This window comes from Sorex fumeus, unplaced genomic scaffold (genome assembly GCF_029834395.1).
Source record: "Sorex fumeus unplaced genomic scaffold, SorFum_2.1 ptg000010l, whole genome shotgun sequence".
Classification (NCBI taxonomy): Eukaryota; Metazoa; Chordata; class Mammalia; order Eulipotyphla; family Soricidae; genus Sorex; species Sorex fumeus.
The window spans coordinates 10,964,640-11,036,728 of NW_026606067.1; the positions used below are offsets into that span (position 1 = coordinate 10,964,640).

Sequence of the window (72,089 nt, forward strand, 5' to 3'; positions counted from 1 at the left end):
TCTGCTTAGGAGATCATATGTGATGCTGGGGTTCAAATGCAGGTTGGTTGCATACAAGACAAATGCCCTTTTTGCTATACTACCTGGCACAAGTTCTTATACTTTTATATAAATTATTATGTAGTTTTCTATAAATAACTCTAATTTGCTATAAATTGCTATGTTTTGTGTAGTAGATCATTCATGGTTACTTTCCATTTAACTTGTTAGTGAGAAGCTGTGATCAACATGGTGAAGGGGTCAGAGTTGGAAACATCTTGGTTCCAGCTCAGAGGCATTGAAAGTTTTTTAGTAGACTAAAACCTTGGATTTTTCTCCCTTGATTCAGGTGTCTGGAGGGAGGGAGGAACCTGACCACACTCTGCTGTGCATTAGAGGTTCTGAAAGGTTATCATGTTTGTCCCTTTACCTACTTCCAGTGCTCAGTTTTTTTCCAGAGTGACCATTTCCAACTATCATTATCGTGGTGGTCACTTCCCTATCCTATCTGACCTCCCTGCCCAACACCATGACTTCTGGCATCTAGATATGGACCTGTTCTTCTGACCCTTGTTTCTAATGTTTTTGGGTATTAGTCTCATTCTATGTTTTTTGAGAGAGCTTGTTTGGAGATTCTAGCAGGGGAGTGCAACTACCTAAGACCGGTCTACCTCTATTCGGGGAAGGCTGTCCTCTTCAACTGAGTGCGCAGCTTCAGGAGGGACGCACATGTAGCAGTGAGGGAAGGAGGGGACACCCGCCTAGCCAGCTAGATCAACTGAATCTACTCTGGTGATCAGTGGGGTGACAGATGTCGCAGCCAGATCACCCTCACATTTTTTTGGACTGGAGTGATAGCACAGCAGGTAGGGCATTTGCCTTGCACATGGCCAACCCAGGTTCCATTCCTCCATCCCTCTTGGAGAGCCCAGAAAACTATCAAGAGTATCCCACCCGCAAGGCAGAGACTGTCAAGATCACCGTGGTGTATTCGATATGCCAATAAGTCTCACAATGGAGAAATTATTGGTGCCTGCTGGAGCAAATCAATGAACAATGGGAGGACAGTGCGCCAGTGCTTTTTAATATCCCACAAATGAGTGCAATCATTCTATGTATATCCCTATCTCTTTAACTTATTTCACTAAGTATAATAATATTCATGTTCATCCATTTATAAACAAATTTTATGACTTCATTTTTCCTAGCTGCATGGTATTCCATTGTATAGATGTATCAAAGTTTCATTATCCAGTCTTCTATTTTTGGCCACATGGATTGTTTCTAGATTTTGGCTATTGTGAATTCTGCTACAATAAAAAGAAGTGCAGATGACATTTCTTCTGTGTTCTTTTGGCCCTTGGGTGCCAAATATACATATACATATATATATATATACACTCACATATATGTACAGATATATATATATACATACATACATACATACATATATATATCACTTTCACTGTCACTGTCCTCCTGTTCATCGATTTGCTGGAGTGGACCCAGTAACATTGTGAGACTGGTTAATGTATTTGGCATATCGAATACAATCATGGGTAGCTTGCCAGGCTTTGCCCTAGGGGCAAAATACTTTCAGGAGCTTGCCAGGCTCTTCAAGAGGGGTGGAGAAATTGAACTGGGGTTGGCTGTGTTGGCAGCATACAAGGCAAATGCACTACCTGCTGTGCTACTGCATATATATATATATATATATATATATATATATATATATATAGAAGTGGTGTTGCTGAGTAATATCAAAGTTCAACTTCTAGTTTTTTGAGGAATTCTCATATTGTTTTCCAAAAAGTTGGACCAGTTGGCATTCATACCAGCATGAATGAGAGTCCTTTTTTCCTCACATTTGCACCAGAAAGGGTTGTTCTTCTTTTTGATGTGTGCCAGTCTCTGTAGTGTGAGTTGATATCTCATGGTTGTTTTGAGTTGCATCTCCCTGATAATTAGCAATTAGAACATTTTTTCCATGTGCCTTTTGGCCATTTATATTTCTCCTTTGAGAAAGTTTCTGTTCATTTCTTTTTCCTAATTTTTGATGGAGTTGCATGTTATTTTTCTTGTAAAGCTCAAGTGCCTTATATATCTTTGATATTAATTCCGTGTCAGAAGGGTACTGGGTAAATAATTTTTCTCATTCTGTGGGCTGTCTTTGTATCTTGGTCATTGTTTCTTTTTTTTTCTTTTTTTTTTTAGTGAAACACCATGAGGTACAGTTATAGGCTTACAAATTTTGTGCTTGGGTTTCAGTTATACAATGATCAAGTGCCCATCTCTCCACCAGTGCCCGTCATCCATCACCACGGGTCCCAGCATCCCCCCCACCCCCCATCCCCCCGTCCCGTCCTGCCTCTGTGGCAGGGTATTCCCCCTTGTTCTCTCTCTCTTCTTTTGGGTACTGTGTTTTGCAAGAGAGGCATTGAGTGGCAATCATGTTTGGTCTATAGACTACTTTTAACGTGCTTCTCCCACCCTGGGACGGTCCTCACAACACCCTTCATTTGGTGCTCTCTTCTCTATCTGAGCTTCTATTCAACTAGAACGTGTGACTGGCCTTCCATTCATGGAGCAAAATTCCTGGTACTAATCTCAGCCATTCCTGGGTGTTAGTCTCCCTTTTTGTTGCTTTATGTTCCCCAGATGAATGCAGTCTTTCTGTGTCTATCCCGCTCTTTCTGACTCATTTCGCTTAACATGATACTTTCCATGTAGTACCATAGTAGTCATGTAGAGCATTTTCTCATGTGCCTTTTTGCCATTCGAATTTCTTCTTCTAACAGTACCTTGTATATCCTTGATATCAAATTTACATACATACAAGTGTATGTAAATTTCATAACTTCATCTTTTCTAACAGCTACATAGTACTCCATTGTATAAATGTACCAAAGTTTCTTTAACCAGTCATCTGCTCTTGGGCACTTAGGTTTTTCCAGATTCTGGCTATTGTAAAGAGTGCTGCAATGAACAAACAATTGCAGATGTCACTTGGACTATACCTTTTTGCCTCTCTGGGATATATTCCCAGGAGTGCTATAGCTGGGTCAAATGGCAGATCAAATTCTAATTTTTTTAGAGTCGTCCATACTGTTTTCCAAAAGGGTTGGACCAGCCGGCATTCCCACCAGCAGTGAAGGAGGGTCCCTTTCTTGGCACATCCGCGCCAGCATTGGTTGCTATTGTTCTTATGGATGTGGGCCAGTCTCTGTGGTGTGAAATGATATCTCATTGTGGTTTTGATCTGCATCTCTCTGATGATTAGTCACGTAGAGCATTTTCTCATGTGCCTTTTTGCCATTCGAATTTCTTTTTTGCGAAAGTTTCTGTTCATTTCCTCACCCCATTTTTTGATGGGGTTCGGTGATTTTTTCTTGTGGAGTTTAACCAGTACCTTGTATATCCTTGATATCAACCCCTTGTCGGATGTGTACTTGGTGAATATCCTTTCCCATTCTGTAGGCTGTCTTTGTATTTTGGTCACTGTTTATTTTGAGGTGCAGAAGCTTCTTAGTTTAAGATAGTCCCATTTGTCTATCTCTGTTTTCACTTGCTCGGCCAGTGGCGTGACATCTTTGAAGATACCATTAACTTCAATATCATGGAGAGTTTTGCCGACTTTGTCTTCAATAAACATTATGGATTCTGGTCTGATGTTGAGGTCATAAATCCATTTTGATCTTACTTTTGTGCATGGTGTTAGGCAGAGATCTGAGGCCACTTTTTTTGCATGTAGCCGTCCAATTTTGCCAGCACAGTTTATTGAAGAGGCTTTCCCTGCTCCATTTCACTTTTCTTGCCCCCTTATCAAAGATTAGATGATTATATGTTTGGGAGGAAATGTCAGTATATTCAACTCTGTTCCATTGGTCTGCAGCTCTGCTTTTGTTCCAGTACCATGCTGTTTTAATTATTACTGCCTTGTAGTAGAGTTTGAAGTTAGGGAGGTTGATTCCTCCCATTTTCTTTTTCCCAAGAATTGCTTTAGCTATTCGTGGGGGCTTATTGTTCCATATAAATTTCAGGAGTGTTTGCTCCATTTCTTTGAAGAATGTCATGGGTATCCTTATAGGGATTGCATTGAATTTGTACAGTGCTTTGGGAAGTATTGCCATTTTGATGATGTTGATTCTCCCCATCCATGAACAGGGGATATTTTTCCATTTCCTCGTGTCCCCTTTTATTTCCTGAAGTAGCGTTATGTAGTTTTCTTTGTACAGGTCCTTTACTTCCTTAGTTAAGCTGGTTCCCAGATACTTGATTTTCTGGGGCACAATTGTGAATGGGATTGTTTTCTTGATGTCACTTTATTCTCTTTCACTATTTGCGTATAGGAATGCCATGGATTTTTGGGTATTGATTTTATAGCCTGCCACTTTACTATACAAGCCTATTGTTTCTAGGAGATTCTTGGTAGAGGTTTTAGTGTTCTCTAAGTATAGTATCATGTCATCTGCGAATAGTGAGAGCTTAATTTCTTCTTTCCCTATCTGGATGCCCTTAATATCTTTCTCTTGCCTAATCGCTATTGCAAGTACTTCCAGTACTATATTGAACAGTAGTGGAGAGAGTGGGCATCCTTGTCTCGTCCCTAACCTTAGGGGGAAGGGTCTCAGTTTTTCCCCATTGAGGATGATGTTTGCTCTAGGTTTATGGTAGATGGCTTTAACTATATTGAGGAAAGTCCCCTCTATCCCCATTTTGGCAAGGGTTTTCATCATGAATGGGTGCTGGATCTTGTCAAAAGCTTTCTCTGGGTCTATTGATATGATCATATGATTTTTATCTTTTCTTTTGTTGATATGATGGATTATGTTGATTGATTTCCGAATGTTGAACCATCCTTGCATCCCTGGGATGAATCCCACTTGGTCATGATGTATGATCTTTTTGATGAGTTGTTGTATTCTATTGGCTAGTATTTTGTTGAGAATCTTCGCATCCGTGTTCATCAGGAATATTGGCCTGTAGTTTTCTTCTCTTGCGGTGTCTTTGTTTCCTTTTGGTATTAGAGAGATATGGGCTTCATAGAAGCTGTTTGGGAGAGTTTCTGTTTTTTCAATTTCCTGGAAAAGCTTTAGAAGAATTGGCAATAGGTCCTCTTTAAATGTTTGGAAAAATTCGCTAGTAAATCCATCTGGGCCTGGGCTTTTGTTTTTGGGAAGACTTTTGATTACAGTTTCAATTTCCTTGATGTGAATAGGTCTATTCAGGTACTCTATATCTTCTTGATTCAGCTTTGGGAGATGGTAGGAATCCAGGAATTTATCCATTTCTTCCAGGTTCTCGTGTTTCGTGGCATACAGACTTTCAAAGTAGTCTCTGATGATCTCTTGAATTTCTTTAGTTTCTGTTGTGATATCCCCATTCTTATTTCTGATTCGATTTATTAGGGTTCTCTCTCTCTGTTTCTTTGTGAGTGTTGCTAGTGGTTTATCTATCTTATTTATTTTCTCGAAGAACCAGCTCTTGGTTTCATTGATCTTTCGGATTGTTTCTTTGTTTTCCATGTCGTTGATTTCTGCTCTAAGTTTTATGATCTCTTTCCTTCTGCCTGATTTAGGCTCTTTCTGTTGATCCTTTTCTAAGGTCTTGAGCTGTGAGGTCAAATTGTTTATGTGTATCGTTTCTATCGACTTAAGATATGCTTGCAGAGCTATAAATTTTCCCCTTAATACAGCTTTCGCTGCATCCCATAAGTTCTGGTAGTTTGTGTCTTCATTCTCATTTGTTTCCAGGTATCTTTTGATTTCATCCTTGACTTCGTTCCTGACTCACTCATTGTTCAGCATCGAGTTGTTTAATTTCCAGGTGTTTGATTTGGTTCTCCGTGTCTTTGTGTGATTCATTTCTATCCTCAGTGCATCATGGTCTGAAAAGATGGCTGATACTATTTCTATCTTCTTGATTCTGTTGAGGTATGTTTTGTGTCCTAGCACATGGTCTATTTTGGAAAATGTTCCGTGCGCGCTGGAGAAGAATGTGTATTCTTTCTTTTTGGGGTGTAAAGCCCTGTATAAGTCCATAAGCCCTTTCTCTTCTATTACTTCTTTCAAAGCCAATAATTCCTTGCTGGGTTTTGTTCTTGTTGATCTATCCAGAGGTGATAAGGCGATGTTGAAGTCTCCAAGTACTATTGTGTTGGTAGTGATGTCCTCCTTAAAATCTGTTGGCAGTTGTTTTAAATATTTAGCTGTTCCCTCATTAGGTGCGTATACATTTAAGAGTGTGATTTCTTCCTGTTGTACGTATCCCTTGATGAAGAGAAAATAGCCTTCACTGTCCCTTCTAATCTTTTTCAAGGTGAAATTAATGTTGTCGGATACTAGTATGGCCACCCCAGCTCTTTTGAGGGAGTTGTGTGCTTGCAGGATTGTTTTCCATCCTTTGACTTTGAGTCTGTGTTTGCTCTGGCTGTTGAGGTGAGTTTCTTGTAGGCTGCAGAATGTTGGGTTCTGTCTCTGTATCCATTTTGCCACTCTGTGTCTCTCAACTGGTAAATTTAGACCGTTGACATTGAGAGAGAGAATGGTTATGGGGTTTTGTGTCATCTTTCTGTGCGGGTGTGTTGTGGTTGTAGGGTGTGTCTTTTCTTATAGTAGCCCCTTTAGGCCTTGCTTTAGGTTTGGTTTTGAGTCTATGAAGTTCCTGAGCTGCTGTTTATCTATAAAATAGTGTACCGTTCCTTCGATTTTGAGGGAGAGTTTAGCCGGATAGAGTATTCTTGGTGAAGAATTCATTTCTGTGAGTTTTTTGACTATATCTCGCCACTGCCTTTGGGCTTGCAGGGTTTCCTCCGATCGGTCTGCTGTGAATCTAAGGGATGCTCCTTTGTATGTGATTTCCTTCTTTACTCTTGCTGCTTGCAGTATTGTGTCTCTATCGGCAGTATCGATCATTTTAACTATGATATGTCTTGGAGTGTTTTTGTTGGGGTCTCTTTTAGCTGGGACCCTTCGGGCTCCTTGAACCTGAATGGCTGCATTGTGCAGCTCTGGGAAGTTTTCAGCAATGATTTGTTTGACGGTGCTTTGTTTCGTTGGGATTGTTTCCCTGAGGTTCAGGTAGTCCCATGATTCTAATATTGTTCCTCTTGGAATCATCTGCTAGGACTCTGATTCTCTGTAGAACCATTTTGAGGTCCCTTGCCACTGTTTGTTGTTGCGTGTTGGCTTGTTGCAGCTGATCTTCCAGCTCACTGATTCTCTCTTCAGCTGTGGTCATTCTATTTTTAAGAGAAGAAACTGAGTTTCTCATTTCATCTATGGAATCTTTTAATCATGACATTTCTGCTCTCATTTCTTCTCATAATTTGTCGATTTTTTCTGTGGTGTTACTGGCTGTCTGTCTGACTGTTTCATTGAGTTGATTGAACATCTTGATGACTTCGTATCTGAATTCTATGTCAGAGAGGTCCCTTAGGTGAGCTGTATTGACGGAATGTTCTAGATTGTTTTCATTGTTCTCCCCTTATGTTGGGGATTTTCTTTGTTTCTTCATATTGCTGAGTAGGTTGGGAACTAGATTCCTTGGGGACTAGGTTCCTTAGTATGGGAAAACAATCTGTGGCCACGTAGGCGTTGGCCCACCGGAAATTAAGCCACGCCCACTTTTGAGGCCACGCCCACTTTTGAGCAGGCCACGCCTCTACAGAACCCTGGGTTTGGGATGAGATGGGCGCCGTGGTCAGGAGTGAAGAGGGCAGGGCAGACGCTCAAAACTGCTTCTCTTCAGGCATCTCGGGGGACACCTGGGGTCCTGCAGGGAAAGATGGAGGACCCAGTGTCCCGAGCCGGCAGCTGTGCTGACCTGGATTTAAGATGAAATGGGCGCCGCGGTCAGGAGTGAAGAGGGCAGGGCAGATGCTCAAAACTAGGTCATTGTTTCTTTTGAGGTGCAGAATCTTCTTACTTTAATGTACTCCCATTTATTTATGTTTGATTCCACTTGTTTGGTGAATGTTGTCTCATCTTTGAAGATGCCTTTAGTGTGAATGTCATGGAAGGGTCTGCCTATGTTTTTCTCCATATGCCTTATGAATTCAGGTATGATTTTGAGGACTTTAATCCACTTTGATCTGACTTTTGTGCCTGGCTTTAGAGAGAGGCCTGAGTTCACTTTTATGTTATGTAGCTACCCAGCCTTGCCAGCACCACTTGTTGAAGAAACTTTTCTCACTCCACTTCATATTTCTTCAAAGACTAAGTGATCTCATACTTGAGGTTCAGTTTCAAGGATATCCAACTGTAGTCTATTGACCTGTGGATCTGTCTTGATGCAGTTTTAACTACTACCACTTTGTAATACAGTTTGATGTTTGGAAAGGTGATGTCTTTCATCTTCTTTTTCCTAAGGATTGTTTTAGCTGTTCATGGGGGTTCGTTGTTCCATATGAATTTCAGGAGTCTTTGATCTATTTCTTTGGAAAATGTCATGGGTATCCTTATAGGGATTGCATTGAATCTGTATAATGCTTTTGAAATTAAGCCATTTGACAATGTCATTCCTCCCTATCCCTGAGCATGGAATCTGTCTCCATTTCCTTGTCTCCTCTTTTATTTCTTGAAGTAGTGTTTTGTAGTTTCCTTTTTATAGGTCAAACTTCCACTATTTGCAGATTGTTATACTTAGAAAATTCTAAATGCTATCCAAAAAAAAGAAAAAGAAACCTTCTAGAAACAATCTATTGTATAGTAGAGTGGCAAATTATAAAACCAATACCCAAAAGCCCATGGTTTTCTTTTATACAAATAATGAAAGAGAAGAAAGAGATATTTAAAAAAAAGTCTCATTCACAATTGTGCCTCAGAAAATAAAGTAACTTGGAATCAGTTTAACTAAAGAATACCTGATTTTAAGCTGAGACCCCAACCATGATCTATTTTTTTGGTGATTTTTAAAAATAGCATTGGAATATTTCTATAATCAACATGATTCCCGTTGTCCCCCAACTTCCCGCATCCTTCTTGGTTTCTAGCAAACCCTAATTATTCTAAAATCTATGCCCTCTCATCCCATTTTTTTCTCTGCCACTCCATATGGCTACATTCTCTTTCACCAAGTTTCCTTTATGCTAGGCAGCAGGTAAAATGTCAGCATTCGTATTTCACTCTTCATTTAGAATTTAAATGTGGCTGACATTTTCATCATTCTTGGCCTCTGAGGGGGGATTTCAGGCCTTCAATATGGGAAAGATATTTTTGGGTTGTAAAATCTTATGATTTTCTTCAAATCACACCCTATTATGATTGTGAAGAAAGCTTTATGTATTTCTTTTCTGTGTAGTTATTTTAAAATTGGTAAAAAGTGCTTGCAGTTGGTGCAACTGTGGTGTGACTGATGAATTATAAATAGGAAAGTGTTCATCTCTGCCAAAATGCTTGGCTCTAAATTATACAAATCTGTGTCACTATCTTCTTTTGGAGATGACTATTTTATTTTTATTTAGAGACAATGGAGACTTGTCTTGCATCTCCCAGAGTTTGAAAATCTATATTTGAAAATAGAAAATACAGCCTATATTATTGAAATGCTAACAATACTTAACAATTATTAATCTAAAGGTAAAGCAAGTCATTTAAAATGTATTAATAGATAAATTCTTACAGTCACTTTTAAATATAAGTTTTATGGTGTTTTAACAAAATATTAGTTGATTAAAATATCCCTAGGGTTATAAAACACTAAATACCAAAGGGTATTTTCATCCTTTTGTCTATAGACATACTGTTCATGAAACAGAAACATGCATCATAAAACCCAGTAAATAGGATAAAGAAAAACTAGTAGAAGGGCTGGAGAGTTAGAACAAAGGTTAAGACACTTGCCTAGCTGTAGTGGAAAACCTAGTTCAATGAAGCCTGGCACTGCATGTGGGTCCCATATACTGCCAGGTTTGATCCCTGAATACAAGGGTTCAGTTCCTGTGAGCTGCAGTATGTGAGAAGCATTACATCCTCAGTCACTTGCTTTGAACAAACAGCCTCATTGGCCAAAAATTGTGTTGGGAGTCCCTGGACTTCCTGAACCACTTCTTAAGAGACCCCTAACCACAGTAGCAATGATGATCCTAAACCAAAATAAATTAGAGAAGAAGTGTTTCCACGTGTTTTGAATCCTCTCTTTAGTATAGGGGTCAAAATACTTGCCTTCTGTGTGGCTGACCCAGTTAGATCTCCAGGCCCACACATGGTCTCCTGAGCGACCCTGTGTGTGGCCCCAGCACTCCAAACAGAACAGAAAAAAACATATATTTCTCTCACAGAAATATTGAATTTATTTCTGGACAGTTTGTAAAGGTCACACACACATGGCCAGATACACATGGTTTGGACAGTTTCGGAGTAACTTGGGGAGCACACAATTTAAGTTATACTAAATTAGCCAAGTAAGTCCCTGATAAAACCAATATAACTAATAAATTAAGTAAAAACAGTTAGCAATCTTTATCATTTATTTTTCTCTTAAGAAGGGATTGATCCTGCAATAAGGGGTAAATCTGGGAGTTTTAGTTTTATTTAAATATTAATTTTATCTGCTAATAAATTTCCTCTGCTCTGTTCTCACTGCACCTTTACCTCATGTTGCATATAGAAGTTGCCATATAATGCCAAGAGACAAAAGCTTGGGATTGAGATAGAAGACAAATGGATTAGTGCCTCTCCACTAGCCTCTCTGATGTAGTGGGCCTGTTTCCTCATATTCACAATAGAGGGAGGACTTTTTCGACAGAGTGAATCCCATACATGATGCATTTTCAAATGTCCTGTGATTAATGTTATCATTTTTTTCCTTGTGAAAGGGCCAGGAATTTAAGAGTGATTCCTCCAAAAATAACCATTATCAGGCAAGAGAAGAGAGAAGAATGTAATAGTGGAAGTAGAAGGCAGTTCAGTTGGATAGAGGAATTTCATTCTGAACTGTTTTGCATTTAATATGTGTAATATGATCCTACCACTGAAGTTCTATCCCACCTTGAAAAAGCCCCTTTGCTCCTTTCTCCACCTGTTCATTTTCACTTTGTAACCACCATAATGGTTAGCCACTGAGTTGAATTAGTGTTTTCTTGCCCATGTGTTATTTTATATGAGTGGAACCATGGCATGACTGTCTTTTGATTTCTTATTTTCCTTTCTTATTTCACATTATCATTTCAAGTTCCATACATTTTGTCACAAAGGGTACAATTTCATTTTTAAATGAATTTGTAATCCCTCACGTGTATACAGCTTTCTTTGGTTGGGGGAGTATCCAGCAGTGCGTAGGGGTGCCTCTGCACCAGAACTGCTGTACTACCTTCTGACCCCAATACTGGTATTTGGGGGAAAGGGTGTTTAGGTTATATCCAGTTTTATTCGGGGCTTACTCCTGACTCTGTACTCAGGTATCACTTGTAAAAGTGCTTGGGGGACAACATGCTATACCTGGGATTGAACCTGGGTCATCTACATATAAGACAACTTCTTAAATCCTGTACTATCTCTCTTGTCCATGATATTAATATTTTTAAGAGAAAGTTTTGTGCATCTTCTAAAATTGTACTCTTTGATAACAACTTATACAACAAACTGTAGGGGTGGGGAAATGTCCAAGTTTACTGTTCATCTGTGGCTTGTGAAATCATTTAGTCTGGCCGTAAATGATTTTTCAAGCAGTCTGGCAACTGCAACATAGTAATTAAACATTTGAACAAATTGCAGACTAATTTTTAAGTTGATTTTTTTGTATGGCCTGTGAATCATGCTATAAATGTCCAGATTATCCTTGGAACATAAAAGGTTTCCTGCTCCTAAACTAGAGTATGCATTAATCATCTCTAAACTTTTTAATCAAAGTATTATCTTGACAACAAATTCTCTTTCCAAAAAATAAGCTTCACATGTTTATTGGTATTCTGAAAATGCACAACCATAAGAGAAGCATTCTAGTTTATATGCATTTTCATGTCATACAGCACAGGTCTATAGACTTTTAAAAATGTTAATTCTATTTAAGTCAAATATGTGATCTGAAATTTTTTCTCTTTTTTGGGGGTTAGGGGTAGGTTGTATCCCAACTAGCTATACTTAGGGGCTAAACTCTTTCAGACCTCCCTGGCAATACTCTGGTACCACATGCAAGTGTTTGAGATTTTAATTAGCGTTGGACACATGCTGGACAAACATCTCATTACCATAGTCTCTGCTGCCTGAAACATATTTAACAGTAAAAAACACTAAGCAAAATTTCTTACAGATAGTAGTTGAAAAATGCTTAATTATTTAAGCTATTTTATTTTTAGTTACTTTCATGGCTTTTCTTTCTTTTTTTAAAAAAGCTTTTGAATATCTGTGATATAGACCATTTCAAAGCTGTTCACGATTGGATTTCAGTCATACAATCATCCAACACCCATTTCTTCACCAGTCTACATTTCCCACCACCAATGTTCCCCAATTTCACCCCCCCACCATTCTTTGACAATCCACCCCCAGTCTACCTCTATGGCAGTCACTTCTCTCTCTCTCTCTCTCTCTCTCTCTCTCTCTCTCTCTCTCTCTCTTTCTCTCTCTCCTCTCTCTCTATTTGTTTTGTGCATTATGGTTTGCAATACAGGTACTCATAGGTCATTGTGTTTGTTCATGGCATTCAGTACTTTCATTGGGAAGGTTAGGCTTGAGTAGCTTTTAAACTGAGTGGCAGTTTTAGGTTGGGATGTGACTGCCAAGACTTCTGGAAGTGCAGGGAGATGAGAGAGAGGTAACCCATCCCGACCCCAAGAAAGTCTCGAAATTTCAGTTACAAACCCCGCATACCCTCATTTTCAGTAGATTCTATCTTGGTGAGGTTCATCCTGAGGATGTGGAATCTGGCCCAGGCCATGGCAGTGATTTTATTGTGAAAGCAAGAGGCTAGGGGGGCTTGGCTGGGCATCAGGCCAACCTGCCTCTTCCAATTTACCCTGGTCTGTTCAACCTTGCGTGAGTCTGAGATTAACTACAGCTTTTGATCTCTTTTGATATTTATTTACGGGTCTTTGAAGCAAAACCAATAAATGAGCTTGTATAGTTGAGCCAAAGGTGATTTGTGGGCATGGTTCCCACATACCTAACTTTTGGCCACTTGGGAAACTTGGTCTTGAGTTATTGGGGTCCAGTCAGAGGCATAATGGCAATTTTGGGGAATCAAAAAGCCTGAAGGCACCATCAGGCTGCTGATGCACTCACCCAGTAGGTACAGCTTGACCTGCTGGTGGTACCGCACTCCGAATTTTAGCTATTTTTTTTAAACATTGAAATTATAGGTTACTCACAAACAAAGCAGGAATACACATTATTTATTTCTGGATTTTTTGGACAAATTTTAAGAAACTATTAAGACAGTAAAGCTATAGTATTTTAATAGAAAAATAATTTTATTGTGTCTTTGAGAATACATATTAGTGTATATATTTGGGTTTATTGATTATTAGGATTGTGATTAATTCACAGTGTGAGGAATAAATCCTAAATTTATAGAAACCAAAATTTCTACCCTTACAGTTATGGAACAAACAAGTTATGAAGAATTTATGTTTTTAATAGCTTAGGATCATGAGGAATTTTGTATATGAAGATATAGCTGATAAACAATTTCAATTATAAACATAATTAGAAATTTCTAAAGAGAACTTATCAATAACCTAGCTTTTTATATTGATTATGATATAATACAATTGTTTTTTAAATCCAAAATTTGTCTACTAATTAATATAAACTTCAGCACTCTGTATATAAAATATAGACATGCAAGACACAATATGTATAGCTATGATTTCAAAAGAACTAATCTGTGCATTATTAGAGTATGATTTAATTAATAAGAAAACATCTTTTAGTTGCGAACTATAGACCAGAGCTTATATTATTGGTGTTATAAAAACCTTCCTCTCCCTTATAAATGAGCTAAATAGGTGTGTCACAATTGATGTTATTCATGTTTTAAGAATTCTAGAGTCCAGGTCTTTTAAGGACAGTTTTACTTTGGAACTAAACATAAATTTGTTGTTTGATTTTTTTAAAATAATCTCATTCCTAGTCTTATTTCTGATGGTGTTTTTGTGTGCTTTTAAATTAAAAGACCAAAGCAGTACTTTAAATAGTCCTTCATGGATTTAAACTTTTAAGTGGTAGTCAGGAATTGTTGTTGGACTGAATAGTCTTCAGAAGTTTCTGGTACATTTCTGACTTTAGAAACCTGGGGTAGGAATCCCTCTCCATATGCATATACACTATTTTTTGAGCCTCTTCAAAACACATTTGAGTGGCTTCTTGAAGATTCTTGGTGATATTTTCTCTTGTTGAGCTGTCAATGTTAATCTGAAAAATGAAAATATGTGCAGACTATAAGTAGATGTAGCTGAAGATAGAAATACAGAATGGCAATGTTTAATTGAGCCCCTCCCAGTGAGATAGGGTAGTGTTTTACAGGATCTAGAAAGATATATGAAATAAATTCTTTGTTTTTTGACTTTGGGGAGGCACACATGATTTTTCTCAAAGATCACTCTTGGTGGGGTTCAGGGTACCATAGAGAGTGTTCGTGATTGAACCAGAGCAGTCACATGCAAAACAAGCATCCTAACTGCTTGCTCTCCAGGCCTAATTCTTTGCCCTCTTTAAAGTAAATATTCTCTTCCATGGCCCTGATTAACACATACACATACACATGCATAGACACAGACACAGACATTAACACTCAAACTCACAGTCCAAGATCAGGGACATGTCAGAAACCATTGCCTGCTAAGGAGGATAAAAGTGGTTTTTAGTAACTTCTACAAAGAAGGAAGTTCAAATCAACTCCAGGTCTCTTAAGAAAAAGGAAAATTGGTGCTATTTAAAACTTTAGCCTCCTTAATGGTCATGAATGCTGATTTAATTGACTATATATAAATGGGACGAAAGCAAAGAGAAGTGGAGAAATAGAGGGCAGAGTGGTTATTTCAACAAATCAAGAATTTTTCAGATTGGACTTTTGAGGACTGTTTCGGGATATGGGACTGACCCGGGTGATGGGTATTGTGTCTCTGGCCTCTAGCCTATGTGCTTAACATGAATTTTCCTTCTTTACTGTCTGTACATCATGAGGATTCCCATCGGGTCTGTTTCCCTCGAGGTTATTTTCAGTAAGTGACCGTGAGTGATGGGAAGTCGCAGTGGCCTGAATGCTTGCTGGCATGGTGGGGCAGACTGTGCCCAGCACTTAATCAAGAGAGGCTTTAGAATTTGCCAGTCATAGTTTGAATCCTAACTTTAACATATTAATGTAGTGGGACACGATTCAAATCAGTTAATTCATAATTTTAAAAAGATCTGTAAAATAAGTTGAACATAGTTAAATTTAAGAGCATTTTAAGAGCTGGTAGATGGAAAAGGCCTGGAACTCAGGTTTTTTTCACAGATAGTGGGATTGGCTCGGGGAAGACTGAAGTGATTCCCATTTGCTGTCGTTGTCACATGTGGTTACCTCTCTGGGGGACTGCGGCTGGATATAAATCTTATAAAGCTTCTTTGCCCTTGAAATTCGGCTCCACCGAGAGTCAATTTTCTTATAGTTTTCACATGCCATCCAGAATTTAATATTCTCATCACTGTGCTCCATCTTTAAGTATGCTGCATAAATGATGGGACCATCTAAAGGAAGGGGAGAAATCAGTTAATTTTCGTGGACCCCAAATCATAAAAAACAAATCTAGTAGTTTAGAGCTGAAGTCCTAATTGCAGCTCCCCAAATTATGTAGCAGCTAAATATTAGCAGCTGTCTCATGCTAACACACATGCTTACACACATTCATATAATACCTGGATCAATACATGTAAAGTATGTTTTGACAGTGCTTGTCACTGTTAAGGTTGTCCCTTCATTTATTTTCAATCCTCAGTATGGATGGGTCTAGGACAAGATAGGTTACTAGGAGTTAGAAACATGACTTTAGTCAAAGTAGAACACAAAACTCAGGTCATGAAATAATCATGAAGAGAATCAAAGACTTCAAGTAAAATTGGAGGTAAAGGACAAGGTTTATAATCTTTCATTTGTTTGGTTTTGGACCACTCCCATGGGTACTCAGGTGTTCCTTCCAGTGGTGCAACTGGAAACTGGGGAAACTCTGTGATATTAGGCATCAAAACTGGGATTCTTGCATGCAAAGAATATGCTCCAGCCCTTTGAGTCATCTCTCTGTCCCCAAGATAAAAAATCTAAATATGCAGATCAAATTTGAGAAGAAACCTCCAACCCAGGTTGAAGTAATAAACGTATCAGGTTGAACAAACTGCATATTTCTCAATATCTAATCAGAACTAGAAAACTTGATGAAAAATGTAATCTCAAGTTCATGGTTTATATTTCAAAATGAACACCAGGCAACGAAATGGAATTCAAATAGAGTGTTGATAGTTATCTCAAAAATGTAGAATAGAACAATGGATATGGGCAGTGCACCATCAGACAACACAGTGACAAAGATTGGTTATCTATAGTTCTGGCCTTTAGTTGCCTTTCTGGAGTAGGTAGATAAGACCAAATAAGTGGGGGAGCTTTCCTGATTGAGAATCTGTATTGAAGGTACTTGTATTTGAAGACTAGAGTAAGGTGAATGCTCCCAATAATAAAACTCTTAATATAGTAATCAAGAAAGAGGACCATCCTTAGGAGGATCAAGTATTCTCAAATTTAAAGATGTACACTCTGGGATGATATTAAACTTTTGAGGACCCAGAAAGTTCTCATCATAACTTAGAAATTAACATGCTAAATGATTAAATCAACAATGTAGCTTGTAATACAAATGTGTTTGTAGGAACATTGAAAATGTGGCTACTTACACACTATGAGCATAAAAATATGACTAAGAGTATACGGGTTAGTATTATTCACTGGCACAATAAATAATGCTAATCAGATGGAATGGCAGAAGTGAGTAAAATCATATTTTCTGAATCTTCACATAAGATTTTAGATTTGAGTTTTCTAGTAATAGAAATCCAGGTTCCATGACTCCTTGGCACCTGTTGGCTCTGTCAGCCTTGATGCTAAAATGAATAAAATAATGAAGGTATAGTGAATTTAATAGAAAGACTCAAAATAGGGATATATTCCTTCTGAAGGGGTAATTGGAGTCAGGTAAAAAACCCTGGGAGTATGCAGGTAATATATGTCATCCAGGGAAAACACAGAATTGGAGAGTCATAACATTGGACAGAACATGGTTCAAAAGTATCACTGGAACCTCATCCATGAGAATGTATCTGCTGAAAAATCCGGGTATGCAGGTTATGTGACTGAAATCTCCAGGTTATTACGCTGTTAGAAATGGATGACCTCCCCCCATCTCCCTGTTCTTCTGGGAGCCTGGCAGTGATGTCCATGAACTGCCCTGGTACTATATAAGCTCATTAATGGTCATTGATCCAGAGACTCACAATTAAGTCTCAGAAGAGAACAACAAGCTGCAGATATGCCTCTAGACCCAAAGTCACCATCTAGTTGAAAATTTAACTCCAGTTGTATCACCCTATTTAAAATTTTAGAATTCCTGAAGTGACATCTCATATACTACCTTACTGATGTACCAAGAGTAGCACACCACATTTGATGGGGTGTAAAGTAGAAGGTAAAGGTAAAAGGTAAAGGTAAAGGCCCTCCCGTTGATCATCGATTTGCTCGAGCAGGCCCAGTAACGTCTCCATTGGAGACTTTATTGTTACTGTGTCTGGCATATCCAATACTCTCGGTAGCTTGCCGGGCTCTCCGAGAGGGGCGGAGGAATCGAACTCGGGTCGGCCATGTTGGCCGCGTGCAAGGCAAACGCCCTACCCGCTGTGCTATCTGGATTTAAAAAAAAACCCACCATGCTGAGACCACTCTCCACGTGCATGAGGGTACCAGCAGAGGAACAAAGGCATGCGGGTCCCGGGGCTGAGATCTCCAAGCCTGCTTGGATCGGGGCTAAGCATCCTCCACCCAGATCCTCCATATTCCAGTAGGTAGGGGTCACACCCACCAACTGGCCCCCTGGCGCTGTGTAATCCCATCAACGGCCAAGACCCAGAGACTATAAAACCCAACTCCCGGAAGCAACATCTTATTATCTCATTCCTACTTTGGACAAACTGGCAGGCTACCGAATGTAACCTGCCCACACGGCAGAGTCTGGCAAACTCCCCATAGCTTACCCAATATGCCAAATACCAGTAACAATGATGGGTCTCATTCTCCTAACTCTAAAAGAGCCTTGAATATGGCACATTTTAAAAAATCTCAGGGCTAGGAGGAAGGAGACGTTACTGGGGCCTGCTCAAGGCAACAGACGAACAACAGGATGGTCGTGATCGTGAAAAAAAAAAAAACACTAGCACACAATGCTCAACTTGTCACAATATGTTAGTAATCTCTTTTACAAGGGTTAAATGGCTTCAGGGTGAGATACAACAATTTTCACACACTTTCCCCTAAGGAAACTTTTTTGAATCACTTTTAGTGGATCATTCAAAACAAGCAATACAAAATAAATTATTTGGGATGCGATTTAGGGGAAGGCTTGGGTGGTGGTGGGAACATTTGAAATAATGGTGGTGAGAAGGTGTAATGGTGGTATTGGAATTGGAATTGGTATTGGAATATTGGGACTGGAGCCATAGCACAGCGGTAGGGTGTTTGCCTTGCACACAGCCAACATGGCTGACCTGAGTTCAATTCCTCTGCCCCTCTCGGAGAGCCTGGCAAGCTACCGAGAGTCTCTCGCCCGCACAGCAGATCGTGAAAAGCTATCCGTAATGTATTCGATATGCCAAACACAGTAACAACAAAGTCTCCAATGGAGACGTTACTGGGCCCACTCGAGGAAAGTGATGAACATCGGGAGGATAATGACAGTGATTGGAATATTGAATTCCATTTATTGGAATATTGAATGTAATAAATTATTGTGAACAGCTTTACAAAAAAAAGTATCAGTATCATTGGGTAGAGATGAGCAACATCTGGAATGAGCATTTGTGAACAGTTCATTCTCAAGTAAAAATGATGAGCTGGAGGTGCCAGAGCAATAGTACAGTGGGGAGGGCATGACTCTTGCACGCTGCCAATCCGGGTTTGATCCCAGGGTCCCATAGGGTCCCCAGAGCATTGGCAAGAGTAATTCCTGAGTGCAGAGCCAGGATTATTCCCTGAACATCTCCTGGTATAACCAAAAAGGCAAAAAAAAAAAAAAAACCCAAAACAACAACAACAAAATGATGAGCTAAAGTACTGCATATTTAAAAGTGTAGCATGAGAAATGTTATGGTTACATAATCTGACCCAATGGGGGAATATATTTTAACTTATATTTTAAAGTAGAAGCAATTTTCACATTAAGCTACTTTCTAGTGTGGCTTATATAATTTATAAGCACGGAAGTGTGCTTCCATGGTGTGCTACTCTTGGAAGTCTGGGGTTAGAGAATAGTAACCTTGTGGTAGACTCAGAAGGAAGAGGTTAGAGAAGAGGTATGTAGCAATTACTCCTCTAAGAGAAATAGCTGAATGACGAGGGAAGTCAAAGAAACAAAGAGAACGAAAGCAAATAGCCTCACATTCCGGCACTGAACCTCCTGTCTGGTTGGCCTAAAATCACTGGATGGTCCTCTCACCCCCTTAAAGAAAAGAATTTATTCTGGATTAAAAAGTAAAGCTGGAAACCAATAATCTACAATGGGTATTCAGAGAAACAGAGTTTAATTTTATTTTCTTAAAGTAGTGTCTTTGCTTGGTTCTTGGAAGAGTTTTCACTTAGTAATATATTCAGAGTAGAAAGTTAAGGCCTGCCCCCAACGCTGCTATGCCTGTCTCATCCCCAACCAGATCAGTCCGCCTGCCAGCACTCGAATCCGGAACTTGGCTTTCTCCCTGTAAAGGCCCAGGCGTCCTCTCGGACCCTGGAATAAAAGCGGACCTGAGCCCTTTCCTCCTCGCCTGCCCCCAACGCTTCTTCGCTGGTCTCCTACCCATCCAGGTCAGTCCATCCACCAGCATTCAGATCCGGGACTTGGCTTTTTCCCTGCAAAGGCCCACGCATCCACTCGGACCCTGGAACAAAAGGGAACCCTAGCCCCTTTCTCCTCGCCCGCCCCTAACACTGCTCCGCTGGTCTCCTCCCCATCCAGGTCAGTCTGTCTGCCAGCATTCAAATGCGGGACTTAGCTTTCGCCGGGCAAAGGCCCAGGCGTCCTCTCAGACACTGCAGCAAAAGGAGACCTGAGACCCTTCCTCCTCACCCGCCCACAAAGCTGCTCCGGTCTTCCCCCCAACCTAGCATTCACCCCTCACACACAACTGGTTCCCATGGGTGCGTGGCCTCTTCAGAAGGGGCGTGACTTAGGTAGAAGTGGACAAGGCTTAATTTCAGGCACACTGCTGCTCATGCAACCGCAGGTAGTTTACTATACCAAAGCATCTAGTATGACATCACAGTTCCTATTCTTACACACCAACATGAAGAATCAACGCAAATCACCACCACATTGAAAGGACAATGTAAAGAGTCCAGAAGCCTCAGTAGGTGCTATTCACCTAAGGGACTTCTCTGACAAAGAATTCAGATATGAAGTCATGAGGATGTTCAATCAACTCAATGAAACAGTCAGACAATTATTCAATAAATTGAAAGAGGACATGAAAGAAACAATGGATCGCACAACTGGAAAATGCAAAAAGAAATGAGAGCAGAAATTGGAAAGGTATGCACAGAAATGTCATGAATCAAAGATTCCATAGATGAAATAAAAAACCCAGTCTGTGCCCTCAAAAGTAGAATGACCACAGCTGAAGATAGAATCAGTGAGCTGGAAGATCAGCTGCATCAAGCCAACAGGCAACAACAAACAAAGGCAAGAGACCTCAAAATAGCTCAAGAGCGAATCAGAGTCCTAGGAGATGATTCAAAGAGGAACAACATTAGAATCATAGTAGTCCCAGAAGCTCAAGGAAACAATCCCAATGAAAAAGCCATGGTAAAACAAATCGTTGCTGAAAAATTCCCAGAATTCGACAATGCAGCCATTCAGATTCAAGGAGCCTGAAGGGTGCCAGCTAAAAGAGGCCCTAAAAAAAACACTCCAAGACCTATCATACGTAGAATGATGGATGCCACCAATAGAGACACAATACTGTAAGCAGCAGGGTCAAAGAAGGAAATCACATACAAAGGAACACCCTTTAGATTCACAGCAGTTCTATCAGAGGAAACCCTCCAATCCCGAAAGCAATGGTGGGATATAGTGAAAAAAACTCAGAGAATTGAATGCTTCACCAAGAATACTCTATTCGACTAAACTCTCACTCAAATTTGAAGGAACGTTACACTATTTTCTAGATAAACAGCAGCTCAGGAACTTCATAGACTCAAAACCAAACCTAAAATAAGGGCTAAAGGGGCTACTATAAGATAAGACAAACCCTACAAGCACAACAGATCCTTACAGAAATATGACACAAAACACCATAACAATAATATCTCTCAATGTCAATGGTCCAAATTCACCAATTAAGAGACACAGAGTAGCAAAATGGATTCAGAAACAGAACTCAACATTCTGCTGCCTACAACAAACTCATCTTAACAGTCAGAGCAAACACAGACTCAAAGTCAAAGGATGGAAAACAATCCTGCAAGCAAATAGCTCCCTCATAAAAGCTAGGGTGGAGATCTAAGCCCAGTTTTTGCATGTAGTCGTCCAGTTTTGCCAGCACCATTTGTTAAAAAAGGCTTTCCTTACTCCACTTCGTTTTTCTTGCCCCTTTATCAAAGATTAGATGATCATTTGTTTGAGGGGAGATATCAGTATATTCAACCCTGTTCCATAGGTCTACAGCTCTGCCTTTGTTCCAGTACCATGCTGTTTTAATTATTACTGCTTTATAGTAGAGTTTGTGGTTTGGGAGGTTAATTCCTCCCATTAAGATCAAAATAGATTAAAGACCTCAACATCAGACTGGAATCCATAAGGTACATTGAAGACAAAGTTGGCAAAACCCTCCATGACATAGAAGCTAATGGTGTCTTCAAAGATGTCACGCCACTGGCCAAGCAAGTGAAAACAGAGATAGAAACATGGGACTATCTTAAACTAAGAAGCTTCTGCACCTCAATAGAAACACTGACCAAAATACAAAGGCAGTCTAGAGAATGGGAAAGGATATTCTCCAAATACACATCCGACAAGGGGTTGATATCAAGGATATACAAAGTACTGGTTGAATGCCACAAGAAGAAAACATCCAACCCCATCAAAAAGTGGGGCAACAAAATGAACAGAGACTTTCTCAAAGAAGAAATCCGAATGGCTAAAAAGCACATGAGAAAATGCTCTACATCATTATTCATCAAGGAGATGCAGATGCAAAACAACAATGAGATATCATTTCACACCACAGAGATTGACCCACATTCAAAAGAACAAAAGCAACCTGTGTTGGTGCAAATGTGGCGTAAAAGGGACTCTCCTTCACTGCTGGTGGGAATGCCAACTGGTTCAACCCTTTTGGAAAACAGTATGGACAACTCTCAAAAAATTAGAAATTGAGCTCCCATTTGACCCAGCAATACCACTCCTGGGAATATATCCCAGAGAGGCCAAAAAGCATAATCGAATTGACATCTGCACTTGTTTGTTCATAGCAGGACTCTTTACAATAGCTAGAATCTGGAAAAAACCTGAGTGCCTGAGAACAGATGACTGGTTAAAGAAACTTTGGTACATCTACACAATGGAGTACTATGCAGCTGTTAGAAAAGATGAAGTCATGAAATTCATATACAAGTGGTACTACATGGAAAGTATCATGCTAAGCGAATTGAGTCAGATAGAAAGGGACAGACATAGAAAGACTGCATTCATCTGGGGAACACAAAGTAACAAAATAGCAGACTAACACCCAAGAGTGGCCGAGATAAGTACCAGGACGATTACTCCATGGCTTTGAGGACAGCCGCACATGCTAGGGGAAAAAGCAGTTCAGATAGAGAAGGGAGCACCAAATAAAGTGTGTGGGAGGTTCTTCTCAGGATGGGAAATGTGTGATGAGAGAAGACTATAGACCAAACAAGATTGCCACTCAATGTCTCTTTTGCAAACCACAGCACTCAAAAGGAGAGAGAGAACAAAAGGGAATACCCTGCCACAGTGGTAGGGTGGGATGGGGGGATGCTGGGTGGGAGGGATACTGGGACTGGTGGTTGTGGAGAATGGGCACTGGTGGAGGGATGGGTATTCAATCATTGTATAACCGAAACCCAAGCACAAAAGTTTGTAAGTCTACAACTGTACCTTATGGTGTTTCACTAATAAAAATTTAAGGAAAAAAAAGAATAGAAAGTTAAGACCCAAAACTAAAAAAAAATCTGATTAAAAAATGATATACCAGTAAAACCATTCACAGATCCTGAAATAATGAGCCCTAGTCACCGAAAGTTTTAGAATTGGATGCATATAGTAGGAGAATAGGATATGATTTGGAAACCAATATCAGATTCCATATGACAACATTCTGATTGTGTGTATTTTTTTAGCTTGCCCATATAGTATAATCTTTATAAGGTCTCATCCTAGAACCTACCTATCTCTGTTTCTGACTTGTCTGAACTTCTCAAGTTGGGAATGCCAGATGACCCAACAATTCTTGGTATAACCAGCCCTTAACCAATTAGGCCACACATAACTGCAGTTTTTATAGAGTTGTGATGGATTTGAGTACCTCAATACCATTAATATATTGAAATATTCCATGAGGAGCATGTTGATCAGAAGCTTCCCATTGTCAATTTCTCAGACTGGTTTCTACTAAATGCCTATTTCATTCACACACTGCTAAAGGGGACAGGGCCATCAGATATTCAACTGTCATATGTAAAACTGCTATTAGCTAGTCATCAACTTTAGAAAGTTGATAAGGTAGTTTTTGTATTGTTCTCAGCCATCTCCTGCTCTTCTTGCAGGAGGGTTATGGTGTAGCCTCCTTTTGCCCACTGGATTGATTTAGGCAATGAATTATGCATAAGACACTGTGTACAAGCCCAGGTGGAATGTTTCAGGATCCTCTGCTGCTTTGTTCATTGTCTTGTCTCTGTGAGAATAATGTAGTTTGGGAAAGAGCTGCTCTTTCAGTCTCAAGGCCAGAATGAGGGATGTGGAAAAAGGCTATCCTAGTTTTCACAGCACGAACAAGAAATGAATCTTTCTTGTTCACTATTGGGACTCCAATGTTGTTTCTTACTAATCACATCTCCTGGATGCTGATCTGGCCTATTCAAACATGCCCTGAACACCTGAGAGGCTTCTGGGATGGAGATGAGTGGATACTTGTGGTTTCTATACTTTACAGAATCCTGTCAATATCAGGCTAATTTAGTCTAGAGGAGCGATAGCACAGCGGGTAGGGCGTTCGCCTTACAAGCGGCCAACATGGCCGACCCGAGTTCAATTCCTCCGCCCCTCTCGGAGAGCCCGGCAAGCTACCAAGAGTATTCGATATGCCAAACACAGTAACAACAAAGTCTCCAATGGAGACGTTACTGGGCCCGCTCGAGCAAATCGACGATCAACGGGATGGCCTTTACCTTTACCTTTTACAGCTGAAAACACATTTCTCTCAGAAGTGCTCCAAGAATCTAAGCAGTTTGTTAAGTCAGAACTGAATGGTTTACTTTACAGTTTCTCTGGATTCATGTAGTCAACCAAGGGAATTAAAAGGTATAAAAGGCTATTCTAAGCCAAGCCCTGTAACAAATGTAAGTAATAAAGAAGTTTTTAATGCTTCTCGTTCCCAAGCCTTGTCCTCAAGAGCCCATGAATCTGCTTGAGCAGAATTAGTCAGGATAAACCGCAGAATTACTCATAGAGTGCATAAGATGAGGAGCTTAGGTTTGTGTCTTCTCTTGTGGATGCCTTTTCCTTGAAGAGTAAGTGTAGAGCCTTTGGGCCTCTCTGATGTGTCTTTTTATTTAAATGAGTCACCGAAATAGGTATTTCTGTGACAAACAGGATGACACATGCTGGCATCTTGGTGCAGAGAGAAGCGTGATTCCTCTCACTGAGTCAGAACACTGGCACTTCTTTCCACAAGGAGACCTGTCTCACTCCGTAGCCTCAATCCTCAGGGTGAACTCTGTCATAGACTTTCATCAGCAAAGTGTCTAGAGCAACTTTAAATATATTTCTGCATCACTGGGGTAATGGATAACATAATTTGACTGGCTTCTGTGTGAAGTTTCGGAGTAAGTCTTGTATTCTGTTAAAATTTTCTAGTTTTGCTACTCGACTATTCATCATTTCTGGTTTTCTTTTCTTCTAACTTGGTTGTGTTAGTTTAAGAGTATTTAAAACACCATGGGTTTATAACTGCAGAAAATTTTAAGTAAAGCAAAATAACCCTGGCTAACAACTTGATATATATTTTTGTTCTTTCAGTTGTTTATATTCACCTCCATATATTTATTTATCTGCACAGATATTCTATTTCCTTACTGAAGGTACATTGTGAATGTAATTTTGCATCTCATTTTTAAAAAAATTTTATTAGTGAGACATCATGAGGTACAGTTGTAGACTTACAGATTTTTGTGATTGGGTTTCAATTATACAATGATCAAATACCCATCCCTCCACCAGTGCCCATTTCCCACCACCACGGATCCCAGTATCCCTCCCACCTCGCATCCCCTCCATCCCACCCTGCCTCTGTGTCAGGGCATTTCATTTTGTTCTCTCTATCTTATTGGGTGTTGTGGTTTGCAAAAGAGGCAATGGGTGACAATCATGTTTGGTCTATAGTCTACTGTCTGCATGCTTCTCCAATCCTGGGAGGATCCTCCCAACACCCTTTATTTGGTATTCCCTTCTCTATCTGAGATCCCTTTCCCCCTAGCATGTGTGGTTGGCCTCCAAGCCATGGAGTAAAATTCCTGGTACTAATATCGGCCATTCTTAGGTGTTAGTCTCCTATTTTGTCACTTTATGTTCCCCAGATGAATGCAATATTTCTATGCCTATCTCTTTCTTTCTGAGTCATTTAGCTTAACATGATATTTTCCATGTAGTACCACTTGTCTGTAAATTTCATGACTTCATCTTCTCTAACAGCTACCTAGGACTCCATTGTGTAAATGTACCAAAGTTTCTTTAACCAGTCATCTGTTCTCAGGCACTCAGGTTTTTTCCAAATTCTGGCTATTGTAAAGAGTGCTGCAATGAACAAACAATTGCAGATGTCACTTAGATTATACATTTTTGCCTCTCTGGGATATATTCCCAGGAGTGGTATTGCTGGGTCAAATGGGAGCTCAATTTCTAATTTTTTGAGAATCACCCATACTGTTTTCCAAAAGGGCTGAACCAGTCGGCATTCCCACCAGCAGTGAAGGAGTGTTCCTTTCTCGCCACATTCGCGCCAACACTGGTTGCTTTTGTTCTTGTGGATATGGGCCACTCTCCGTGGTGTGAAATGATATCTCATTGTGGTTTTGATCTGCATCTCCCTGATGATTAATGATGAGGAGCATTTTCTCATGTGCCTTTTAGCCATTCGGATTTCTTCTTTGTGAAAGTGTCTATTCATTTCATCTCCCCTTTTTGATGGGGTTGGATGTTTTCTTTTTGTGGAGTTCAACCAGTACTTTGTATATCCTTGATATCAACCCTTTATCGGATATGTATTTGCCGAATATCCCTTCCCATTCTGTAGCCTGTCTTTGTATTTTGGTCAGTGTTTCTTTTGAGGTGCAGAAGCCTCTTAGTTTAAGATAGTCCCTGTTGTCTATCTCTGTTTTTACTTCCTTGGCCAGCGGTGTGACATTTTTGAAGATACCATTAGCTACTATGTCATGGAGGGTTAATTTTGCATCTCATTTTTATACCTAATTGTAGGCAGTAAACCTTAGTTTATAATATTTTAAGGGTCACATAATTCTATCACAGGGCTAATCTGAAGTGTTTTCAGATACCATGTTATTAACAAATATTCAGATCCTTTCTCCTTTTTGTTATAAATTATTCTACAATTAAAATTTTTGTTTATAAGCCTTCATACCAGGGTTGGAAAGATAGTAAAATGGGTAGGTGCTTGGCTTCCATGTGGCCAATCCAGGTTTGATCCCTGGTATCCCATATGATGGAGGCCACCAGCAGTAATACCTGAGCATAGAATTAGGAGTATGCCCTGAGTACTTTTGTGTATGTCCTCAAAACTAAAAAAAAAAAACCTTCATATTTTCAGTTATTTTCTTAGAATTAACTTTATTTAAGAAATCTGCTTAGAATTCTGAGGTAGATTATGTAAGACTTTTAGAGGTTGCTTCACAAATGATTTCCTTATTATTCATTCCCAATACTACTGAGCAATATTCACTCTAACTTTTCCAGTTCATATTCAGAACCTATACTTGTAATTCGTTCCTCTGTACTTCAAAACTATTCATGCTAAAACATTTTTTTCATTTTACTGACCATTTCTTTTCTTCCTGTAAATTTCAAAACTTTTTCCTTCTTGTTGTTAGTATGTTCTAGAATTTCCAGATTTCTTTATATGAAGATGCTCTCTGTGCTATTAATTGCATCATCTGCTCTTGTACATATTGTTGTTTGTAATTTGAGCAAAATAGTTTTTGAGCCATCTAATCTGGAAAAGTGTTAGTTTATCAGATTCCACCTTCAATCTTTTCAAGGAGTTTTACTAGAGAAAATTCTCAAAAGCAAAAACTGGCCACAGTCCTTTGAATTCTCTCACCCTTTGCTCATTACCCTCATGGTAAAGGCCAGACTTCTTGGCAGGGACTGAAGAGCCGCTGGGATACAGGACTCTTTCCCTGCCCAGACCTGTTCCTAGGTACTCCTGGGCACAGTGTTTGAGCTTTGCTATTCCTGGCTGAGCAATGTGCCAATTACGGTGCCGTTATACATACAATCCTGCATGGCAGACTTTATACCAGGATCTGAGATTCTGGTTATTTGTCTCAGTTGAAAGAGAAATTTCTCTGAACCCCATTCCCAGATTTGATTTTCCTGTTATTTGATAATTAGCACCTTCTGCACAGTTATTTTGATCATAGTTCCACAACACTGTCACAATATACTCTATTTATTGGCTTCCTCCTATTGCTTTCCCACTCACCTGCTGATCTTTGGGAATTTGGCCTGCAGTGCATTGATTCGCCTGCTCTATAGTGAGGGTGATTTGTTCAGTTATTTGTTAGGCCAGGCTTAGAATCCTTTGTGCATCTACATTTTACAGTGAACTGGGAGATTTTTAAAAGATGTAGGTTTGAGCACATCTGTGTTGTAGAGATGCAGCATATCTAGGTATGTAAACTACAGATCCAATGACACTGAAAGCAAGAGACCCACACTACAACTTCCAAACTTCAAAAATGATCCTGTCAAGGGGACTGTTGGTGGGGTAGGAGGGAACCTGGGAGCATTGGTGGAGGGAAGTGAACACTGGTGATGGGATTGGTGCCGGACGTTGCACACCTGAAACTCAATTAGGAATGATTATGTAAATTACATGCCTTAATATTTTTAAATTGTTTAATGTAAAGAACAACAACAAAAAAGCTGGGGCACCCCAGATGGAGCAGGTGCAGTCTCCCTGCCTAGTCCAGATGGAATGCCCTCCACCAAGAGCTTCCACAAACAAGGCCCAGGTATGCAGGTTCCAGGACTAAATCTCCATGCTGCATGGTGGCAGAGGTGTCGAGCTCCCCACCTGGCCATCAGTCTGGCTGTCACCCCCACAGTGTGCTTCCAGGTGCCATATTTTTTTTAATTTTATTTTTATATAGCACAGCGATAGGGTGATTCCCTTGCACATGACTGCCCAGCCAAGCCAGGTTTGATTCCTCTGCCCCTTGGAGAGCCTGGCAAACTATCGAGAGTATCTTGCCCACAAGGCAAAGCCTGGCAAGCTACCCATGACATATTTGATATGCCAAACACAGTAACAACAAGTCTCACAATGGAGATGTTATTGGACCTGCTCGAGCAAATCGATGAACAACTGGAGGACAGTGCTACAGTGCTATTTTTATAAGTTCTTCACGATGTTATATTAATTCTGTATTCCAATACCAATCCCACCACTATGACACCTTCCCACCACCATTATTTCCAATTTTCCTAACCACCACCCAAGCCTGTCCCAATAACGGGCTCTAAATAATTTAATTTGTATTGTTTGTTATGAATTATTCACTAAACATGATCATAAAAGGTTTCCTTAGAAGAAAGTGAGAAGATTGTTATATCTCACCCTGGAGCTATTAAGCCCTTGTATAAAAGATTACATCTGGGCGCCATCTTAATGCACTAACAACCTAGGTCCAGAGATGCCAGTTGAATCCCAAAATGAATTAGTGCCCTACAGAAATGTCTCTGGAACCCAACCATTTACAATCTAGGATTCCAGAAGCATGTGACTGCGGCACCCATGATATTCAAAATGAGCAATGGACAGTAAATGATCTAGCATCTGTCCCTGGCAGGCAGACTTGAATGGCGGTGAGAAAATTTGAGGAAAACAAAATGCCCAAAAGTAGAGAGAGAGTATAGTATTGGGGAAATTGCCTGCCATGGAGGCAGGGTGAGGACTGGGATGGGTGGAGGGGGTGATGTATTGAGGACACTGGTAGTGGAGAGTGTGCACTGGTGGAGGGATGGGTGTTCTATCATTGTACAGCTGAATCTTGAACATGATAGCTTTGTAACTATATCTCATGGTGATTCAATGAAAAAAATGTAATGCAGAGTTCATGCCCAATTCAATCAGCTTAATCAATGCTTGAATAAATAGCAGTACTCCTACTTTAAAAAAAGTTTATACAAAAATTAAATGAAGAGGATGTAGGTTTTAACTATTTAACATTTAGGTAGCAGAAGAACAAGCCTCCCCATGCCCTTCCCTCCACCCTTCCCCAAGATTTTGCCTGTCCTGTTAACACAGTTCGGAATTTTTTGAAGGGGAGGCAAAAAAAAAAACAAACAAACAAACAACAAAGAACTCCAAATGTACTCATTGGAATGTGCCAACAAAGGATGTCAGTAAATGATCAGATTTCATAGCTATCCCCACCCCCAGTCCCCACCCATCTGACAGGTGAAGAGGCAGATGAGAAGTTAGAGACAAAACAAAGAGCTAAGGGCAGAGCAGGGCAGGAATACAAGGGCTGGAGAAGGGAACCATGGCAACAGCTGTGGGCAGCAGAGTGTAGTATAAAGAGCCTCCAGGAAGCTGCCAGTTCACAGTGAATAGCAGAGTCTCGCCCAGATGAGAAGAGCTGAGAGCAGCCCGTGCTGGGCTCACGACGTGTATGGGGGAAAACAGACTTTATGCTGGGATGGGTGTGAGCTTTCACGGGCCAGTGGAGGGTTGTCTGCTTGTCTTTATGTTGAATGATGGTCTTAACACTGTTTAGTTGGCATGTCCCAGGCTGTGTGCTGTTGAGGCTGAACATTTAGAAAGGGAGCAAAGTTTGCAGTCCATTCAAAAATGCTTTGGAACAAAATTTAAATATTGATTCAACAAACATTCTCTTTTCTAGTCTACTAGATTTCATCATCTGAAATTTAGATTTTAACCAGGCGTAGCCATTAGAAATACTCCTTGGAATTTTCATTTCTTATCTTAGTGATGCTCATAATTCAGTGGTATTTTGAATATTTGTGAAATAATTTGAACCAAATTTATTTTAAAAATGTTCACCAATCTTCAAATACTTTTATCAAAATATTACTAATTCAACTTTCCTAATTCACTAAAAAACCCTACTATTTTATTCACTAAAAGCCTTCTTCTGAGTTCTTTTGAATATATTTAATTCTTTCTTTGAAATGTGGAGGTAAACAACTTGGTGGACTCTCCAAATCTGTGGAATGATTGACTTTGTGTTTTATTGGTTGTGAAGATTTTAAAAATGAAAGCAGCTGTCACTGTAAAGCCACAGGAGTCTTGTGTACTACATTTCCTCATTGATCTCTTTGTGCATCTTTTGAAGCAGTTTCTTTTCTTTTTTCTTTTTGGAAGCAATTTCTGATCTCTAAAACATACCTTGTTCTACCTGATTATTTTTCAACAATCTGAATCATTCATAAGCCAGCCCAAAATTCATCTTTGCTGAGACTCTTCCTGCCCTCCCTCCTCAGTTTTGTTCCTTTTAGCACCAACATACTAATGACGTCTGTACTGGGCGCACTGCTATTCTGATTGACAGTCACCATGTGCTGATCTGGAGTACTGGTTTTATCTCTCTGTTTTCTATTTTTTTTAATTTAATGTTTTTTAACTGGAAGTGACTTTAGTGTCCAGAGGCATCTCTGCGGCAAGTTCGGCATGTTACTCTCTTCCAAGAGATTTCTGAGTTTCTGGATCATGACCGTTAATGAGCTTATATGGTGCCAGAGGCAGTTTGTGGGCGTGACTGCCAGGCTACTGGGAGCTCAGGGAGGCAGCAGGGAAGTTTTCTGTTTCTGACTCCATGTGAACCTGGAGATTTCAGTCACAAGTCCAGCATACCTGGATTTTCAGGAGATTCCCTCATGGATGGATGAGGTTTGTCTGATCCTGTGGAAGCCAGCCTTAAACATGGCGGCTATTGAATTCTGGTTTTTAGCTGCTGAGGCTCTATTGGGTTGGATATCTCCTTATTCTAAGTGTCCCAAGGAACTATTATACATATTCTCTCGCAGGCCCCCATAGAATCTATTTCCCTGAATTGTGTACAATTTGAACTCAATGACTGCCTCTCTGTTCAGAAATCATATCAGCCATTATACAATGCCCTTTTCTATCCTTAGCAGTTCTCTGGGAAAAGCCATATGACCCTCTACTTCTCAGTTTTTATATTTGACACATTATAAACGTTGTTCTATAGTTACAATGTAATTTATTCTAAATGCTGTTCTTCCATAAGACCCTCACAAATAACTGGGTTGAGGGATGCCTTTTTGCCACTTCCAGCAGTTTTCAAGGACTATACCTGACTTTGTGCTCAGGTATAAAACTTGGAAAATGTGTGGTATTGGGGACATGACCAGGGCCAGCAGAATGCAAAGGAATTGCCTTAACTCTTGTACTATCTCTTTGGTATTCTCCAAGTAATTTTATGTTAAATAGTGTTTATCTTTCCATGTTTAGAGCTTATTTCTGCTTGTCCAGTGGATCAACTTTTGAAAGGATAGGCCTAGCTTTATAAAACCATCTTTCTTTTAGAAGTATAAAAAATATTGGCAGTCAACTCTATGTACAGACTATCATAAAACTTTGTTAAAAGCCACTGATTTTTGGTTTTCTGTTTGTTTTTGATCCATACCTGGATGTGCTTATTCCCAGCTCTGAGCTCAGGGATCATTCTTAGTAGGCTTGAGGGATCATATGGTGTTCCAGGGACTGGACTCCAGTCAGTTGTGTACAAGGCAAACACTGTACCTACTGGAATATTGCTCAACCTCAAAGCCATTTTTTTAAGGGATACATGTTTTCCTTGCTTTTGGAGTTCCATTCAGGGTGTTATTTGAATCAATATTTTGAATTTTACCCCAATGTGCTATAAATGGGAGGTTTCCCTAGACTCTTTTAGGGATTACCTTTTTTTTGAAATTTTCCCTTATTTTTTTGTGTAATTTAATGCTTCCCAGGGGTCAGTGGTATATTATTTTTTTTCATGGTAATCTAGTACTTAAGAAGGGCTTAACATCTATAGGCTATATACTGAGCAAAGGTAGTACACACTTTAAAATCTTTCATTTTGTCCATAATATATCAATAATTTATATATAGAGTAAAACTTGGGTACTACTGACATTCTAAATTTCTATTATCTTACTTTGGGCAGGACAATAATACTTTTTGGTTTTGTTTTTAATTTGGGGCTGTATCCAGCAATATTCAGGGATTACTTCTAGCTCAGGGATCATACCTGACAGTGCTCCTGGAACCTATTGTAGTACCAGGGATTGAACTGGGTCAGCTGCATTCAAGACAACTCTATTACCCCCTATACTATCTCTCTGGTCCATAAGTATTCTTCAATTGGTGGTTTTCTTGAATTCCCTTTGCCCACAAGCACATTGAATTTAAATATATTGTGATAATTATGACTCCCCTGCAAAGATCTCCTAAATCAGTTCTGCTCATTTGTAGAGACAGAGCTTGATACATTTCCTTCTCATGTGGGTTTTGGATCTACATGTTCTTGGAAACTATTTATTTAGGTGGGACAAGCCACCTACAAATTTTAGGAAGAATTTCATTTTTCTTTGGTAACGTAGGAACACTTTATTCTCTGGCACATTTAATGCTTGCCTTCTTAGTTTAATAATTCTAATTGGATAGAATGTACCATGATTTATCATTGTGTCTCTTTTTTAATATGAGATTGTTGACATTTTGCTTGAATTTCAGAGTGATTCAATTTCTCATAAGATTCTGCCTTATTCTTGTTGGTTTTTAACATATTAAGAGCAGTACACTGTCTTCCTGTCATCATCTTCTGTATAAACTTTGCATTTTCTCAGGAGACCAGATATCTAAATTGCTAGTTCCAGCTAAGCACCCTCTTGAAATCATTACTAATAAATTAATTTATTTACTTTGTTTATGAGGCCTTCTGGACTGCCACGGAGCCTTTCACATAATGTGACTTGGTGTTTGATCTTTTCTCTGTAGTGCTTAGTGTAGGGGGTGAATATGAATAAGGTAAAATATGTGCTTTTAGGGAATTTTACCTTCTTCTGAGAAAGTAGCTTTGGAAAAGAACTCAGTCCATGCAATAGCAGAATAAGTAGTGATGAAAACACAATAGACAAAAGGGGGAGATATTCCAAGAGTCTTCATGGGAAAGGTGGAAGTGGAAATCTAGTTTCAAGGATGGACAGACTAGCTATAGGAGACGGGACTACTCCAAGGCCTGGAGCCACAGAATCTAATAAGCAGAAAATGAAAAAAGTCATGTGGGTGGAAGGAATTGTGGTGTGAAGGGGCAGAGCTGGGATTTTTTTTTTTTTTTTGCTTTTTGGGTCACATCCGGTGAGGCACAGGGGTTACTCCTGGCTTTGCACTCAGGAATTACTCCTGGCAGTGCTCAGGGGACCATATGAAATGCTTGGAATCGAACCCGGGTTGGCCGTGTGCAAGGCAAATGCTTTACCCGCTGTACTATTGCTCCAGCCCCTGAACCACATTTTCAAGAGTATGTTGGATTTGAGCATAAAGCACCCTGAATACTAAAAGATTTTGAATTTGGTGTAGGTAGCAGAGAAAATGAAGTTACAGGTAGAGACAGGCACTTGATTACCAATAGCAATACCAGTTAACTCAGTATCTACCTGTGTCCTTCATGGAGTTTTATAGTAACTTGCACAGTAACACTAGAAATACAGGTGATATGATTCCCTTTATTAGAGGTGAATAAAATGCAATGTCAAGAGGCAGAGTGATCTGGCAATGTTGTCAAACATGGATTGGATGAAGCTTAAGTTACACATAGAATTGATGAACGTATAATTTGATCTCTTTCCTTCATTAAAATGTCCTAAAAGGGACTTGAATCTATATTTTATTTATTTTATTTTATTTTGAGGTGGAGTGATAGCACAGCGGTAGGGCGTTTGCCTTGCACACAGCCAGCCTGGCTGTGCCGGGTTTGATTACTCTGCCCCTCTCGAAGAGCCTAGCAAGCTTCCAAGGGTATCTTGCCCGCACAGCAAAGCCTGGCAAGCTCTCCGTGACGTATTCAATATGCCAAACACAGTAACAACAAGTTTCAAAATGGAGACATTACTGGGCCAGCTCAAGCAACTTGATGAACAATGGGAGGACAATATTTGTTTGTTTGTTTTTTATTTTATTTTATTTTGTGATGTCTCCCAAGCAGTGTTCAGGAGCCCCAAAGGTCCCACTGGTGATTCTAAGCTAACTGGAGAGCTGACTGTGTTTCAGTCGAGGTCACCAAGAGTCCATACCTCCTGCCATTTCTGTGTGCAAGGTGCTGGTGAGAGTGGCGGTGATGGTGCTTGTGGTGGTCTCTGTCTCCATAGCAAGAGGGATCTGGAGAAAGATGTTTGTTCCGCTTGGGCCATGGAGAGCCCTAAAGAATCACAGATGCCCAATGCGGAGTCACAGGAAATATCTGGACCATTCTGCAGCATTTTTACTAAATGAAACGTCAAGTAGCACAACAAAATTCCCATCCAAAGTCAATAGATGTAAACAGATTTAACATTTATGAAGAGATTAGAATGATTTCTCAAATAAAAAGAGGACTGGAGGCAAAAAATTTAAGAACATCGATAGGAACAATTGCCATTAAAAAATACCAAGTACAACTTCAGCAAGCAGGACAATTTTCTTTAAGTACCCAGAGCAATTTTCCCCCTGTACATGACTACTTGCATTCATCATTGTCTGTGCTTCTCAATTTCCTACCCCAAACACAGATGCCCACACACATGAAGATACTTACTCCCTCCTACATCTTCCATTGCTTTCACCCTTCTTTTATATCATCTGGATGTTGTTCCTCAACATAGAGTTATATGAAGTTCCCCTGACAACTTTAGAAGCAAACTTTGAAGAGATTTTTAGAGCTACCAGACTCACACTTATTCTTACTGAGAAGTAAGGCCCTGAGAATGGCAAATCGTTCATTTTCCAAAAATTCTAACTTTAGAAGGCAGTGTATTTCAGTATGTGTTACTATTTCAGCATATTTTCCCAGGGATTTTACACATCCACTTGTGAAGAATAAATATTCAGAGTGACTAACCTTGTTTTAATTAACACCAAAGAAAATAATGGTGGTTGATGCAACCAGCTATTTTCAGGTTTTCTTTTTTTAACTGTGGCAGTTGCCTTTTAGAGGGCTGGGGGAAGAGTGGCTCCCTTTCATCCCCTCCACTGCCCCCTTTTCCCTTTCAAGAATGAAACTGGCTCCTTGTTCAAAGCCTACAGGCATACTCAGGATACTCACATTTTGTTGTCATCAGCTTATCAAGAGATTGGGCCCACTGCAAGACTTCCTCCAATGTCAGACTTTGAAAAGAAAGAAAAAAGGCTCTGGTCACTTTAAAATATTCTCAACATTTTGCTGAGCTAAAATAGAAATATAACCTCTGGACAATAGTGTAGAAATAGAATTAGGCTCTTGGGGATGGTTTTTGGATGGAAGTCCATCTTCCCGATGCTGTCTAACATTTTATTCCATTTTCAGTTGTTTTATGGAGACCACACTCAGTGGTGGTTTCGGGGGTGCTAAGGCCACTCCACTAATGCTTGGACAGGTTTGATGTGGGCAACAAAGCCTGTAATGATTTTATTTATTTATTTATTTATTTATTTATTTATTTGCTTTTGGGGCCACACCAGGTGGTGCTTGGGGCTTTTTCCTGGCTCTGAACTCAGGGATCACTCCTGTCAAAGCTCAGGGGACTTTATGGGGTGCTGGGGGTTGAACCCATGTCAGCAGCGGGGAAGACAAATGTCCTATCTGCTATGCTGTGATGCTCTGGGGTCTCTAGTGCTGGGATAAGGGAAACAGTGCAAAGTTGCACCTCAGGACCTCTCATAGCCCTCAAACTATTTCCTTCTTCCTTTACTTTTTCCTTTTTGGAGGGACAGGTCTTCCTAGCAGTGCTCGAGCAGCTCAGGAGACTCTTTGGCTATATTCACAGCTGAATACAGATGAGTATACACAGAGGCCAGTGGCCCTCAAGATTCTAGGCTTAAAAGAAAACCTTTTGGGATTTTGATTTCTATTTATTTGTGGTGACTAAACTGTACTGTTAATTTCACTTGGTATAGGCAGTATGGAAAGGCATTTGTATCTTTTCCTTTTAGTGGACTCTGTGGGGTGATATGGTGACTAAGTTCTTACTTCAGGGCCAGAGAGATAGCACTGGGGTAAAGGTGTTTGCCTTACATGCTGCCAACCCTGGCACTGTATGTGGACTCCAAGCACTGCTAGCAGGAGCACTAAACAGACACAGAGCCGGATGCAGCCTCTAACCACTACTATGGCCCAGAAATAGACAAAGAACTCATTTTATCATTTTTCTTTTTATAATCTACAATGTGGGCCTGAAGAGACAGTGGATAGGGCCTTTGCCTTGCACACGACTGACCTGGTTTTGATCTCTGGCACCCCATATGGTGCCCTGAGCACAACAGTAGTGACCCATGAGCTGGGAGCCAGAAGTAATATTTGAGCACGGCTGATGTAGCACAAAAACAAATAAACACACAACAAAATAAAATATGCACTCTGTTTATTGTCATGAAGTTTATGATGGTCACGGCGACGGCCCTCCCGTTGTTCATCGATTTGCTCAAGCGGGCCCAGTAACATCTCCATCATGAGACTTGTTGTTACTGTGTTTGGCATATCGAGTACTTCACGGGTAGCTTGCCAAGCTCTGCCGTGTGGGCAAGATACTCTCGGTAGTTTGCTGGGCTCTCCGAGAGGGGCGGAGGAATCAAACTCGAGTAGGCCATGTTGGCTGTGTACAAGGCAAACGACCTACCGCTGTGCTATCGCTCCTAGCACAGCCAGTAGGGTGTTTGCCTTGCACACGGCCGACATCGCCGATCCGAGTTTGATTCCTCCATCCCTCTCAGAGAGCCCGGCAAGCTACAAGGTGTATCCCCCCTGCACGGCAAAGACTGGCAAGCTCCCCATGACGTATTCAATTTGCCAAACACAGTAACAAGTCTCACAAATATTACTGGGCCCACTCGAACAAATCGATGAGCAACGGAAGGGCAGTGACAGTGACAGTTTTAACATTCAGGGATCACTCCTGGAGGGGCTCCGGTATCATATGGCACCAAATGAAAAGCAAGCACCTTATCCAGCATACTATCCCTCCAATCCCTAAATTGTTTATTTTCATGTTCTGATATTGACATATAATAAAAGACAGAAATAGACACAAGTGGGCACTGTCCACTGAGAGTCCTGTTATAGTTAGACCACTAATTAAAGGAAGGAACAGCCATTGCATTAGCAGGTACTTCATATAATGAAGAAAGGTTAGTGAAAGAGGTTAGAAAACACGCTGCAATGTGGAAACACATTGAGAGCCCTCAAATCAGACAAACATCTTCTGTTTTCTACACATTCACAAAGCTTTTACCAATTTTAGATGGACTGTGTCCATTAGGATGGAGGCTTAACTGATGTCCAGTTTAGTTTCACAGAGCGTTTATCTGAAGTGGGCTCTGACCCAGCGCTCCTTTCTCTTATTGGAACTTTAAAAAACAGTGACGTAAAATAAGTTCTTGGATCAGTGAAATGGCCAGTGTATCCTGCATGCTTGTACATTCCATCCATTCTCATTTTATAGCCAGAATCAACTAGGTAATGTGAGTGAGGATATAGTCTTAAGTGTCTTTGATTATACTACAAATTTGTGGTGGCAATTGTTGGCAAAAAGTCCTTTGTTCTTTAGGGTTATGAGATATATGGACAAAGATCATAATGCTGTGACTCTATTTGTATTGGGGAGATGGGCAAGAGCCACCTGGACTAGGTTGAGGTCCTTTGGACCTGGGAAAATCTAATTAAAATGGCTTGTTACACTCTGTAGGCATTGCCTGCTTTTTTTTTTTTTTGCTTTTATGGGTCATACCTGGCAATGCACAGGGGTCACTCCTGGTTCTACACTCAGGAATTACTCCTGGCGATGCTCAGGGGACCATATGGGATGCTGGGAATCGAACCTGGGTCAGCTGGGTGGAAGGCAAACACCCTACCAGCTGTGCTATCGCTCCAGCCCCTGCTTTTTTTTCATGGTGGCTATTTTCATTTAGATGTCTATCTGTTGGTGTGGCAAGCTGTGGAAGACACTAGGGGACTTGAGAAGCATTTGGTTATCACATGTTAGGAATGGAATATGGTGCTTTGTAAATGAAAGGTTTGAAACATGAAAATTGTCTGGATAAAAGAATCTCATTTTAGCATAAATAATATAAACTTTTTCAGATCTAAGTATTTATGTATCTTTGATTCTAAAAACAGTTTACTGGCTGAATTCTCAGGTGTCAACCATGCATAGTGAGAAAGAGCATCACATATTTATTTATGTAGCACATGAATAGTATTTTGGTGGAATTACTCCTCTGTAATCCAGATCTGTATCATGTGTGAATAAAGAGTTCACTTTTGGAGCAAACTATATTAGCTAACACTTAAATATATACAATAAATATCATGCAAACAATTCCACAAAAATGGAAATGTTACTTACTTTGAAGGGGGCTGGTTTGATTCATCTCTGCACCTCTTGCAAATCCAACAATTCCTCCTGCTCATCTTTCTAAAGAAATACAACAGATACTTAGTATAATTTAGTCACAGAAACATGTTAAAGGGAGTTTCTAAAAATGCATTAAGTGCTCTTCCTGTTCCTCCCCAATGCTGTGCCAGTCATCTTCCTCTCCCAGAGAGTGCATTTAATCAATGTTTACAAGTAGACTGCAAGAGACTTCGTTTGACGTGGGAAATTAATTAAATTTTGCAATTTGTTTCAATAAATATATGAAGGTTAAATAAAAAACAAAACAAAAAAATAAAAATCCATTAAGTTATAAACCAGGAAAAAATTAGGATGGAGTTTTGAAGTGATTGAAGTGTCATCATTGGTGGCAGTGAAAAAGAGAGAGAAGAAATGACTCATCCTATAAATATTTTACAGGAATATCAGCTCTCTGAATTAATGATGTTAGTATCCTTAGAACCCAGTTGGTTACATCGCATAATGATGTTTAAAAAAATACAGCTTTCTAAGCAGGATCTGTCTATTTAGGGTCAATCAACAACAAATTCTCCAATTTTTTGCTTCACATTTGAGTATTTCTTATTTTTAGAAAAATATTGAGTTGAACGAGAGTGTTTGCCCCTTTGTGATTAGTGAAAAACAGTATAAATAACAAGATAAAAATAAACTTCTTGAAGGGTAAAATATTTTCTTTTTGCTTTTGGGGTTTCTATTTGGGGACCAACCCCAGCAGTGCTCAGTGCTTTCTTCTGGCTCTGTACTCGGGGATCACTCCTGGAGGGACTCGGTGGTGGAAATCCCACCTGAGTCAGTCACGTGCAAGGCCTGTGCCCTCCATCTGTACTATAGCTGGGGTCCCAGCAGCTTTTTTTTGTTTTTGCTTCTTGGGTCGCACCTGGCGATGCACAGGCGTTACTCTGGCTCTGCACTCAGGAATTACCCCTGGCAGTGCTCAGGGGACCATATCGGATGCTGGGAATCGAACCCGGGTTGGCGGCATACAAGGCAAAAGCCCTACCCGCTGTGCTATTGCTCCAGACCCCCCCCCCAGCAGCTTTTTTTAAAAAAAAACTTCTATTAATTTCATTATAAGCATCTCTTGAACCTTCAGTATGTGCCATATTCTATCATTCCTCTGTCCTCATTAGCCAGCAGTCAAAACTTAAGAGATGAATCTTTGATTCAGAGACAGCTGTGAATTCAGGCTGTGGGAGAACCCAAGTGGATTTAAGGGTTTAGAGAAGGCTGTGCAGTAACTTCAGGGCTGTGAGGAATATGCAGAGTTGAGGAGGAGGGGCAGCTGGTCACAGGTCAGGAGGTCATGGTCAGGAACTAGCAGAGGAAGTGAGAGGAATGCAGTCATTGCATGAATTCAGAGATCAGCAGTGCAGGAGCTCAGAAAATGCCGAGAGTTGAATGAGCTATTGGCCGTTTTCTTTTTCTTTTTTTTTAACATTTAAAAAAATTTTTATTTATTATTTAACTTTTTTTTAAACTGTGAAATAGACCCTTACAAAGTTATTAATGTTTGGATTTCAGTCATATAATATTTCAACACCTATCCCTCCACCAGTGTACATTTCCCAGCTCCAGTATCACCAGGTTTCCTCCCATCAACCCCCACCCCCACCCCCTGCCTGCCTCTATGGCAGGTGCTTTCCTACCCCCCCTCTCTCTTTCTCCTCTCTCTGTTTCTCTCACTCCTTTTGGGCATTGTGGTTTATAATATTGATACTGAAAGGCTATCAATAACATTCCTTTACCTACTTTTAACCCTCAGATCTTGTCCGGTGTGATCTTTCCCAGCTGTTATTGTCCTACTGGTCTCTTACCTGTTTTACCTACCCTCAGCCACACACACACCTGGGGTTAGTTCCAGCCATTGACCAATCCTAATCCCTGTTTTCCCTAGTCATGGATATCTACTATATAGCTTTATATACCACAAATGAATACAGTCATTCTGTATCTGTCCCTTTCCTTCTGACTCATTTCATTCAGCATGATACTCTCCATGTCCATCCATTTATAGGCAAATTTCGTGCCTTCATTTTTCCTGGCAGCTGCATAGTATTCTATTGTGTAGATGTGCCAAAGTGTCATTATCCATTCATCTGTTCTTGGGCACTCAGGTTGTTTCCAGATTCTGGCTATAGTGAATAGTTCTGCAATGAACATAGGAGTTCAGATCGTGTTTCTGAACAGCCACTTTCAAAAACAATAAAACACGGGGTATGGTGCCACCAGCAGGTCAATCTGTACCAGTGAGAAGAGTGCATCAGCAGCCTGATGGCACCTTCAGACTTCCAGATACCCCAAAATTGCTGCTGTGCCTTTGGCCAGACCCCCAAAACTTGGGGCAAAGTTTACCAATAAAGTAAATGGCCGCAAAACCCTACACGATATTGAGGCTAACGGTATCTTCAAAGACAACACTCCACTGACCAACCAAGTGGAAATAGAGATAAACAAATGGGAGCATCTTAAATTAAGAAGCTTCTGCACCTCAAAAGATACAGTAACCAGAATACAAAGACAATCTATAGAATGCAAAAGGATATTTACCCAATACCCATCTGATAAAGAGTTGAGATCAAGGATATACAAAGCACTGGTTGAGCTCTACAAGTAGAAAACCTCTAACCCCATCTAAAAATGGGGTGATGAACTGAACAGAACCTTTCCCAAAGAAGAAATCCAAATGGCTAAAAGGCACATGAGAAAATGCTCCACATCATTAATCATCAGGGAGATGCAGATCAAAACAGCAATGAGATGTCATCTCACACCACAGAGACTGGCCCACATCCAAAAGAACAAAAGCAACCAGTGTTGGCCCGAATGTAGTGAGAAAGGGACCATCCTTCAGTGCTGGTGGGAATGCCTGCTGGTTCAGCCCTTTTGGAAAACAGTATGGACAATTCTCAAACAATTATAAATTGAGCTCCCATTTGACTCAGCTATACCACTCCTGGGAATATATCCCAGAGAGGCAAAAAAGTACAGTCAAAATGACATCTGCACTTGTTTGTTCATTGCTGCACTATTCACAATAGCCAAAATCTGGAAAAAACCCAAGTGCCAGAGAACAGATGACTGGTTAAAGAAACTTTGGTACATCTACACAATGGACTACTATGCAGCTGTTAGAAAAGATGAAGTCATGAAATTTACATACAAGTGGTACTACATGGAAAGTATCATGCTAAGTGAAATGAGTCAGAAAGAGAGGGACAGACATAGAAAGATTGCATTCATCTGGTGAATATAAAGTAACAAAATGGGAGACTAACACCCAAGAATAGCCGAGATAAGTACCAGGAGGTTTACTCCGTGGCTTGGAGGCCACCAGCACATGCTGGGGGAGAAGCAGCTCAAACAGAGAGGGGAGCACCAAATAAAAAGGGTGTTGGGAGGATCCTCCCAAGATGAGAGATGCATGCTGAAAGTAAACTATAGGCCGAACATGATTGCCACTCAATCCCTCTTTTGCAAATCACAGCACCCAAAAGAAGAGAGAGAACAAAAGAGAATGCCCTGAGACAGGGGTGTGGTGGCATGGGGGGTGGGGGAGGTGGAAGGGATGCTAGGAGAATTGGAGGTGGGGAATGGGCACTAGTGGAGTGGTGGGTACTCAATCGTATAACTGAAACCCAAGCACAAAAGTTTGTAAGTCTACACCTGTACCTCATGGTGTTTCACTAATAAAAATTAAAAAAAATAAATAAATAAAAAATAAAAAATTAAAATTAAAAAAAAAAGAAAGTAAATGGCCAAAACTTAGGTATGTGGGAGACACACCCACAAACCACCTCCAGCTCAGCTATATAATTGGAGGCATGGCTCTCTGGTTCCTGATCGAACTGCTTAATGGCCATGATCCCAGAGACTCAGAAACAAATCTCAAAACCTAATGGATTTTGCATTTGGTTTCAAGATTTGTCGCTGGTCGCTGGAGTAGGTTACTAGCACCGGGCGACTCTAGGTGGGACTAGGATTTGTGCCTTGACCTGTTCCCCCTGGCGGCCCAGTTGCCACCATCCTCCAGAGGCCACTGGACAGTCAGGTTTGGGCCCACAGTGATGACACATGCTGGACCTCAAGGGATGGGGGTGGAGCTGGCCCTTTCCTCCCCATCCCAACAAGACCCTGAGTTGCCACCCATGAACTTCCTCTCTGGTTCCTGATCAAGCTGCTAAACGGCCACGATCCCAGAGACTCAGAAACAAATCTTAAACCCAACGGCTTTTGCCAGAATTGCGTCCATTCCCTGCAGTAGGTGACTGTCACCGGGCCACCCCAGGTGGGAGTGACTATGGACATGTTTTGGCAGAAACCCCTGCAGGTTTATTTGTTAAAATTTCGGAATTCCAAAATTGTGTGGTCACTGCTGCAGCCACACAACATCATATGTTATTCATAATGAGCAATAGAAAACAAATGGTCTCCTGTTGCCTTTTTGGCATATCTGAGTGTTGGGGTAAAATCCCAAATAATAATGGTGGATCAGGTGTCAAAATTTTGAATATTATCAAAGTAGAGAGAGAGTAATGTGGATATCATCTGCCCCACAGGTAGGGGGAGGGTGTGAGATGGGCGTATATTGAGGTTTTTGGTGATGGAAAATGGGCACTGGTGTTTCATCATATGACCAAGACTTAAACCCAAAAGCTTTGTAACTGCTCTCTCAGTGATTGAATAAATATAATTATAAAAAATGAAAGAAAAGTAAGGTGGAGTTCATAACCAATTCAGTCAGCCTAATCAGAGGCTGACTAAATAGCAATACTCCTACATTAGAAAATAAATAAATAAATAAATAAATAAATAAATGTTCAGAGAGAGCGAGAGAGATTGGAAGTAAAGAGACTTCCTGAGGAAAATTGGAAAAGCATGCGATCCCAGATACCAAGGAAGGAGTCCCCTGAAGGGAAAGATGGGCCAACTTAGTGTTCAAAGTTGAGGAAGGATGAAAAGAACTTTAGATGGAGAAAATGTGCTTTGTATTTGTCAATAAAAAGGTCATCAGTCACTTCAGTAAGAATAATTTCAGTAGAGGGAGTTGGGGAAATAGTTCAAGAAGGTAGATGTTTGCTTGCCTTGCATGAGGCTAACCCTGTTCCATCTCCATTTGATCCCCAGCATGAGACAGGGTCTCCAAAACACTGCTGGAGGTTACTCCTGAGCAAAATAAGGAATAGACCCTGAGAAATTCTGGGTATGACTCCCCCTCCTCTATGCCCTAAAATGATGATTATGATTTTAGAGGAGCAGGGAGGATGAAAATTAGAGGGAAAATATAACTGAGACTCCTAGATAAATGTAAGACTATGGACTATCTTTACAGGTCTCCCTCTCTCCTCCCCTCCAATAGAATAGTATGATAAACACAGAGGGAGGACTATTCTATTTGATTAGTCTTGGCATGTGTCCTGGGGCAGCATTCTCAAAGTCTACAGAAAAGTGACATGCCTGAAGGTTGACGCTTGGTGGACATACAAGGAGGAGGAAGATATAGAAAAGGTAAAATAAATAGAGTTTCAAATTCAGGTTCTTAAGAGTTAAGAAGGATATGGAATTCAGGAATTCAGACATTAGAAAAGAAGAAAGAGAAAGTAGTGACTATTTTCTTGGAAAGTCTGGGGAAGGTGCTGTGTAGATCTAGGTATACTTGAAGCTTTGGAATAAGTACATACAGGCATTGGGGTTTACTGGACCTAATTTTGTGTATAGGCCGCTTATGTGAGTAGAACAAGGAACAAAGTAGTTATATAAGCCTATGAATAGATCAAAATTAGGGCAAGTACCTTCAAGCTAGTTTAAGTACAAAGGAGAGTGTACCATAGGAATGTTTGTGTGCGCAGTTAGGTTCTTGAATGTCCTATATATTGGACTCCCTGTTGTAAGTAGTAATGATTTGTTCAGGTTTTTACATAGTAGTGTTATGGAAACAAAAGTTTCCATATACCTCATCTCTGTGATGACCTCTAGATGCAGATTATGCAACGGCTCTCTGCTTATCATTTGGTAGGAGGATGGCAAAGAATTTCCTTCCTTCATCTGACTTCTCTTTTGGGTTAGATAGTCTTTAGTGTTCCCTACAGAATCATAACTTTTTCCTATGGTTCATAATATAATTTTTATTCTCTATTTCTATTTTCATTGGATCTACTGAAGCTATGCTTCATGCACACTGATGATTCTTGTAACTCAGTCCACTTCTGTTTCCAAACATTATTTAGTGAAGTGATTTGAGAAAAACAGAACAGTCTTAGAATGCAACAACTTCTTCAATCTGAGACATGGTGCTGGTAATTTCCAGATGCATTAGAGTTTAGGGGTTTTCCACAGCTCCTGACAGGTGACAATATGTTAACATAATGGTCTATTCGGAAGTCAGACACTTGTTTGAATTCAGGCTCTTATTAGAGTTGGCATCATAATTTAACTTTCAAATACTTAGTTTCCTTTTCTCTAAAATGGAACTGTGAAGATGGGGAAAATTCATGTATGCAAAAACTCTCTTCCAGTTAATCTAATCTTCCTTCTTGACCTTTGTCACTCAGGAACTATTTCCTAAACTCTCGTACATGCAAGAAGCACAGTCTATCTCATTGCATTCCTTCCTCTTACAGAATTTCAACTCGGACTTCATATGTCTTCCTAATTAATCTTATCCATTCTTCAACATGCAGCCTTTCTCCCTGCAAAACTTTCCTTCCCTTCATTTTTGTTCCTTACTGTGTCTGTTGGAGCGATAGCACAGCGGGTAGGGCGTTTGCCTTACAAGCGGCCAACATGGCTGACTCGAGTTCTCGATTCCTCCGCCCCTCTGGGAGAGCCTGGCAAGCTACCGAGAGTATTCGATATGCCAGACACAGTAACAACAAAAGTCTCCAATGGAGACGTTACTGCGCCCGCTCGAGCAAATCGACGATCAACGGGAGGGCCTTTACCTTTACCTTTACTGTGTCTGTTTATTTTTGATGCTCACATATGTTAGTAACAGGTCTCCTAGTTTTAGAATGAGCTGACTCTCGACAGGGACTTGGGCATGTGTGTTTGATAGAGGGAATGGGGCTTCCAGAAAGGATTTGTTCTTCCAGATAGAAGCTCAAATACTGAAAAGAACAAACAGAGAGCTTAACCAGACTGCCGCCTTCCCTCCAGTTATGCAAGTTGTTCCCTTCACAGAGATACCTTGTGTGGAGAAGTGATGCAGCAGAGCTTCACACACATCCCTCTTGCCAACCCGTGCACCCCCTCTAAGAAGGGCTTCCACCATATAGTGGGAGGGATATCCTTTTAAATTCTAGTACTGTTTCTGTTTGGACAGAAGGTGGCTCTCTGGCTTAAGTGGCAGAGTAGTTGGGTGAATTCGAAAAGGAAAAAATATAAATGACTAAATAATATATAAAATATGTATAAGTGTACAAAGTAACTTACATTTGAATTAACTACATTTGAATTAGGTACAAATTTCCTGAAGTGTTTTGTCTAAATGTTACTTGATAATCATAAATAAGTTGTTGTCTATACGTTGGTATTCTGAGTCAAACATTCACAAATGTGTTGTTATGAAATAACAAGAAATATAGTATAATCATCAGTAGTTAATGAAAATAAAGACAGAATTACGTCAGCTTTTTTGCAATTATAATATAGACAGATCATACATTATCCTATTGTATAATATTCTCTGGTTTTCTGAGCACAGAGTAAGTCCTGAAGTATGCTCCACCCAAATAAGAATAAAAGAAACTGAACTTGGTTGAGCAGAGCTCTCCTCTCTATCACTACCCGACAAGGAACTCCGTAGACTGGGCTTTCCTCCCTATTTTCTAAGATTTTGTGGAATTGACTGTCCATGCACATGTCTGCACTTCCCTCTTTTGATTGCTCTTGAATTAACTATCACTGTGCACTGTGACTTTGCTAGAATATTATAGAACGTTTCCCAAGGTTCATCATGATTTTTGCATTGAAATTCAAAAATAAATACAGAAATATTTAATCCAGCTTCTGGTAAGCATTTATATTTGCCCTTAGGAATTGTTACCTCTTCCAGGGAACACAACTATAAAATTATGCCTTACATGCTATAGCAAGAGTACGTAAGGATTAAACACAAACAAAGCTTTGTAGCACTGTCCTCCCGTTGTTCATCGTATTGCTCGAGCAGACACCAGTAATGTCTCCATTGTGAGACAAGTTGTTACTGTTTTTGGCACATTGAATCCACCATTAAGAGCTTGCCAGGCTCTGCCGGGTGGGCGGGATACTCTCGGTAGCTTGCCGGGTTCTCCAAGAGGGACAGAGGAATAGAACCCGGGTTGGCCACATACAAGGCAATCGCCCTACCCACTGTGCTATCGCTTCAGTCCAACGCACAAAAAAGGAGATTAAGTAAGGAGAAAGGTAACAATAAAATATTTCAAAAATTGTTTTGGAAGACCGCGCGCTAACACAGTGGTAGGGTGTGTTTGCCTTGCGCGTGGGTGGCCCAGACCAGCCAGGTTCGATTCCTCTGCCCCTCTCGGAGAGCCAGGAAAGCTACCGAGAGTATCTTGCCTGCACAGCAAAGCCTGGCAAGCTACCCATGATGTATTCGATATGCCAAACACAGTAACAACAAGTCTCACAATGGAGATGTCACTGGTGCCCGCTTAAGTAATTTGATAAACAACGGGAGGACAGTGCTCCAGTGCTCCAGTGCTCCAGTTTTGGAAGACAGAAAACAGATAAAAGATGGACACTTAAATTCTCATACTTTTAAGATGAGAATAGACGTTAGCTTATTAAATTTCATCTGACAAAACAAAGAGCATTTAATTTGTTGACTAAAAGCAGAGGATTTCTCAATTAACTTGTGGTATGTATCTGCAGTCCTGCATTTAGCAATAGTTATTGAGAAGTACATTTGCGCTTACAGATTAATAACACTAAACTTTACAGAATGAAACACTTTAGAGGTTTATAATTGATAATGTTTTAGTCTATTTTTGTTAATTCCCAAAGTAAATTTGGGTGGGGTGTATTGGGGCCGCCAATGATGGTTCTCAGAACTTAATTCTAATTTTGTGCTCAGGGATCACTCCTGGTTGTGCTTAAGGAGCCATATGTAGTTCTAGGGATCAAACCAAGGTCAGCTGCATGAAGGCAAGTCTCTCTCTCTCTCTCTCTCTCTCTCTCTCTCTCTCTCTCTCTCTCTCTCACCTTTTTAAAAAAAGTGTCTTAATCTCTTTTTATTGGTCCCACAAAATAAATTCTAAACTATTGTTTTGGTACTTCAAGGAATAGCAATGAGGGCTGCCCATGTGAATGGCAAACACTCTAATACAGACTAGTTGCCTTGGCCCCAAATTCTATTATTATTATTATTATTATTATTATTATTATTATTATTTTCCCATACCTGGATGTGTTCAGAGCTTACTCCTGGCTCTGCACACCAGGTTCACTTCTGGTGGGTTAGGGGAACTGCATGGGATGTCAGGCATTGAACCCAGGTGAGCCAAGTGCAAGGCAAATGTCTTGCCTGCTGTACTATCTCCTGGTCCTCCAATTATGTATTTGTTTTTTAACTTCTCAAGCAATGCTCATGGGATTTGGGAAAGTACTCCCAGCTATTCTTGGGCCTGTGGTTCACTGCAGTGAACCAAGGACGTATCCCATCTCTGCAGCAATGGAACTCACCTTGCCATGCTGGCAATGCCCAGGGATCTCTAGGAGGACCTTACCTGGACTTGACGGAAACCTGCAGAGTTGCTCCTGATAATAATACATTGGGGACCATGTGATGCTGGAGAACAAATCAGAATTGGCTGCATGCAAGACATGTGCCTTAATCCTTATACTTTCTCTTCAGCCTCCAGATTCTAAACTAGTAAAGTATAATTCTTCATGGTTAAAATTGGAATGTCTCATTGACATATTAAAATTATTTTTAAGTCCAATGAAGAACATCTTCAGGGTCAGAGAGCTAATAAAGAGTTAGAGTGTCTTGCTCCAGTTCTATTCTGGGCATTACTAGGCACCACTAAGCAATACCAGGTGTAGCCCTAGAAGCCCCCAAGCGTTGCTAAATTGTCTTTGGTTGTCTCTGGCACCTAACAGCTTAGTGGCACTGCATCATCAGACCCTCGAATTGAACCACCAGGAAGATTGGCCAAGTATAACCAGGAGTGGCTCCCTGAGCACTGCTTGGGAGGTCTCCAAGGAATCTAAACTTTTATTACATAGAATGAATCTAAATGGAGAAACTGAACAAGCTTCAAAGCTATAATCACAACTTTTTGAGGACTGTTGGTGGTATGATCTATGGAAAAATTCCTTGACTTAAAAATAAAATAAACAAAACAAATTATTGTGTGCCTCATCTCAAATGCATATTTGAAAAGGTTTCCATAAATTTTAAGTAAATGATTTTTCCACTTCATAAATGCTGAATTATGGTTATCCCTATTTTTGGTGTAGTAACTTCATATCTAGAATTTTAACTCTTTTACATGAAAATAATGTAAAATTCCTACATTTTAAAATTTCTATTTTCCATTTCTTTTTTTGAATATTTTATCTTGCTGTAAATTCCTTTGTCTTTTTTATTTTTCAATAACCTCTTAGCAGGGCCAGAAGTTATTATATTTAGAACACAATTTAAGACTCCATAGTGATTTTTGCCTCCGTTGTTTTATCCTAAGAAAGAACACAACTCATTCCCAATTGAATTCTAGTCAAAAATATATTTCCATTTTGTGTTCATTAGCTATGAATTTAATTGGATTCATATTATTCCAGATTGACATTTTCTCTGACATTTTATGAAGTTTGTAATCAAAATACTATGAAAATAAGTGAATTATCTTAAGCTGAGTTTATTCGTATGCTTTAATGTATTTTGCTATCTTGGTAGGAAATTAGTAAATTATTTCTGTTTATTATCCACACTTAAAGAAATTTATATCCACTCAAGGAAATTTATTTAATGACTTAGAATATCACATAAAATTTTGAGAAAACTTTCAGCCATTTCATTTTAGTAAGGTTTTGCCTTATCACCCAGAACTCTGTGTTCTCTTGAAAAACCAAGTAACTAGGCATAAAATTAAGGAATGAAGAAATTCTGTATATTCAAAACAAATTTGCAACAATTCATACTTAGAGTCCATATGGCGGATTCAATTATTGAACTAATTATTTGCTAATACATTATATTTGAAACAGTTTTGATATTTTTAACGTATACATACAAAACACATGAAATAAAGACCATACTCTAAACTTAAAACTTCTTTCATGGCTTATTTAGAAGTTTCAATTATATGTGGATTGCTAGTTTCCTCCTGTATTGACCAAGAAGACATTTTGTATTTCCTAGTTAATCTATTTATCAAGCATTTCCTAGTGTGGTCTTCCCCCAGGTATCCCCTTTTCCCCCCAAAAATAAACAAATAGCTAACCAGCCAAACAGAAAAACAAGCAGAACAATAAGCCCCCCTCGCCAACAACAACAACACCAAATCTACTTAATAAAATTTTCCTTAAAAGAAATTTTCCAACCCTTCTAATTTTTCTGCTGATCATTTTTCCCAAATCAACTTTACTGCATTGCTCAACAAATGAGTAGACTCTTATACTTACAAATATATCTTGTAGCGTGGTCCACCATACTAAATTTCATTTCCTCTTTGTATGATTCTTTTGAAATAAGGTTCAAAAATTCCACAAGATATTCAACATTTTATTTTTTTCCTGGTATAAAATAAATTTGCTGTCTCTCTTGTTATCTTCAATGGGACTCTGGCCTCTGTGTGAATGTTCTGTTTTTGCACACTTATCTATGCAAAGAGGGGTTTTGTTGAATATGGAAAGTAGCATGGTTAGGGTTCCAGTGCATTGCTGATAAAGAGGTTTTATCTAACATTATCATCCCATCTGAAGTGAGGGGATGATTAGAAGTAGTAGTTAAAAATATAACTGAAGACCAGTAAGTAAGTTTCTACTGCAAATACTTGCCACCAAACTACTGAGAACTGTTCCCATCAATGTTTATAATAATCAAATTATTAAAGATTTATTTTAATTGGAGGACCTAAACAGGTTTATTTTCTTTTGTTTAACTTTTCTAAAGTGAAACCTTTCTAGTTCCTTCAGCTTGTCCTAAGGGCAATTTCTCTATCATTGTTGTTTGTTAGGGAACTTTTTAAAATTTGAACTGATTCAGTGCTCCAGATTAGAACTAATGAATGCAGAGTATGGTGAGAATGCTAATGCCTTGTCTTGTGTTCAGTTCAATTCTGTGTGTGTGTGTGTGTGTGTGTGTGTATTTAACAGAGTAAGGAAGTGGGTTAAGAAATGCTAGAACTAAAGTTAAAAAAATATCAGAATATGGTTGATGGAAGGTTATTAAAGTTTTCAGAAGCCGAAGGAGGTAGAGGATATTTTCACATGTATTTTATTATGTTGAGTTTCAAACTCAGAAAAATCTAATATTTCAAGATAGAGGAACAATTTGGAACTAGGAAATGCAGAAAGACATAAGAAAGTTAGTAATTGAGAAGAAGGCATCATACCATATGAAGTTTTGGATTAGTTAGAAGAATCCAGATGGTTTGCTGATAACACCCACTTTTTTTGGTTTCTAGGTGTTCACTTCTCTGTGGACCTCAGAACCTTTGGGAGTCTCTCAAGACATTGCTCATGGGTTTGAGAGTGTTTTCTCTTCCTCCTGCCTTGGGATCAAGGAGCGACAGGGAGATTCTGAAGGTAATGCACTCTGAGAATGCCAGTTTTAAAGGCAACTCAACAAATTAAACATAAATTAGTTTTAACATTTAGCTGGTCTGAAGAGTTTTCCATTTAGATAGGAGAGCAAGCTTTATAGTTTTACTTTCTACCTTCCTGCAGGAGACTATTTATTTTTTGTGATATCATTCTATCAAGCAGCTATTTTGAAGTTTGCAATTTGATGTTGAAGAAACTAGTATAGACCATGCTTTATATTGTTTTAACTAAAACTTGACGTTGAAAATTAAGTGTGAAGATAAATTATGAAACACTCTGGCACAGAATAAACACTGTACAAAAATGATTGTTCTTGCTCAGTAATCTCAGATGAAACAAAAATGATAGATTGGAATAACCCATCAAAAACAACCTATGATATGAACATGACACATTTTGACTTTTTTTTTTAGTTTTAGACCTTTAAAGTCCTTGTTTTCCTTTTAAAGCAATTGTTTAAGTTCGACATTCCTCAAAGGTATTTTATTGAGGTTTTTATTTTCAAGTTTTTACTAAAAATATGCTTGAGATTTGTGCCATTTGTACATTGCAGCTTGCTGAAAGAAACTGAACTACTAGTTTCTTCAGAAGAATTCCTTAACCACTTAGTGGTACAAGTGATATGACCTTTTTTTGGTCTGAATTTCCTTCCAGTACTGCACCTTTGCAGAGAACCCTCTCTCTGTCTCTACACAGTCCACATTTCTAAGAGTGAGGCCAAACATTTCTGCAACCAAGATATTTGACTCATCTCCTGGACTTTTGGGGTCTGGCTTGCTGTCAGCTAGAAAAACTTTAATTAATTTATTTATTTATTGCCTCATGTGAAACATAAAGACAGCAGACATTTGAAACAGCTTGAAGAGTCCTGACATATTTTCTGGCATAAAACACATCTCCATTTAGCAATGAAAAGTAGCTCCCAATTTTGTCAGCATATTCAGTGACTTACTCTATAGCTGCCTTGATTAGCACTGCTAATTCTGCCAGTCTCTGGAGTTTGGTCACTCACTCTTGATCACTCTTGGTTCCCTCTTGAGGACTGTGCTGAATTCCTTCCCGTGGCCTTTCCAGGAAAGCAGGCTTGCTCTCAGTTTCCTAATGTCCTGTTTGTGACTCAAAAGGAACAGTGCTTGGCTTTGATTTTTCTCCTGCACTTCTCATGGATTCATTCTTCTGTTCTCAAGAACTAGATTCCAGGAGATTGGTCTGAATCTCATTATTTCCCCTGCAGTGCTTTGGGTTTTAGGCATATAACTAGGAGAGAAATTTGTTTTTTAATATTTTTTTCTTGGGAAAAAATGAAGAGATGCTAGCATTGCTGAACTGGGACTGAGACGTGTCTCTTAGCTTTTTTGGTGTAGTCCAGCTGTGTCTGTGGAACCCCATGAGAACAGGTCTGAGAGCACAGCCCTTTGAAGATTTGCATATGATCTGCCAGTCACTCGGGCATTTCCATTCAAGGATTGCTTTATTATTTATTTATTTATTTATTTTTACTGGGGCAGGGTCCTGAATTCAGAGTATAAATCCAATCGAGAATACACCTGCTTGAATTCAAAATATTTTTCTTTTCATAGTTTTTGTTGGTTTGTTTTTAGGTTCTTTGGGGCCACACATGGTGGTCCTTTGGGCCTACTCCTGGCTCTGTGCTTGGGGGTCAATCGCAGCTTGGGAGACCATAAGGTGCTAGGGATTGAATCTGGGCCTCCTCAGATTCAACCAAACTGTCTTCCCATCTCAGTTCGTTAAACTGTCTCTCTGGCCTTTCTCATTGATATTTTATAGGCAACTGTTTCTTATTTTCCTGTCTAAACTTTCCTTGATGAAATAACACTTTGTGGATGCATGATTCCATCCTTTTCTGCAGTTGAGCCCGTGATCTCTTTCTGGCTTGCAAAGAATTCCCAAAAGCCTGCCCACTAGGAAAGGAAGCAAATGTTGAGCCCAATTCTATCTTACTTGCCAGTTTGCTGCTGTGATTTAGGACACCCTCTGTTATTACTTGGCATTGCCCATTACTCTTGCAATTTCAACTATGCAATTCAGTGGGGATACTTTGGGTGGTAGGGATACGTATTAAGTGATAGAGCTCATGCTTAGCAGATGCAGTGTCCTGGTTTTGATACACCCCTCCCCATCACCACCAGGTTGGGCAGTCATAAGCACCCAGCTTGACCAGAAGATGGTCCTGCCCTTCCCCCCACCCAGCATCATTAAGAGTGATCCCTATGAAATAAATTAAGGTATTTTGGGTTTTTTCCTACAATATTTCTAAATATCTGACATGAAGGAGAAGCTTTAAGGCCATTTACTATCTTCCATAATCTGTATTTACTTTTATATAAATAATAATTACTCAATTATTTTTATTTTAGGGCCACATCCAGTTGTTTTGAAGGGTTATTCCTGGCTTTGTGCTCAGCAATCACTCCTAGTGTACTTGGGAGACCAAATATGGTGCTGGGAATTGAACCCTGGTCAGCTGCATATAAGGCAAGTTCCTTACCCACTATACTATCTCTCCAGTCCCAATAAACATTCATATTTTAAAAAAGACCAAAGGAAATAAAATATGGAAACTGAAATTAGTGTTTCCTTAATATCACAGATAAAAAGTACCATATTTATGCTGATTTAAGTGAAAGATCCCTGGAACAAATGGGTCTCACTGGCCTGGGGTTATGAAGCTGAGGCCTGAATTTTCATTGTTCAAATAATTCTCTATCCTTATTCTTTATGAACTTGTCACTTTCTGCAAAGTGTTTGATTTTTTTTTTACTTCTTGTGGGTTGTGTGTGGAGGGACCACACCTGGCAATGCTCAGGGATTGATCCTGGCTCTGCACTCAGGATTTACTCCTACTGGTGCATGGGTGGACCATATGGGATGCCAGGGATTGAACCCTGGTTGGCTGCATGCAAGGCAAAATACCTACCCAAAGAGCTATCACTTGACCAAAAATGTCTGAATTTTATGCTACTTTAGAGCAGAACTAACATGGCTGCATTCAATTTTCTATTTTATTTTTAAGTCATAGAGGTCTCGGTGATTCTTTTGCAGACCATGATTGTGAAATATGTAAACAGTCTTTAAACAAATCTGTCCCAGGCCAGCATGAATGGTGAGGAATTGCTCCAGTGCACCCATCCAAGGAAGCATGATGGTGAACTACACACTCTGGGAGAAAAATGCATGGTTAATGATACAAAGGAAAGAAAAACTTTAGAATAAATATGTCGTTCAGTCGCCTGCTATGTAGTCAATTTGAAGATAGAAAATATAGGGTTAGCTTGAATGCATTCTCCCTTCTTGGTTAGGAACTCCTGATTTTCTGATACACTTTCAGTAGCACTTTACTGGCATAAAACTGAAATTGGTGTAATAGGTGCTCAATGAATATTTGAGCTGTCATTGAAAATAATGCTGTTATAACAAGACTCATATAAAACTTACCCTTAATGTGCACTTTTTATTAAATCAATTTTCACTTACGTAAAATATTGGGAAGTAGAATTTGGAGAGGATCAGATCATAAACAGTTTTCCTGCGTTGAAGACTTTCCTTAATATATGTCTTAATGTCCTATGTCTCTATCATATCTTTTTATTACCTTCAATTAGTGTGGTTGCTTAGGAGTTTTATTTAGAGATGTTCATGTTTTATGAGCATAATGTATTCAAATATGTGTTTTTATAGAGCATGCAAATTTGAACAATTGAGGCCTTACGATACTCTCAAATAAGAAATTGGGGGAGGGGTGGGCAGTATTTTTAGATCATTTAGGATCTAAAAATAACAACTAAAAATACCTTATTATGACTGTAAATAAGATTTGATAAAGTGACTTCAATTTTTAGAAGACCTAAATCAATAAAAAATTGTAATCCTAAATGCTTTTGAATCTATTTGGATATGCTTTCTATCATCACGATCATGATCACGACCATCCTGTTATTCATCGATTGCCTCAAGCAGGCCCCAGTAACGTCTCCTTCATCCTAGCCCTGGGATTTTTTTTAAAAAAGTGCCATATTCAAGGCTCTTTCAGAGTTAGGAGAATAAGACCCTTCATTGTTACTGGTATTTGACATATTGTGTACGCCACAGGGAGTTTGCCAGACTCTGCCATGTGGGCAGGCTACATTCGGTAGCTTGCCAGTTTGTCCAAAGTAGGAATGAGATGATAAGATATCGCGCGGCCGCGAAAGCAGCGGCGCGCTTCCGGGAGCTGGATTTTATAGTCTCTGAGTCTTGGCTGTTGATGGGATTACACAGCGCCAGGGGGCCAGTTGGTGGGTGTGAGCCCCACCTACTGGAATTTGGAGGATCTGGGTGGAGGATGCTCGGCCCCGATCCGAGTAGGCTTGGAGATGTCAGCCCCAGGACCCGCGTGCCTTTGTTCCCCTGCCGGTACCTTCATGTGTGCGGAGAGTGGTCTCAGCATGGTGGTGGCTGGTTCTGGAGGTCTTCGGCTGCCTGAGCCCTGATTGGGGCAGGGAGGAAAACTCAACCCACTCCCCTCCAAGGGGCCCCAGCGAGGACAGCCAGGTGCCTGGCTTTCTATCATGGAGAAATGTTTTTCTCTCCTGCAATTCTGGATATTTGGGAGTTGTTTTAATAACTCTAAAAGCAGTCTATCAGAGAAAATTTTATTTTCAGGATAGAAAACACATCCCTAAACAACTTTAAACAAAAGAAATGTAAATCACCCTCCCCTTCTTCCAAATTTTATTCAAAGAAAGATGAGGAGTAATTGCTTTAGTAGAGTGCAGTCCTGTAAGGCCTAGATTCAGGTAAGTCATTCTGACTGTCGGGGTTTACATCAAAGATAGTCTGAGGGACTTTCATAGACAAAGTCAAAGAAAGGGCAAGGTTGAAAGTAGAATAGAGACAGCTGCCAAATGACTTTAATTTGGATAGGAAACACTTCAGAACATCAGTCACAGTGATTCACTTTCTGCAAAATTATTTTCAGCTGCCCTAGAAAATAATTTTAAAGAGAACATTGAATTCACTCAATATTACTGCAAAATTAAAAAAATATAATTATATGGGGGGGAATTTTGGCCTCCATCTCTAGGTTATTGGATGTCTGTAGCACTGTAGCACTGTCCTCCGGTTGTTCATTGATTTGCTCAAGCAGGCACTGGTAATGTCTCCATTGTGACACTTGTTATTGTTTTTGGCATATCAAATATGCCACGGGGAGCTTGCCAGGCTCTGCCGTGCGGGTGGGATACTCTTAGTAGCTTGCCAGGCTCTCCAAGAGGGACAGAGGAATTGAACCCAGGTCAGCTGCTTGCAAGGCAAATGCCCTACACGCTGTGCTGTCGCTCCAGCCCTATTGGATGTCTACTCCATTTTATTATTCTTCTAAGCAGATAAATACAAATGTGATGTTTATATCAACTGGATGTTTACCTAATAGCTTTGTTGACCAGCTTTGTGAAAGAAATAATTGACAGTCAAGTGTTGGTATTTCTATCTTTAAATGTTGGTGGTCTCTGTAGAAAACTGAAGGATTGTTATTGGAGATTGCTTCTCCAGACTTACTTTAAAGTAGAAATCATAACACAGAAGTATACAGCTCAAAGGAACCTTGAATACCATCTATTTCAGAGCTTTCATTTTCTTGGCAAAGAAGCTGATCTCTACACTGCCCCAGATCACACAGATTTCTATGACCTAGTCAAGGCTAAAACTCACCTTTCATGATCCATAGGCTTTATGCATTTTTTAAATTTTAAGATCACTCATATTTTTTCCTCTTGTGTTCTTGTTGCAAAGAGAGTTATACATAACTCACTTTCTCCTTTCAACTAATGCACTAATTTCAGGTTCATGCATTTACCCGCTTTCTTACTATACCAGAAAAACATGTGACACAGATGCTATAGTAACAAACTTCCTGCTCCATTCCTGTGGGTTCTCATCATTGTAATGAGTTAATTTTCAATCCAGAGCTTGGCCTTTCCACTTGACTGTGAGTAACATGGTTTCTATTGAGTTGAATACATGGAATGTAAATCTAATTTATCTGTCCCAAAGGCTACAGTTTGGGCTTCATTTTTTAAGAGAAACCCCATATATACTACATGTCACCATATAATAAAACATCTCACACAAAAATACAGAGTAAGGGCTAATTATTCATTTCAAGAGTGATTATTTTACACAAAAATTCTATAAAAATTCCTTTAGTCAAGTTATCTTATTTAAACTTCTGAAGTTTATTTCTATCTTGTTTTGTTTTGGGGGCCACGCATGACAGTACTGAGGAACCACTCGTGGCATTGTGCTGGGGAATGGCTCTTGGCAGATATATTTCTGAAATTTAATTGATGCCCAGTTTGTCAAAAAAATAACAGAACACAAAATATGTTGAACTTAGCACAGCGGGTAGGGCGTTCGCCTTACAAGCGGCCAACATGGCCGACCCGAGTTCGATTCCTCCGCCCCTCTCGGAGAGCCCGGCAAGCTACCGAGAGTACTGGATATGCCAGACACAGTAACAACAAAGTCTCCAATGGAGACGTTACTGGGCCCGCTAGAGCAAATCGACGATCAACGGGAGGGCCTTTACCTTTACCTTTACCTTTGTGGACAAATGGGAAAACACGCCAGTTTTTCCAAACAACCCTAGCAGCTCAAAATGCTGTAGTTATAGTTGATAATGATAAAAAATGCAGTTAATACTATATTTCTTGTTATTTTATTTTTACTTTCTGCCAAGGGCCAGTATTGTTTTGGAGGATGAACTATGCTCTCAGTAGATTGGAAACAGATTTCAATAGCTGGAGCACAATGCCTAGAGAATTCTACACTGGAGAATTAAACATGCTTGAAAAAAGAGAGTCAAACAAACAAACAAAAAAAGTATTACTAAACGGTGGTAATTAAGGAATATTCCACTTAAGTCTGTTTTAAGTCAAGCAGAGTTCCAGAAGGACTTTATTTTTAGGCTGCAGTTTATTGATTCAGTCTGTGGCCTCAACTAATTGGCAGAGGCTCTTAGCTCACTTACTGTACACTCTCCAGCCTCCAGATATTTTCTTGGTTCTAGATCATGCAAGCTTGAACAGTTTTTGCATGTCAGCCTGGAGCGAAGAAGCAGATTCCTGAGACTTTCTCAGGTCAAGTGCTGCTCCTAAGTGGGATGCAAGTATGGTTCCTTGAAGGACCCAGAATGCAGCTGCATCCACACAGCATTTCTCCTGGGCCTCTTAGTGTATATTTCTCCTTAGATTAGTTAGTGTACATGCTGCCAGGACTTTGACAACTTTACTTGCAAGAGGAAATGAGCATGAGAAAGCCTTCAGGTAATGCAAGACAGTTTCCTGAGAGAATCAGTGAGCCCATCGATAATGTGTTGCAGCAGGAGAAGGGCAGATCTCAGTGGTGCATAGGATAAACCCAGCCACTGTACTTGCATAAAGGTCACTAGAGGTTGCTGCAGAGAGAGGCGGTATTTTAGGCTTAATGTAAACAATGCCCTTTGTGTTCTTAACACATTCAGAAGTTAACATAAAAGGATAGGAGACTGGACAAGCTCTGTGCACCTGTGCTGTGCCACTGCGGGCTGGTACCTGGTACCTGGTTTCCTTAGGATCTGTTCATTGTCATAAAAATTCTAACATATAGAGAAGCTGATGAAGGAGCCTCTCGTTTTCATTTAGCACTGCACCCCAACAGTTCCTTAACTGGTGCTTGCTGGGAGGGGCCATCGAAGATCAGGAGTGGACGGCAGGAGGCAAATCGTGTGTAAATTTCAGTTGGGGTGGTGGAAAATTCTGTTCTCTTGATGGGGTTTGCAGGGCAGGCATTTAAATAATCCTCGTGACAGCATATTTGGAGAAAACATCAGGAGGGCCTTTAGCCGCTGAGTGGCTGAGAGGGGAGGGGAGATGTCAGGGAAAAGATTGCGGTGTGCTTGGGTCCCTGAAAGGCAGTTTTGAAAGGTGTGTGGGAGGAGAGGGGAGGTGATGGTGAGGCCACACCCTGCTGGGTTCTGTCATACACACTTGACTCCAGTGGTTATGAGTGATCTCCTGAGAGGCCTGAGAAGCAGCATCCAGAAGACTGCCTGTGATCAAGAGCAAGGCACCTGACTTCACATCTCACATTACTTATCGGGAGGAGGATTTCTCAGCCTCGCTTCCCTCCCATGACAGTTTGAGGTGATAGTATCTGTCAAGTGCTCTGAGCCTCTGAGAGATAGTCTCTATCACTTAGCAGCTTCCTTTCAACAAAAATAAATGAACTGGGAGCTCACAGAGCTTCCCATGGTCTGAGAACGTTTAGGAGGGCAGGTGTTTTCATTAGCATGTCTCTAGGGAGGTCCACGCATGCATTAGTAACTGGACTCCCTTAGCGTTCGAGTATATTTTTTGGGCAGGGGTATAGGGTATGGAGGCTCTTCCATCAGCCTCTCTAAGGTGATCGGGAATGAGGTAGTTATTGGCATTACTTTGATGAACAAAAGCATTTTAATAATTTTGGGATTTTGATAAACACAGTAACGTCTCCATTGGAGACTTTGTTGTTACTGTGTCTGGCATATCGAATACTCTCGGTAGCTTGCCAGGCTCTCCGAGAGGGGCGGAGGAATCGAACTCGGGTCGGCCATGTTGGCTGCGTGCAAGGCAGACGCCCTACCCGCTGTGAAAGACCTGACGGCCTAATCAGGGGGTCATGGGGATTGAACCTAGAGTGACCGCATATAATGAAAGCCCCTTACCCTCTGTACTCCAGCCCACTCTAGTATATTCTTTATTTAGGATTTATAAAGGTAGATGTGGAGTCAGACCAGAGACAAGACTCAGTGTACCAAGGTCCTGTATCCCAGAGAATTCATCAAAACAACATTCTGAAACTCTCAGGGGAAGAAAACAATTTAGGCCAGTTTCATGGCCTAGTGTTCACAGTTCACTGTGTCCAGCCATGTTCAGGGACCAGATCTGTTAGTTTCTGGCTCAAGATTTTTCTCGAGCAAATCGATGAACAACAGGAGGACAGTGCTACAGTGCTACAGTGCTATGTCTTCTAGGCAGTCAGGTCGTTTTTCTCAATTCTATCGGCTTCTGTGTTTATAGAAATCCTGAGATTATTATAGAGTGTTTATTCATCAGAGTGTTGCCAATAAATACCATTTACATAGGTTATAGAATGGACAGAATGGAACAGGAACTTCACCCAGACCTTTCTGTAAGCTTAAGACAGAAATCTTATTTCCATCCATCAGAATAGAAAAGTGGGACTAATATTACATGGCTCTTAATCAAGACATACTTGCAGACTTCACTAGTCTTCCAGAAGCAGTTCCTTTCTGAGCAGACTCCAGTGCATTTATTAAAATATCTTCATTCTACCCTTCACCACTGAGCAAGATCCAGAGTAGAATTTCTCAGCCTGAGACCTTATGACTCCCTGTGTGCCCCCAGGATATTCCAACAGGGCCACGTGTAATAATCACATTAATGGGAGTGGGGCATGAGACTAGGGACCAATGAGTAGAACAGGAAAAGGTATAGGAAGGTTGGAAGGAGCCATGATCAGCACCCTCGGATATTTATTTTACAGTACTTAGTCGATTGCTATATGCATTGCTGAATGTCATTTCATTTGTTTCTTTTAGCTGACGACGTGGACGACTTAAACTTCCCTTGCTGCCCTGGCATTGCCTCTTGGAAAAGACAGTTTCTTTTCTGAGGAATCCAGGTGAGAGAAATGGCAGTGGTTAATATCTCTGAAGGGTTCCCTTTCTGGAAATGTAACCGTGACTCATGTATTTGTTAACATTCTGGAAGACAGAGCCAAGCAAAGTTTTTTGATTAAAAGAAAAGATGATTTTTGAAACCAGTTTAAATAGAGTTAACTAGATAGCAAAGGACATCTGAAAGAAATGGCGGCTTTTCTAGGTTGTTCTGGCCCAGGACATTCAGATTTTAGGATCCAAGTCAGAGCATTCATATTTATTCACCCTGTGCTGGGTGCAGAGAAAGTCAGAACTGAATAAGGAGTGAAGTAGGAATCAGGGTGGGGAAGGAGTTGTAGACATGGTTCCTTCTGCACCAAAGACAGAGGACAAGGCTCCTAGAAAGGAATCCAAGCCCCTATGGTTATTGGTGTCCTTTGTGTTAAAAGCAGTGAAGGTCCTGGGCTTCATTTACCTAACGCGTGTTGTTTTTCACCCATTGCGTCCTTGGTTGGGCTGAGGTTGCTGTAAGTACAGTGAAGTGTAAAATAGTCACTTGAGTTCCTGTTTCACAAGTTGGGTGCCAGTTTCTCATCACTCCCTAGGGGTCACTTAGAAGAAGAATTGGCCTTGCGAACTTTGAAACTTTTCCGTTCATCACCCTGCATGTCTTTGGTTATTTTGCCATTTAAAATTAGCGTGCTATTTTCGAAAAGAAGGCAGGCTTTAGCAGCATAACAAGGGCATATGCTTTGCAGAAATTACTAATCAGTTCCTGCCTCTTCACATTGAGTTTGAAGTCATTACCCCCACAGAGGAAAATATGTAAATACAATGCATGCACATTGATTAAGTTATTATCTTGAGGCTCTTCTGTATAACTAAAGAGCTGGCAGTTGGTACAGAGAATGGATTGCTCTTTCTGTGAGACTGTGACCTGCCCTAGGGGATGAAGGTGGGGTATCAGAATGATTCTTAATATGGTAGAATGGTACCTGATCCCTTACATTATGCCTCCAGCCCTGAACCGTCAAATGGATTTTATTGTTAACAATGGCCAGACTTTGCAAGCACTTGGTTTTCACTGAGATTTGGAAAAGATTTGGAACATGAAAATCTGTTCTGATTCTGTGAGGCCTCTTATTTGTGTCCTAAAGGCATGTTAAACTTATTTTTATATTATCAGACTTGTCATCAAGATACTGCATTTGCTCTCTTAGACTCAGTTGTTTGTCTCCCTCACTAGTCTCTAAGTTTTGTGAGAAAATGGCTTTCATCAGTCTGATTTCTTTTCTTTATTACTTTTTTTCAGGGGGAGGGTGGTGAGGAGAGGAGGGAGGATTTCTAAGCAATGCATTACTTTCCCAGTCTTGTTTTTTATTGAATTTTTAAAGACAGATTTATGCATGGTTCTATGAGACACTGAACAAATTATTTTACATTTAATTGAATTCAATACTTTTAGTGCTTTATGGCCTTGTGGAGTGCCATAAGCACAATTTCTCATGTAAGTTTCACAATAACCATATGAAGTTGTCATTTTTTTGGGGGTCACACCCAGCAATGCTCAGGTTCATGCACTGGCTCATGCATTCAGGAATTGCTCCTGGCGGTGCTCGGGGGACCATATGGGATGCTGAGAATCGAACCTGTGTTGGCCATGTTGGTTGCATGCAAGGCAAATGCCTTACCCGCTGTGCTATCGCTCCAGCCCCTGAAGTTGTCATTTTCATCTTCAAATGCTTCTAAAATTCAGAAAGCTTTGCAGCATGTTTGGATCATCCTGCCAATCTCCCTAATTTGGAACTGGGTCTGTGTAGCTTTAAACTGTAGGACTTATCTGTGATACAAGATTGTTTTCTATAGCACAAGTAGAATGATACAAAAGTCCTTCCAAAAGGTACTGATAGATTTTTGAAAAGCTTAAGAGAAGGAAATATTTGTGGATACTTTGCAAAGAACCATTGGTAGAGATGCATCACCTTCAAATTTTTCAGTTCTTGTCATTAAACACAAATGTTTTTCCCCTTCAACTAGTAAACTGGACAATGCATCTTTGTTTGCTGTTTTTGCCATTTCAATTGATGTCTGTAGATGTTATGACTATAAGTGAGGGTAGCATAACTATTAAAATTGTTGAACACTTTAGAGTTCAGATATACTAGGTAAGAGTGGTGGTTGGCAGCAGGATGGGGAACACAAGGCAGTACAAGATCCCTCTTCTTTTCACATATTTGCAGCATTATGGGAATGAAGAAGTGTATCAAGTCACTGTACCAAAAAAGATGCATCATAAATATAACAAAAGTGTTACAGTGCAAGAGTAAGTAATCATATCTGGTTGGTGATAAAATATAGGAAGAAGAACATTGTAATGCTTCTTGAGAAATAGTCAGAATTGAACAGTATCGTGTTAGACATTGGAAACTGATGAAGACATGGTTTTGCTTTTAAGGATAGACAAGACACTGTGGGAGTAGTATATGACCGAGCTAGAGAAAGCAATTGACAAACATTATGCAGGATGATATTTAAAAAGTAATGTGGGACTTAGTTTCTTTCTAGTCGAGTAGTAAAGACTTTACATATTAGTTACCAGCAGGCCAGGCACTTTGAAAATAGAATTTATTAATTGTTTTTAACCAATATCACTGTATCACTGTCATCCTGTTTTTCATTAATTTGCTCAAGTGGGTGCCAGTAACGTCTCCATTCGTCCCAGCCCTGAGATTTTAGCAACCTCTCCTTACTCATCTTTCCCAACGGTGCTATATTGGAGGCTCTTTCAGAGTCAGAGGAATGAGAACCGTTATTGTTACTGTTTTTGGCATATAGAATATGCCACAGGTAGCTTGCCAGACTCTGCTGTGTTTAACCAATATAAGCAATGTTATTGTTTTCTGTGTGTAGTGCCATTGCCCACACCAGAGAAACCAGGTGTTCTAGTTTGTATTGATCAACCTCTTAAAAGTTTGTTCTGGGCTGGAGCCATAGTACAGTGGGGTGGGCATTTGCCTTGCATGCAGCCGACTGTATTTGATTCCCAGCATCCCACATGGTTCCTGAGCACCACCAGGAGTGATCCCTGAGTGCAGAGCCAGGTGTGATCCAAAAAGTCAAAATAAATAAATAAATAGTTTGTTCCAGAAAAGAGCAAAAGGGCAGATATTTATTAATGAATTTATTGCTCTGGGCCAGTATCAGAGAACCCACAGACACCTCAGAAGGGGATTTTAGAGACATGGAGGAAATTCAGTTAACTGTAGATCCTGTTCCCTGACTCAGTTTTCACAGAGAGTGAGAACACCCTGGGTATGGAATCCAAGAAGTCTCAAAAAGGAAAAGGTTCTTCCTAAACAATGGAGCATATTGTCCTATGACTCCATGGAATTGGCAAAGATAAATGAAGCAGCATTTGGGTTGGATTATTGAAATCACGTCAGAGACAGAATAATTAAAACCATTTTAAGAGAAGTTTGTTTTTCCCTGTTGCAGTGCACATCTGACTCTGGCATAGAACATTCTAGTTAAAATTAGTTTCATTTCCCTTTTAAAATCTGTCATGGTAAATAATCCTTTATCAAATGTTAGTATCTTGAATGTAAAATGTAGTGAATGCTGTCTAAATATTAGACAGCCAGGTCTTTCGTAGGATCAACTAGATTTTCCTTATGTGTGTTAAAAAAAAGTAACATAATCAGATACTAGGAATGTTTCCGTGACCCAAAAACCAGAGATCATTCTGCACTCTAAAGGAAAAATAGAGTAGGTATTAAAGATATTAATTGTTTGTATTATTTTTTGTTTCGTTTTGTTTTTGAGTGATACCCAGTGATGCTCAGGGTTTCCTTCTGGCTCTGTGTTCAGGCCTCGGTGCTGTCAGGACTCAGGGACTCAATATAGTATGCCTGAGATCTAACCCAAAGGGTTGAATGCATGTAAGACAAGTGGCCCTACCTGCTGTACCATCGCTCCAGTCTCAATAACTGTGTGTGCATGGCAGCAGACTCTTCCAGGTATCTCTTTCACACTCTCTCAGCAGGACCACTCATGGAACATTTTTGCTCTTTCTGTTTTGTTGAATTTATGAACTTATGCAATTCACAGGGCTTCTTGCTCTGCCATTTTTACTCCTCTCCAAGCCGCAGATTCATTTATTTTACAATTCTAAGCTCTTCTGTTTGTCTCCCATTTCTACAGCACCGTGATTGTTCAAACAACAATGTGCATTGTTAGATATATTTTTATTATAAGTGACCTAGTTCTTTTTAATAGCTTAATTGAGAAATAATTTGCATATCTTCAAATGAACCCATTTTATTTTATTTTATTTTTATTTTTTTATTAGTGAAACACCATGAGGTACAGTTATAGACTTACAAATTTTTGTGCTTGGGTTTCAGTTATACAATGATCAAGTACCCATCCCCCCACCAGTGCCCATCCTCCACCACCGCGGGTCCCAGAATCCCTCCCACCCCCCATCTCCCCCGTCACACCCTGCCTCTGTGAACCCATTTTGAAGCTAGCCCTCAATTTTCAGTAAATAAGTTCTACTCTGCAGCATCACTGTAATGTCGTTGTAGGACAAAGCTGGAATTTTCTAATGGTCCCACATGCCCAACGGCTGCGCTCTCTCCAGTGCCCCGCAATGGCTGCTCTCCTTCCTCTCTTTATAGAGTTTTGTGTTTTTGTACATTTTGTAATACATTAAGAACACACTTGAGTGATTTTGTGAGTTAGTGACAGTGGGGAGTACGTATTTTTACAAAAGAGAAAGGCATGTTTCCTGTTTGAAAAAGAGTTGACTGCTAGAGACAGTGAAAGCAAATATCCATCATCCTGAAATAAATCAGAAAAGCAAGAGTCTGCAGACATAGGATTTTAAAATGGTGAGAACTATAGTTGAAGGGAAAAAAAACTATAGTTGAAGGGAGATGAATAAACGAAACCTCCAGAATTGAACTCATATTTCATTACAAATGTCAAATTCATTTAAATGAAAATGATTTAATAATGTGATAATTATTTTGGTTCTTCAGGTTTTTTTTTTAAAAATGAGGAAAGTAATTTAAATGAATGATTTTAAATCAATCTTGAGTTGCAGTTGATCTTCACTTTCTTTTTTTTTAAATTTCTTTCTTTTTTTGAGGGATAGATGTAGAAAGATTGCATTCATCTGGGGAACATAAAGTAACAAAATAGGAGACTAATACCCAAGAATGGCCTAGATTAGTACCAGGAATTTTGCTCCATGGCTTGGAGGCCAGCCACACATGCTAGGGGGAAAAGGCAGCTCAGATAGAGAAGGGAGCACCAAATAAAGGGTGTTGGAAGGATCCTCCCAGGATAGGAGAAGCCTGCTGAAAGTAGACTATAGATCAAACATGATTGCCATTCAATGCCTCTTTTGCAAACCAAAACACCCAAAAGGAGAGAGAGAACAAAGGGGAATGCCCTGTCACAGAGGCAGGGTGGGATGGAGAGGATGGGGAGTGGGAGGGATACTGGGATCCATAGTGGTGGGAAATGGGCACTGGTGGAGGGACAGGTATTTGATCATTGTATAATTGAAACCCAAGCATAAAATTTCTAAATCTACAACTTTACCTCATGGTGTCTCACTAATAAAAATATAAAAAATAAATAAAAATAAAACATAAAAAATTTTTTTTCTTTTTTTTTTTCAAATTGAACTAACTACAATGAGATACAGTTACAAAATTGTTCACGATTGGGTTTCAGTCATATAATGTTCGAACACCTGTCCCTTAACTAGTGTATTTTTCCCACCACCAATGTCCCCAGATTCCCCCTCTACACACACACACACACACACACACACACACACACTGTCTCTATGGCAGGCATTTTCTTCTCTATCTCTCTCACTCTCTCTCTCTCTAGCTCTCCTTTTGGGCATTGGGGTTTACAATATTGATACTGAATGATTATCATGTATATACCTTTACCTACTTTTAACACTTCTTTTGACCTTCACTTTAAATGTTAAGATGTGGCACAGATATTTCTCTGGGTGGAAGGACACGTAAGAGAGGCCTGTTAATCCATCCTGGTCATTCAGTGCAGAAAGCCTTGAGAATTAACAGATGCAGTACTAGATCATACTGTACAAGATTGTGGTCCATGTAGAACAAGGCCAGTGTTCTCCCGAGCTTTGCTTGGGGACCTTCTCTGCCCAGTGGTGTTTCAAGGAACGTGGATTTTCTAAAGAGAGAAAGTCTATATAGTTTTAGACTTTTGTTTGTTTGTTTTGTTTTGGGGCCACACCTGGTCATGACTCAGGATTTACTTCTGGCACTGTGCTCAGGTATTACTCCTGGTAAGGCTTGGGGGAGCATATTGGTGCCAGGATCAGAATTTGGGACAGCCATGTGTAAATCAAGCACCCTACTTGTTGTACTAGCTTGTCAGTTCCTAGTTTTAGATTTATTGAGCATGCTTCTAGACAGAAATATTTTATCTATGAATTTATTTTCTAGAACTTCTATCCAACACACCACAAACTTTTGGGGGTGGGGACGGGGGAGTGTTTAAACAAACAGCGCTTACTGTCTCATATTTCTGGAGGCTGGAAATGCAAGTTCAACATGTTAGTGAGCTGCTTCTTAGGGCAGTGAGCAAGAACCTGTTTCATACCTCTGCAGAACTGGGGGTTTGGCAATAATCTCTGTTATCCCTTGGAAGCTAATAGCACCATCCCACTTTCTGCTTTCATCCTCATATGGTGCTTAGTGAATGTGAGTTTGTGTTTGTGTCTGTGTCCAAACTTTTTCTCTCTTTCCACCAAGACTCCAGTAAAATTTATCTTAACTGATTAATTAGCAAGGCAAGTGCCTTACTTCCTTCCTGGACTATCTCTCAGGCCCTTCAAGATGCTATTTTATATTCATGTTTAGAACCAATTTTGGATGGCTTCTAAAATATGTTTCTAATGATAAAGCAGCAAATAGCCTTTCTTTGGAATAAAATTTTAAAACATTTAACCGTTCTTTTACCATTTCCTCTTTCTGAAGACCCTGAGCAGAGAGTTCTGCATCTTCCTTAGTTTCAGGGAAGAATGCAGTACAACACACAGAGGACAGAGTCAATACCAACAAAATAGAGATAATTGGTTTTTGGGGTTTAGATGCAAAAGTCAGGACATCAAATCTAGATTTGAGGACAAGTAGACATTTTGTGACCTCCATTTCCAGGTTCAATTCCTAGTAACAAGAAAAGGAACAGTCAAGTGGCCACAAGAATCAAATGTTCCCAGGAGACTAAAGTCAATTACTGAGTAGAAGCTCTGCCTTTCTGCCCCAGGTCAAACCTGGGCTATGAGAACTCCAGGCTGATAGAAGCCAGCTCAGTGCATCGCAAAAGAGCAAGATGACCCAGTTCTTCTGGGAGATGGTCTTAGTTACATTGTGAGCCTCTCTGGTTTAATTTCATAGAAAATCTAAGTTTCACTGGTTTATATAATAATAAATCTAATAGACATGTTCATCTTAGAAAAAGGCAGCTTTTCTACAGTTTAATTTGTCTACTGACATTAAAAATTGCTAGATGAGTAATGATTTCAAAATCTTAGCTCTTAAATTTAGTTTACCTCTTAATTTTTACAATAAAGAAAAAATTTAAAGACAGCCACTAATGTCAATGCTAATCATTTCCAAAGTTTTAAATTTAAGTTATTTCACAAAGTATTTAGAAAGAATATTTTACTACTTAGCAAAACCATGTATGGTATGAAGATATGGTTTAACTTAAATATAAGTTAAGTATAAGTTGATAAATTAGTCAAGCAATCTTGACTCTACCCATTTTTATGATTTTAGTCTCTATTTTTGACATCTTAGGCTTATACGTGAAAAGTAAGTTTTGGATATCTAAATTTATGAGGTGCACATAGTGAAAAAAGAGAAAGGTAACTATTACTTGGGTAAGTCTGAGTTATAGAATCCACAGATAAACAATCTAAATTAAGCATTAATGCTATGAATTATGATCTATTAATGATCTACTAATCTAGATTTGAGGACAAGTAAAGATTCTGTGGTCTCTGTCTCTAGGTTTAATAAAAACTCCTAGTAACAAGGATAGGAACAGTCATACATTCCTAACATGAATAGATGACCAATTTTCATCTTACAAAGAGGTAGACTCATATCCTCTTAATCTTTAAATTGGCTGCATGATTTAAAAGAAATTACTTTACATGCTGGTCTCCTAAAGAAAATTGAAATTTGTTAAAATTGTCAATTAGTAATAACCAACATATCCCAAGACCTTAATGAATTATTAGTTTATTATTATCATTTTTCCAAAATGATACCAACTCACTATATATTTCTTTCTCCACTATGCACCTTTAAAAGGTTAATAACTATGCTTATTATTTGAGAAGAGTAATTTCAGTTATTATGTGAAACCCATTTTTTTCATATTTATACTTGTTTTAATATATACAGTGTTTCTGTAAATTATATTTTTGATTTTAATTGAATCAGAAAATATCTTTATTTCCAGTATTTTTGTTGAACCTAGGAAACTGAAAATCTTTCTATTACCAAACAAATAGTTTGCTAGCTAACATAATTCAACATCCTTTTAATGTTTATGGCTGATCTAGTAAGAAAATGGAATTCCACTTTCCTAAACTAAAATAATCACAGTGGTGTTAGATAATACTGGGTTATCCTTGCTGCTCCCAGAGGGAGCTCAAGGTTTATTGAGCCACTTCCACAACAGTGCAGCTGAGGCACACCCAATTCCATCAGGTACTAATAATCCTATATTGCTTCTCTCTTTCTTTTATGTCATTTGTATGGTTTATTTAGCAGTATCCTTTTTGTATAGACACAGGAAGACAATTGATGCTACACTTTGTAAGATGGGACTCCCAAATAATATTTACTTCTGGGCATCCATATTCACTTGAATTAAGCCTCAGTTGCCCTCAGTTCCTAGCATTCCAAGAGCAGGGGCCTAACAAGGGACGGGATGGACCCAGGACAAGCTGTGTGCTACCCTGGAATCGAAATGGGCCAGGCCACATGCCATAATGCTTAACTATAAGTTAAGAGCACGGTCATGGACAAACTCTGTCATGATCCTAAAATAGTAACTGAATAATGACCCTGCTGGGGTTAGGAAAGACTAGCCTGACCTGAGGACTGCAGTCTGAAATATATAGAGAGATATCCCCAGGAAGAACCAAACTTTAAAATTAATATATCCCTTCCTATGTTCATACAAATGACATTGCTAGAAATATTATAAGAAGTAAATTGATTATGACTGTTTAAATGGATTACTAGCTGAGGAAGGAGAAAGCAATACACACTGAATGGAATCCTGCCCTGGGGTGGATCTGCTAGTAATCTGGAGTGCTGAATCCGGAGATGAGATTTTTGTCCTTGACTTAATCTCCTGAAGAAGTGGTTTTACCTTTTTTTATTGTTATGATAATGTTCAACCCCACCTTTGTATCCCCACCCTTCCTGATTTCTATATAACTATGCTGTAAGGGGTAAGAGAAGACAGAAAGAAGACTACACATTAGGGAAGGAGATGGGAACAGAACTATTCCAGGACAAGACTCTGGGACTGGACTTTGGGAAGGAGATGCTGAGAATGAGATGCTGAGAGGAAGATGAAGACGAGATGCTGGGATGAGATGTTGGGAACGAGAAAGTCAGGACTAGATGCTGAAGACTGGATGCTGAGGACAAGATGTTGAAGACGAGGATACTAGGATAAAGGAACTATGATGACTGGGACTATGACCAAAACTATGACTGCGATTGTGCCACAAAGGGAGTAATCAGACCACGCACACCAGGGAGGAGAGAGAAATAAATCGACAACTGACCAGCCTGGGGCCCGGTTCTTCTGTCTCAGTTCTCCTGGTCTTTCACCTGTCATCCGGCCTGGGGAGGTGGCTCTTGGCCACTGAACACTCGAGTCCTTAGTGTCCAGCGCGTGAGTCCAATGCACCACTTCTTCTTTTTGAAACTTACACTGTATGGGTGGGAATGAACCCATAAGATTGGGATTTACCCTGCATGGAATAGGAGTTCAGAAAAAGAAACAGGAACTGTCAGTTTGAGAAAGCTTGTGCATTTGAAGAACTTAATTAAATAAGTTAATTTATTTAAATAAGTTAACTTATTTAATTAAGTTAAATGAACTTAATTAAATAAGTTAAGCTTTGTTGGGCAGTTGGGGAAAAAAGTCCTTTATTAAGTGAAAATTTGTAATAATGGGAGTGGAATTTATTTATTTATTTAT

The 72,089-nt window shown here is 39.8% G+C and overlaps 1 protein-coding gene across 1 annotated transcript; it reads right to left on the minus strand.

The window, feature by feature from the left end:
- Positions 1-14,144: 14,144 nt before the first annotated feature.
- Positions 14,145-51,080, minus strand: RGS13 (regulator of G protein signaling 13). Its single transcript, XM_056110826.1, has 5 exons — positions 50,954-51,080; positions 39,284-39,352; positions 36,010-36,071; positions 15,481-15,647; positions 14,145-14,330 (listed from the first exon to the last, which is right to left on the minus strand). Exons 2-5 carry the CDS (start codon positions 39,346-39,348, stop codon positions 14,145-14,147), a joined length of 480 nt encoding a protein of 159 aa, XP_055966801.1. The 5' UTR covers positions 39,349-39,352; positions 50,954-51,080.
- Between the last annotated feature and the right edge of the window lie 21,009 nt (positions 51,081-72,089).

Excerpts from the sequence above, each read along its gene's own strand:
- RGS13 (XM_056110826.1), bottom strand. The coding sequence starts at position 39,348 with ATGAGCAGGAGGAATTGTTGGATTTGCAAGAGGTGCAGAGATGAATCA. Across the intron at positions 15,648-36,009 it reads TAAGCTGATGACAACAAAAT|ATGGTCCCATCATTTATGCA; the intron begins GTGAGTATCCTG and ends CCCTTCCTTTAG. Across the intron at positions 14,331-15,480 it reads AGCCGCAGTCCCCCAGAGAG|ATTAACATTGACAGCTCAAC; the intron begins GTAACCACATGT and ends TTCATTTTTCAG.